The sequence below is a fragment of the Phragmites australis genome, chromosome 3, assembly GCF_958298935.1.
Source record: "Phragmites australis chromosome 3, lpPhrAust1.1, whole genome shotgun sequence".
NCBI lineage: Eukaryota > Viridiplantae > Streptophyta > Magnoliopsida > Poales > Poaceae > Phragmites > Phragmites australis.
This window is the reverse complement of record NC_084923.1, coordinates 9,860,053-9,931,141: the sequence shown is the minus strand read 5'-3', so window position 1 is coordinate 9,931,141 and position 71,089 is coordinate 9,860,053. Positions and strand designations below refer to the sequence as shown.

At 43.9% G+C, this 71,089-nt stretch overlaps 5 protein-coding genes and 1 pseudogene across 8 annotated transcripts; 4 read left to right on the top strand and 2 right to left on the bottom strand.

The window, feature by feature from the left end:
* Positions 1–5,614: 5,614 nt before the first annotated feature.
* LOC133910483 (uncharacterized) lies at positions 5,615–6,572 on the top strand (annotated as a pseudogene).
* Positions 6,573–6,955: 383 nt separating this feature from the next.
* Positions 6,956–9,008, top strand: LOC133910961 (LOB domain-containing protein 30-like). Its single transcript, XM_062353199.1, has 2 exons — positions 6,956–7,534; positions 8,201–9,008. The coding sequence occupies exons 1-2, from the start codon at positions 7,190–7,192 to the stop codon at positions 8,618–8,620; spliced, it is 765 nt and encodes a 254-aa protein (XP_062209183.1). The 5' UTR covers positions 6,956–7,189; the 3' UTR covers positions 8,621–9,008.
* A 3,467-nt stretch (positions 9,009–12,475) lies between these two features.
* On the top strand, positions 12,476–23,364 carry LOC133912041 (brefeldin A-inhibited guanine nucleotide-exchange protein 2-like). Of its 4 annotated transcripts, none has more exons than XM_062354580.1 (12): positions 12,476–14,082; positions 16,013–16,330; positions 16,423–16,768; positions 16,920–17,342; positions 17,418–17,704; positions 17,872–18,145; positions 18,940–19,418; positions 19,528–19,849; positions 19,955–20,330; positions 20,435–21,120; positions 21,941–22,589; positions 23,024–23,364. In XM_062354580.1, exons 1-11 carry the CDS (start codon positions 12,818–12,820, stop codon positions 22,550–22,552), a joined length of 5,388 nt encoding a protein of 1,795 aa, XP_062210564.1. In that variant the 5' UTR covers positions 12,476–12,817; the 3' UTR covers positions 22,553–22,589; positions 23,024–23,364. The 4 variants fall into 4 exon arrangements, with proteins under 4 accessions (XP_062210564.1, XP_062210565.1, XP_062210563.1 ...); XM_062354581.1 differs by having other exon boundaries at positions 23,010–23,364; XM_062354579.1 differs by having other exon boundaries at positions 23,006–23,364.
* Positions 23,365–25,343: 1,979 nt separating this feature from the next.
* On the bottom strand, positions 25,344–33,327 carry LOC133912040 (filament-like plant protein 4). The gene is made up of 6 exons (XM_062354577.1): positions 32,613–33,327; positions 29,923–30,026; positions 29,182–29,377; positions 26,522–28,898; positions 26,385–26,445; positions 25,344–26,076 (listed from the first exon to the last, which is right to left on the bottom strand). The coding sequence occupies exons 2-6, from the start codon at positions 30,010–30,012 to the stop codon at positions 25,651–25,653; spliced, it is 3,150 nt and encodes a 1,049-aa protein (XP_062210561.1). The 5' UTR covers positions 30,013–30,026; positions 32,613–33,327; the 3' UTR covers positions 25,344–25,650.
* Positions 33,328–59,973: 26,646 nt separating this feature from the next.
* LOC133912039 (glucan endo-1,3-beta-glucosidase 11-like) lies at positions 59,974–62,647 on the top strand. The gene is made up of 2 exons (XM_062354576.1): positions 59,974–61,599; positions 62,303–62,647. The coding sequence occupies exons 1-2, from the start codon at positions 60,136–60,138 to the stop codon at positions 62,393–62,395; spliced, it is 1,557 nt and encodes a 518-aa protein (XP_062210560.1). The 5' UTR covers positions 59,974–60,135; the 3' UTR covers positions 62,396–62,647.
* A 5,503-nt stretch (positions 62,648–68,150) lies between these two features.
* LOC133912038 (26.7 kDa heat shock protein, chloroplastic-like) lies at positions 68,151–69,455 on the bottom strand. The gene is made up of 2 exons (XM_062354575.1): positions 68,885–69,455; positions 68,151–68,804 (listed from the first exon to the last, which is right to left on the bottom strand). The coding sequence occupies exons 1-2, from the start codon at positions 69,156–69,158 to the stop codon at positions 68,344–68,346; spliced, it is 735 nt and encodes a 244-aa protein (XP_062210559.1). The 5' UTR covers positions 69,159–69,455; the 3' UTR covers positions 68,151–68,343.
* Positions 69,456–71,089: the final 1,634 nt, after the last annotated feature.

Here is a 71,089-nt window from a genome sequence, read left to right as displayed (position 1 = left end):
TTTAGCACTGTGTTTATATAAACCTTTCATTAAACAATTTAACAAAAGACACTCCCATAATATGTTTTGAAATCGTTTGCCTCTAACAATATATAGTGGAATAAGATTTATATTCGATTAGGTTCTAGTGAGCTTTGGTATTACTGTTAGAAACTTAGGTGACATAGGTAAGCAACATCATGTTAATCACATTCCTATGCGACTCTTGTTTGTAGAGTGGCATCGGATGCCCTGGCGCCTAACTCTATACCCCAAAGCCCAAAACCATCCTGGTAGTTTTGTTAAGTAAACTAACACTATACGTGTGGATGTCCGACATCCACCCTAACTAGTTAAGATAAAAGATAGCACCCTGCTTTAGCAGACCTACCAAACAATGATTAAAACCTATGTAGATGCAGCTATTAGAAGGATATTAATTACTCTTACTTTTTCTGAGGGAGGCTATTCTATCATGTAAACATATTCATCTCATAAAAAACATGAATAAAATAGCATGATAGGAACATAGATAAATATCATAGGCAATCATATTAACTGTGATATAGTATGACCCCTTCACATGGTGATCTCCATTGCCACGGTCCCTGTCCTTCGGGTCATCATGCTTCGAGTCTCCATGTTTATGTGCAAGTCTATTACACTTAATAGCACTAGATAAATTACATGAGAATATGAAGCATCACAAGTCGACACGCAGGCCGTTATACAATAACATGGCAGCCTTTGACTGCAATTAACCATGATTCGCAAGCCATAAAAATTACACGCATGCATCATATGCACGACGGTCAAGGGGGAAGCCGCCCCCTAGGTTTCAGGGCAATGTCCTAAAAATCTCTCGGTAATACATATATCGTATCTATAAAATCGCTGTGAAAATCTCATCGGATTGATCATATCAAGCCGATTCCAAGTCATTCACAATGCCTCAATTTCCATTAGATCAATCATATTGATCATCGCGTGAGATTTTCTGAAATCAATGACAACACACGCAACCTCGATCTGATGTTCTTTCGACCATACAGTGGGGCATGTTGTTGGCTCCGATGGTGATTCCAGTCACATGCACGACCAGGTGGGAAAGTGAGCTAATCCTTTGGTCCTATGGTTCCATCGACTCATACCTCATCTGACTCATATTACAACAAACCATGCAATAATCGATCCATCATATGCACCGATCAAGATCCAATCTTTTACTACCACATATCATCTATATGTGATTGATCTAGATCAAAAACTATGCAGGAGGGCTCTGATACCACTGTTATAAAACAGGTAGGCTACGCTAACCTAAAACAAAAAAATTCTACCGAATTCACATAGAAAATCATGCTAGTAGGAGATCATAGATCGTTATCACTAGACGTGCAATGCAACATAAGAAGAGTTTGAACAGACCGATCCAACGTCGTGCGCATTAAACTCTTTGAACAGCTTCTCGATCAGAATCACGACTAGCCTCGTGTAGATGGTCACGCTCCTCGACCAACTCCGAGCAAGTAGTCGTGCTCCTCAACTAGTTCCTCGACCAGCTCCCGATCAAGTCTATCGCGACCTCGACCAGAGTGGTCGTGTCGTCCTATCCGACCAGAACTGAGTGGTCGTGTTGTGCTTCGCGACCAGCTCCAAACACGTCACAATCAACTCATCGAGAAGATCAGCGCCGTAATAGTAGCAACACCTCTACGATATTCACACGTATTGGACAGAAACGCCGAGCATCGATGTGCTAGCACCTTGCTCGCACTAGGGTTTTAGGAGATCGTGTGGAAGGCTGCGGCTAGGGTTTTTGAATGGCTCAATCTTTGTATGCCCACTCCATTCCTCTCCTTATATAGAGCTCGCTAATGGGCTCTCACATTGGAAGCTCTTTAGGACTCTAACATATCATAGATCACAATCCAATCAAACTCATATACGAATCTAATTCGTATATTTTGTTCCAACCCATTAAGTGTGTGACTCGTTAGGTTCATGTACATATAACTACGACTCGGAAACACTTTCCAAATAGAAATCAATAGCGGTCCCTAGTATGACATGTTGACTCCCGTGTATATCAGTTGAACCTTGATATACATATGCATCGATCTCTTCGCCTCACGATACCGGTCAAGCTTAAGACGAGATACGTGTCACCCTTGTGATAGCTCGACCATTCACTCGATCAAGTAGTGAATTTATTATGACTAACTCTTTAATCATATTGGCATGGTCATGCACTTTCTCAATTCATCTACCTTCAGGGGCCTAGAGATATCTCTCCTGTTATCAATAAGGGAAAAATTCTATCTTGATCGCTCATACCCCGCGACATATTTCATGACAAACTCAAAAACTATATTTACAAAGAAAGCGAGATTATCTAAAACTGATGCTTAATGTTTGGTTTCATAGTTGTTTGACACTCGCAGATAGTATGGTTTTGTGAAATTTACTGCCCTGCAGTTGTGTTGGAGAAAAAAATATCACGGTGCATATATTTTTTCAGGTACGGTACTTGTAGCTAAGTGATCATCACATGGATTGTCGAGGCCGCCTGCAACGTAACCGAACGAGAGCAACGTTCCAAGGCAGCTTTCGTATCCTCGCTCTCCCTGTTTTCCTGGAGGCTGCTGCACCCAGCAGTTTCCCCATAATCTACGACCCAAAGATACGCAACTGCTGCTCCGTTTTCGATGCGAAAACATAGAAGACACATCTGTACAACAGCAACGAAACCGCGCTCTATTAAAAAAACAGCAACCAGGCCGGCTCAAGTGCGCGTCTTCCATGAAGTATTAGTTTAGCAGTGGAGTGACTCTTTGATTAGCCTCTGTGATTAGTCAGCAAAACCACTGTTTGAGCTTCTCTGCCGTCCACGCGTCTGTTGGATCTTGATCGGCGCACGCAAACGGAGGTTTTTTTTTTTTTTTGACACGCTTTCTTCCTCCGATCCACAGCGTAAGGTTGAAAAGCTTCGAGAGGCGCGGTGCCCTGCCCATGGTTAAAGCATTTGAGCGAAACTGAAGTGGGAACGTCCGATCAAAAGAAGAAGAAAAAACTGAAGTGGGAACGCGCTTAAAATGGATGCATGGCGCATGCAGGGTAGTGGTGAATTCCATGCACGGTGGTTGTCGTTTTGGCTGAACATCTTCGGAATCGACGGCTTTCAAACAAAAGGGCCGGGTAGGAAATTTTGAGGAAAAACATGACAAAAAGGGAAGAAGCGGATGATCGGGTAATTCCCCAAGCGCGTGGTCGCCACATTCTTTTTGTAATCTGAACGAGACGGCATTAGGAGGACACTTTTGTACGCACGTATATACGTGAAGAGACGCGGTACACTTTTGTATACACCGGCCCTGATGCGTACATCATATCTTACTTGACTGGTTAGCAAAAATATCCTGTACATTATTGCCATTAGCTAGCTGTGCTTGTACGTTAATCGATGTAATCTAGTCCCCAATCGGTATCTCGAACAGGGATCGGTAATTATGTGCCGTGTTCCAGTTGTGAATGTTGGTGATGGAAATAGTTCGACGTACGGACGTCGGTAGCTATAGAGCTATTCGCTGTTCTGCGAAACAATTTTTTTTGGTGTATAGCCAGCCATCGAACGATCAGATCATCATACGTAGGCTGGAACGAATGCACAGTGGCCCGCTGAGTGCGCGCCGGCCGGTGTGCTCTCAAACTCAACTCACGCGTCCTTTGACCGGACGTCAAGCGGCGGGCCGGCCGTAGCTAGAGCTAGATCGATGCATGCATGGCAAGTGAAATCCATGGGTGCTTGCTAGCAATAAAGGTGCACGTATACAAAACGGGAAATGTAAAACTCCTAACCTTGTAACATTCTATTCCTTATATCTGATATTTATTTATTTCTTAATTTTTCTTATATAATTTATAATTTTTTCATTTACCTTTTTAACACTAATCTTAATATAAATAAATGATACCGAAAAACTATACGTGCGTATGCTAAAAATTTCACTTCCATATATAACTAGTATATGAAGAGGAAGAATGTCGTGTTAATACTCATTCATCTCTGAATTCTTCTCATCTAATATATAATTTTTTCACCTAATTTTTTAATACTAATCTCAATATAAATAAATGATATAAAAAACTATGAATAGACATACTGAAAATTTCACTTCCACAAGAGGAATGTCGTGTTAGGATCACGTGGGAGGCTAGAGCCTCTACCGGCTACTGTTTGTAGCGGAATGTGTGTGTGAGACCCCTTGGGAGCTGCAGTGGATATTTTTAGAGAGAAAATAATCATTTTCTTTCTTTCTTCATCTTTTTTTTTCATGGATGTTATCCAGAGTTGCTCTTGATAATAATATCGGGGGTATACCTGATGATAGGTGCATAATCCGTGACCTGGGACTATATGTCCTGGGACTATCGTGTGTGATAAACTCAAAAACACTAGAAGTTATCTAGTTTCAGTCTCCTTGCGGATAATAGCCCTACATCATATGTATTTTTTGATATGTATCAGAATGAACTGGATACACTTATCTTCTTCTTTGTGTCTCCCTCCATTTATATATCTGAGGAAGAGATGACTTACATAGGGACCCAAACTAGATCAGGGTCTAGCTAATCCTTCTAACCTATGCCTATCATTACAACGAGTGGTCGCATTTCACTTGCCCTATCGGTCTGTAGGGTCTGTGTCATTGGTCCCACGCTTGCGCCATCCTTATTGCCTGGTCTGCCGGGTCATGTCCCCATGCGTCGTCTACGCTCCTACAAAATCTACTGCCACGTCTTGTTAGGCCGTCCTGTAGTGTTTAATGCTACGGGATGGGACACGGCAAGCCTGTACTGGCCACGTCTAGGTCCTCTCGGAAGTACGACTTGGGTAAGAGAAAACACTTGAGTGAAAAAAGTATGTAATGAAATTAGACTGATTAGGCATATACCTGCACCGCGACCAGAGAAAACTGGTCGCGGGGTTTCTCTCTGAGACCTGGGAACTAGTTGGAGAAACTGATCGTGTGGTCGCTGGCTGGACGCGTCGGAGGACCATACTCCTGCCCAATCATAACTTATAAAAAATGCTGATACTTGACCGTCGTGGGTCCCCCTGCTATGGGACCCTATTATTCTTTACACCGATACCGATAGATGTATCGATGCAAATAGGGAGAAAGAAGTGTTAATTAATTGTTTGCCAGTCTAACGGATGATACATTTTCAAAAGCCACTTATTTGAAATATTGTGCCAAAATGTTATGTGAGTCACATGAAAACTTACTTATTTGTCACTTTAAGGTCTTTCTTCTGCCACGGGGTAATTTTCTTTTTCCTTAGCCCTTGGCGACATGGAAATTGAGTGGAAATGTCATTTTTTGCCCTCCCAATTCCTCTTCCCTTCCACTCAGCTGAGCATCACCGCCCGCGCACACATGCATCTCCTCCCCTCGCCGCAGATGCGCACGTGCGGTCCCACATCATGGTTGACACCGACGGCCCTCTTTGTCTTCTTTGCCCCGTCTATGGCCACCCCACCTAGACCGCAATGGTTCCGTCTCACCGCTGATACCATCGGCATCCCCCTCGAGGCTAACGCTAAAGAAGAGGTCCTGCTCGAGGCACCCCTATGGTGGTGAGGGTGGAGATCGACGATGAGGCTACGACGCTACGCAAGGCACTAGTGCAGTAGCACCAGATGCTCGAGGACATTCAGGTGGAGCTCGATGCAGAGCACGATGCGACCGCAGGTGCCGCTAGCAAGGCCATGAACATGATCCTATGCCTACAACGGGAGAAGGTCGAGGCCATGACGGAGGCGAGCTAGTTTCACCGCTACACCGAGGAGAAGATGTCCCATGACGCCGCCAAGCTCATCACGCTCGAGGAGGCACTTGCCAAGTGTGAGGTCATGCTGCGTGCGCTCCAGCAGACGCCCCGCCACCTCGGTGCCACGTCGGGGGTGTCCACCCAGTGGCTCCCTACGCCACGATGCACCCACGTGCCTCGCCGTCGCTCGTGGGGTCGTCTGTCAACTACTATTCGGCGCTACGGTGCTGCATCGACCACCAGCTCACTACGTCGGAGGCTTACGCGCTTGACGCGCAGACCCCACACGGCCAGCTCACCCACCTCGCCCACCGTGTCCGCATGCTCAAGCACTCCCCCCGTCCACCGCCACCACGCCCATCATCTGCATCATGCCAGGCTCCCACTTCCCCCACCATGCATGTGCCTACTCCGACGATAGCCTCGACTTATGTGAAGGCGAGTTCTTCATCGATGATGACTGTGGCGCTAGCAACCAGGTCTACACCGTCGACGCCATCCACGACAACGGCGCGCCCCTGGCGGTGCCCGAGGGCTCCTGCTATGGCGGCACGCTGATGGGGAGTGACTGTTGTGGTAGCGCGCAGTGAGTGGAAAATGAGGAGGTGCGTCGGCTCAGCATGTGGATCAAGAGGGCAAACATTTTCACTCAATTTCCATGTCGACAGGGCAAAGAAACAAGAAAAATGTCACGTGGCAAACGAGCAAATTTTTGTGGGACTCAGATGATATTTTGGCCCAACATCTCGAGTGGATAGCTTTTGAAGATGTATCATCCACTAGAGTGACAAAAAAAATTAACCTTAGAGAGGGGGCTGTGGTGTGGTTTCCTCCCCTTCCCTCTCCTCTCTCGCATGCATGCATGTTCGCTTCACGCAATCTTCTACTAACCCTTAGAGAGTGAAAGTTGCAGAAAGGGAAGTGTGTAGAGAGGCTGCTGCTAGGCTTCCATGCCGTGGCTTTAAAGTCTCATCAATACCACGGAAACAAAGCAGCACATGTAAGTTTGTAGAACTATAAAAAGAATAAATGGAAGGAACAGAAAAATAAAATGAAATCGAAATGGAGCTGTAACCCCGATGACCTTCCACCAATAGGACAAACACCAAAAGGGGAGAGAGAGAGGTGTACAGAGACTTTTCCATGTTTACACATATGCCTTTCCTCCACTTTTATATTGGCATGGCAGCCCTCCTTGCCCATTCTTCCTCTATCCCTTCCTCCCTCCCTCCCTCTCTTTACCTTGCCTTCCTCTCCTCCTTGCCACTCTATGCCAACGGAGGCGCACTTGTTTTATCCCTATAACTAGTAAGCCCCCCGGACAGTGGAGCAGCAGGCGGGTATAAGGTCCTTGAGGGCAGGACACCTGAGGGCAATGAGCTCTGGAGGCGGCACGAACACGCTTGGCGGATGCGGCGGCAGCGTCAGTGGTGGCCCTGGAGGAGGAGGAGGCGGCGGGCCGTGCGGCGCGTGCAAGTTCCTCCGGCGCAAGTGCGTGAGCGGGTGCATCTTCGCGCCCTACTTCGACTCGGAGCAGGGCGCGGCGCACTTCGCGGCGGTGCACAAGGTGTTCGGCGCCAGCAACGTGTCCAAGCTGCTGCTCCAGATCCCGGCGCACAAGCGCCTCGACGCCGTTGTCACCATCTGCTACGAGGCCCAGGCGCGCCTCCGCGACCCCGTCTATGGCTGCGTCGCCCACATCTTTGCGCTGCAGCAGCAGGTAGTCCGTCTCGTCTGTGACACCATCCGATCGACTTGGATTGGATCGATCAGCTTGTTTGGAAACCTTGCACGCATGGATGCGTAGGCCTAGCAGCTGTGTTCGATTTTTCCTGCGTATTTGCGTATGGATCTGGTTCTTTTCTGAATTCATTCTGAGATAATATTCTGGAGCGGCTAGGCGTGTTTCTTTATCGAGGAAGGCAAGTCCCCTTTCATGAGGAAATCAACACTGCCAAGCCAAGCAACGGCAGTGCGAAGAGAAGAACGCCAAGCGCTAAACCGGGAGGCCTGCCTGCACCCGGTGATGAATGATATGCACGGCTTATCCGTCGCATCCGAGCCGTCCGATTTCTCCATCCGTCAAGCCACGTACACAGCATGCGTCTGCATGTATCTTGGGCTCTGCACAAGCCAAGAAGTACTAGTACGCGCTTGGTTTTCGATCTGACCCCTGAAAAGAATAGCACCAGCGCCAATCTCTAGTCCTCCTAGAAGATCCAAACTTCCATTCTTTTTGTCAATCTTACGATCTTTTGACACCTTTCATTTCATTGCATATTTGCTTTGCGATGTCCTTTGCATATTATATGTGGTTTGATGTTTGCACGTAACAATTTACTGTTTATGCATGAATGTCACGTCCTGTGATCATTCAATTCCCCAGGTGGTGAATCTCCAGGCCGAGCTGACCTACCTGCAAGCCCATCTCGCCACGCTGGAGCTGCCGTCCCCGCCGCCGCTGCCGGCCCCGCCGCAGATGCCGATGCCGGCGCCGTTCTCCATCTCGGACCTGCCGTCGTCGACGAACATCCCCACCACCGCCGACCTGTCCACGCTCTTCGATCCGCCGCCGCAGCCACAGTGGGCGGCGGCCCAGCAGCAGCTCCACCACCAGCAACACCAGCAGCACCAGCTCCACCAACCGACGTCGTCGTATGGCACGTCCGTCAGGGGCGGGTCCGGCATGGCAGATAGCTCGGCGGGCGGCGGAGACCTGCAGGCGCTGGCGAGGGAGCTCCTGGACCGCCACCGGTCCGGCATCAAGTTCGAGCCGCCGCCACCACCACCGCCGCACTCAAGATGAGAGCTTCATCAAGCCGCACGAAACCAATGGATCGTTGGAGCGAGGTGAAGAAAGAGGGGTACCGTTGTGGAGGAGAAGGGTGAGTGGCATGGACAGAGTTGACGCGCGGCAATGACGAGAAAGAAAAGGGTCGGTGATGGGCGATGGCGAGAGCAGGGAGTAGGTAAGCAGCATTGGCCGGTTTTCGCGTATCCATCTTGTTGTTAACCAGGGGTGCAATGGCGCCCACTTAGTTGCTATATGCTCTAGTTTGGATTTGCTCCAAGACAAATCAAGAAGAGTACTGGGGATCGAGAGTAGTACTAGAATTGACATGTAGTAGTAACAGATCACCTTTGTCACCGTTCCATTAATCGCAAGATTTTAAGAAAAGTTCTATGGTTCTAGACCCGGTACGTATATGTTAATTGTCAAAATATACTTATCTTCATATCTTGTTTCCCTAGTGTTAATGAATCAGAACTGGCACTTCTTAATAATCCTTTTTGCAACTATAATTAGCCATTTAACAACCGTGATTGTGCATTATGGTGGTACTAAGAGGATTTTGACATGGGGCAATCTTTTATTGTAAGGTGTACTGATTTATTTTTCTTAAGAGTAAGTTAAATTTTTAATCTAATAGCTAGTCAAAAAGTCCACTTCTACTTATCAAACAAAAACTCAACGAGCTCGCAATGCAAATATCAAAATTATTTACATTTTCAATTAATTGACCATGCTGTATATATGTTGCAACATATATTACAATACTATACTATATGAAAAGTCACTTCCATCTTGATTCATATCAACTCATCTCTCTAGAGAGGTACATGTGGCCAGATGATTGGCCCACGGTATGAGTTGATGAGATGGAAAAGGCGTATGGTTTTGGTAGTCGGTCAAGCATAACTTCTGACTACGACTATAGCTTAACCTGTTACTCTCTTCTATCAAAAATAAATATTATTTTTAAATTATATTAGTTAATATATTTAAATTTTGGCTACAAATTATTATTTATATATTGACTTTGAATATTTAAAAATGATGCGGGTAGATTTATCTCAGAATTAGTTCCATAATATTATAAATTTACTATATTCTATAAATATAATACACAAAAAATAATAGTAGAAGATGTATTTTGAAAGCCATGTCAATGTCCGACATTTATCTATGGCTCGAGGAAGTACTACAGTTGTTGTTAGTAGACGTATGCCCCTGTTTCCTGGGGCCGATTTCCATTGTGTCGTTAAAAAGTGGAAGCTATGCAACTCTTTAAACTTAGACACACTATTCATTTTTCTGATTGCTGTATATCTCTTCTATACCTGCCAGTCCCAAAAGAAAATCATACAGCTGACAAATCAATTTTTGGGGGTTGGAATATAGATTTATGCATAGTGTGCTAGCGAATAAAACTGCGTATGATTTCATGTGCATTTTTTTAGTTATGTATGTGCCTTTAATTATTTAACTAGGTAGCACCTGCTAAAAAAAATTAATGTGCTGGCGTAATGTTTTGGAGAGGATAATGTGAGCTAAATAGACCAGCAGTACAGGTTTGTCTAACACCGACCCAGACCAGTCCCCATAAGCAAAATGTATGATTACTTCTGCTAACCAGTCTGGATTATTGCAGCTTTGCAGAATCAATGCTTTGATGTTAACATACTAACAGTGGCGTGTAGGACTCTATAAAGAGCTAGTTGATCATTTAATTATTCTCACATGTTAATATTCGGTCATTGTGCGTGAACTATATATATAAGCAGCAACTTAATTCATTCTTTTAATATCACCACTACATAAAGGGTCATTCGCGTACTCTCTTTACTGTCGTTTCAAAAATAATCGGTGATAATATGTTATCGCTGCCGGTTTAGAAGCTTCAGACAAAAAAAAGACGAACCAGCAAAAACTGGTACTAATAGTGATTAACACTCCTGATTAGTAATACGAACCGACAATGATATATCATTGTCGATTCTTATTATAAACTGGTAGTGATATTTAAGTTATCACTATCAGTTGTAACTAAGAATCGGCAGTGATGTATTACTGTCGGTTCATAATACGAACCGTCAGTAATATTAGCTCATCAAAAGACGTGTCTTTATAATCGATAGTGATAATGGATATCATTGCCGGTTGTATTTACAAACCGACAGTGATACTTAAAATTCGTACATCTTCACACGCGCGCCTGCTCGGCTTCACGCGCCTGGCTGTTCGGCTTCTTGTAGCGACTTTAAGTGTTGTTCACTCTAGCTCGCTCGCTCGCTCTCTGCACACTCTTGCTCTCACCCACTGTTGCCTCCTCCTCCACCGCCGCCACCACCACGTCACACGATCCATGGATCCGCCGCCTTCTTCGAGGACGCCTCTCACACCCGCCTCGTCTGGGGAGGAGGAGGAGGCCACGCTGACATAGTCGTTGGACGATGCGCCCCCCAACCTCGGACTTTGGTGACCGGCGAGGTCCCCCTCGTCGGATGAGGTGTGGGATGCATTCATCGATGAGTTGCCGAAGGCGAAGAAGGCCCAGATAGCTCGTCGAAGAATCCAGAGGAGGAAGAGGAGGATCCAGAGGAGGAGGTGTGGACAACTCCGACACTGACGTCGCCGACACCGATGTCATTGATGACAAGGAAGATGACTTCCGGTCGTGGACCAAGTAGAATCTCAGTTGTGGGTAGCTTATGCGTGCGTACAAGGTTTTTGCGCGCATGGTATAAGTTTTGCGTGCTATCGTAGGCATGATGACAGCTTTTGGTGTACAATTAGATTAGTGTAATATAAACTCTATGAATACAGTGATTAGTAGTATTAATCTTGTTTAAATTAATGCATTAATGCTTACTTTTTTTTTATGGATTGAGTATCACTGCTCGATTGTAGTTAAAATTGACAATGATAAGTATACAAATCGGTAGAATAAGCTCAAAAACTAATAGTGGTAGCTTGTATTACTGTCGCTTCTGTAGTAATGCAATTTTTAAAACAATAGTGATGACTTTTTTTTTCTAGTAATGTATATGTAAAAAAGACACACTCAGGTCACAAGTAAATGCATTTTGGACTACAAAACACAGTTTTAAAAAGTACAACCCTGCTGACCTGTAACTCATTTTCGTTTATTAACATCCCCAAAACAAAAATGTGAATATGTTGCCCATAACCATAATAGTGTGAATTCAACCAATCTAACATGACATGACAAATCTAGTGCGATAGATGTGCAATTTGTTTGTTGCACTAACGTGCAACTGAGATGGCTGACTTGGACTGATATAATGTGGTTCATTTGAAGAAACATACAGCGGAAAAGGTGTTGTGGGACGTGGGAGGGAGGTGAGGGTTATGAACAACATTTTACCTTCGGGGGTGTGAATAGAAAAAAAAGGGAGTTTTGAGTGGCAAGGTGAAAGTATATGTGACTAATGATGTGTTTATGAATTTATAGCTACAATAGCATATTTGCCAAATCCGATAAAATAAAAATAAATATTCAGCTCAATTTTAAATTTGTGCAATCAAGGACGACGAGGTCGGGGTGGAAGGCGCGGCGATCGGAGACTCCAGAAGCTACGGGAGAGGAGAACGCTGAGAACGCTGGGGAGTCAGTAGCCCATCACCGCCCGATCCCGATGCGACGGCCCTCGTCTTCTTGCCGACGTGGATCAGTGCGAAAGGTATGCGCTTTAGTATCTTCCCGATCAAAGGTTGCTGGCCTAGCAAGTTTTGGCCCATTTCTCAAACTAAAAACTCGGCCTGCATGGAAACACCAGCAGGATGTGGCCCAATATCCGACCCATCTAAGCCCTTGCCTCTGATGTCTGGTCCCGCGGATGATCACTGGCCCTTCTTCGGTTCTTCCCGTCCCTCGCACAGTCGCATGATCGCATCGTCTTCACCCCTCGATCGCCCAGGTACATGTTGGAGGCTGCAACACTACCTAATAGCACCGACGCGTGGACCCCGTCCTTACTATTCCCCACCTGTCATGGACTGGACATAGATCCGTCGGTACCAAGCTCCCCTCGCAAATCTACGCGCACGACCACCGTCCCTCCCCTCTGAGCCCTCTCTGTCTCTCTCTCCGACGCCCCACTTCCCGATCCAAACCACCTCAAACCCCCACCCCGCACCGCCCAGATCCAGATCCACCGGCGCGGCGCGGCCGCGGCCACCGGATCCTGTCGAGGAATAATGGCCTCCGCGGCCGCGGCCGCGGCGCCGTCCCCGCCGGAGTCCGACCCGCGCCTCGTCGAGGCCTTCACGCCCTTCCTCGAGAAGCTCATCAAGAGCTCCTCGTGGCGCAACAAGGCGCACTCCAAGCTCTCCCACACCGCCAAATCCCTCCTCGATCGCCTCCAGAAGCCCCCGCCCGCCGAGGCGCAGGCCCCGTCCACCCCTACCTCCTCCTCCGCTCCCTCCACGCCGACCTCCTCGTCCTCGCAGTCGGGCCCGCTGCGCAGCCTCTCACTCGCGGACTCGGAGATGCTCCTCGCGCCCCTGACCTCCGCGCTCGGCTCGGGCAGCGCCAAGCTAGCCGAGGCTGCGCTGGAGCTCCTCCACAGGCTGATCGCGCACTCTTACATCCATGGCGAGGCCGACCCGTCCGCTGACCCCTCGGCGCAGCTCGTCGCGTCGCTCCTCGACGCCGCCTGCAACGCGCTCGGCCTCGACGACGAGCACATTGAGCTCCTCCTCCTCAAGACGCTCCTCTCGGCCGTCACCTCCACGTCCGTGCGCCTCCACGGCGACTGCCTGCTGCGCGCCGTGCGCGCGTGCTACGATATGTACCTCGGGAGCCGCAGCGCCGTCAACCAGGTCACTGCCAAGGCGTCGCTCGTGCAGATGCTGGTGATCGTGTTCCGCCGCATGGAGGCTGACTCGTCGACGGTGCCCGTGCAGCCCATAGTCGTGGCTGACGTGATTGAGCTGCCTGACGCTGGTTCTGGTTCGTCGCCAACTGCCGACCCCAACTTTGTACAGGGATTCATTTCGAAGATCATTGGGGACTTTGACGGTGCACTCACACCTCTGGCACGGACAACTTCAGCAGCAGGGGCAGGGGCCACCGTGGCCCATGATGGTGCATTTGAGACGACAGCAGCAGCAGAGGAAGGGGCGAACCCAACAGATTTGCTTGATTCGACGGATAAGGACATGCTGGATGCCAAGTACTGGGAGATCAGCATGTATAAAACAGCTATTGAGGGTCGCAAGGATGAGCTTGGGGTGGAGGGGGCAGTGGTGGGCACTTTGGACGATGATGCTGATGTGAGGATTGGTAATAAGTTGCGGAGGGATGCTTTTTTAGTTTTCCGAGCATTGTGTAAGCTTTCCATGAAGACACCACCCAAGGATGCACCAGCAGATCCAATAGTGATGCGCGGGAAGATCCTTGCTCTCAAGCTTCTCAAGATCTTGCTTGAAAATGCTGGAGCCGTGTTCCGTACCAGCGAGAGGTACATATGCCCTTGTCTGAATGTGATCCACATGTTTATTGCTGCACATCTGATCTTCTGAATTTGTTGAACTTCGTTTTAACATTACCGAACAATATTTAGAATACCACTTTATTGCATGAAATTTGAAAACTGGTATACCAATGGCTTAATGAAGAGAGGAGGTTTGAAAACTGGTGTAGTACTGTTGGATTAATCTGTAGATACTGTTGCTATGCCATGTGAATAAAATGCTACTAAAAGTATTGCAATTCCCAAGTGCAGTTTGGCAGGAGTTAAGTGATTGCATTCTGCTTATTGCTTAGATGTTAAAAGAGAAATATTCTGAACTTTGACCAATGTGTCGTTAATAGAATTCTTGGTGAGAGTATCAACACCAGTCTGATATATGTATATATATTCTAAGTTTCAACAGGATGACAAAACATTATGTGATTGTCAGTTGAAATGGAGCTACGAAATGGCTTCAACAGTTTAATTGTGTGACACCCTGAATTTTTTATGAAATGTAATTAATCTCAGTACTGTAACCAGTGATAATTGTGTACATGCTGTATTTAGATTTCTCACGTGCCAAATTGGCAGTATGGACTATGGACTATAGGCCTATTATGTGGTGTTCACTTCGTTCCCTTAGGTATTACCTATACCATCTGTTTATCCGGTACAGCTGAAGCTGAATTGAAAGTTATTAATTATATCACATAAGATATACCTAAATTGCCAATCATAATGTTTTTGAAGCTATAAAATTTCTTGTGTTGTAGTTAGAAGTTTTTGTAACTTTGGACTCTCGACCTTCCTGCGTTATGAGATATACTGAATCCAGTCTTAGTTCCAAAACCTTTGTATGACTTTTGACCTTTGTATACTTCTGGTGTCTTGTCTTCTTAGTTCATTTCCATCATGCTTCATCTGTAAAAAAGAATTAGCACTGGCAATTTAATAAAAAATTCTTGATGGGGAACTGATCAACAGCTAGAAGAATGTTGTGGAATTGCCAATAATAAGGAACATGTTTAAGCTTAGGAATACACAAATGTGCGAGTATTTCTTCTCTTGGATTGACTAGGTTTTTATCAATAGCTAGGAATAATTTCTAATAAAAGAATTAACTGTGGCAATTGAATTGAAATTACTTGACAGGGAAATGATCAATAGCTAGAAGAATGCTGTGGCAGTTGCCAATAAGGAACATGTTTAAGCTTAGGAATACACAGATACGTGAGTATTTCTTTATTGGATTGACTAGGTTTTATTGGAGCAGAAATGGTAAAATTGTGATGCATTCATGTGAATCATAATAGCTACCGCAACAAAGTCTACAGACATTGTTTGAAAATCGTGATAGCCTCCTTTATGAACAAAGTATTGTGGTAGGAGAGGCAAACATCTACTACTGATGTGGGAAAACTTGATGGGCCTAGAAATATATAGAATGTTGCCTAATTTGTTGTTTTTGTTGGTGTGATTTTCTTCATTCTAACTTTCTAAGTATTACCATTCTCCTCTCTATGTTATACTATGATATGTAAGCAGCTTTTTCAGTTGAACTTCTAAGGAATATTACTCATGGGAGTGGCACTGTGTCGGTGATTATTTCGGTTGTCTATGTTTGTATCTGTTATTAGTTGACGGTCAGGAATCATGTTTCTGGGAAATGGTTGAGATTAATGTGTTGGGCTTGTGCATATGGATTGCCAGCTTACTGAGAAATATTACTATTATTCAGCATTCTACATAGAGCAACATCTTTTCTAGTATGTTCTGTTGGTTTACTTGATATAATTAGTAATTGATATTTGTTATGCTGTGGTTGTGTCATCATTCTATCTGCCAGTAGTAGAGTTGTAACTCATCTTCTCAATTGCTTTTGTTTCGCTTGGAAGACCTCTGTTTGATCTAACAATATTTTTCTCAACCTGTCCAGGTTTCTAGGTGCTATCAAGCAGTATTTATGCCTTTCACTTTTGAAGAACTGTGCCTCATCTCATATGATTGTTTTTCAGCTATCTTGTTCTATTTTTATTAGCTTGGTGTCTAGATTTAGACCAGGATTGAAGGCAGAGATTGGAGTGTTCTTTCCCATGATCATTTTGAGAGTTTTGGAAAATATTGCTCAGCCAAATTTTCAGGCAAAGATGATTGTTCTTCGTTTTTTGGAGAAGCTCTGTGATGATTCTCAAATCTTGGTTGATATTTTCCTTAATTACGACTGTGATGTCCACTCATCAAACATATTTGAGAGGTACTGGACCATTCACTAGGCTTAGTACTCTAGTTTAGCATTATTTAGATTCACTATTCTTGTTGTGACATTTTCTTGATTTTGGACAACAGGATGGTGAATGGTCTACTAAAGACAGCGCAAGGACTTCCTGCTGGTGTCCCTACCACATTGGTACCGCCTCAGGATACCACAATGAAAAGTGAAGCAATGAAATGCTTAGTTGCTATCCTCAGATCCATGGGAGATTGGATGAATAAGCAGCTACGCATTCCAGATCCTGATTCTCCTATAGTAGAATCTGAGAAAAACGATAATGATGGTGGAATTGAGCTTCCCCAGACAGATAACAACGGAGATGAGTCTAGTGAAGCATCTGATTCACATTCTGAACTATCTAATGGGATTTCAGAGGCTGCATCTTTGGAGCAGCGTCGAGCTTATAAGATGGAGCTTCAGGTTGATGATATTGCACTTTTAAGTTTTTTTCACCATCTATTGGTGGGAATGTGCTTGTTGCTCTGCTTTGCTGTACAACTTGCTGCAGTTCCATTGTATTTTGTTGAGTCCTTGTTCTTATATGCTTGATTGATTTATGTCTGAATAACAGGAGGGCATCTCTTTGTTTAATCGGAAGCCTAAGAAGGGAATTGAGTTCCTAGTAAATGCCAGCAAGGTGGGGGATTCACCCGAGGAAATAGCTGCTTTCCTAAAAAGTGCATCTGGCTTGAACAAGACTATGATTGGTGATTATTTAGGGGAAAGGGAAGATTTATCGCTCAAAGTCATGCATGCATATGTGGACTCATTTGATTTTCAAAGCATGGAGTTTGATGAAGCGATTAGAGCTTTCCTTCAAGGCTTCAGGTTGCCTGGAGAAGCTCAAAAGATTGATCGGATTATGGAAAAGTTTGCAGAGCATTACTGCAAATGTAACCCAAAGGCCTTTTCCAGTGCAGATACAGCTTACGTCCTTGCTTATTCAGTCATAATGCTTAACACTGATGCACATAACCCGATGGTCAAAAACAAGGTACTTTTTTGATGTCAAAAGGTTCTTTTATATCAATATAATTTGCATAATTTTGTAATTTGTTAATTGACGCAGATGTCACCAGAAGATTTTATAAGAAACAATCGTTGTATTGACGATGGGAAAGACCTGCCTGAGGAATTTATGAGATCTTTGTATGAAAGGATTTGGAAAAAAGAGATTAAGATGAAAGAAGACGAATTTGTTCCCCATCAGCAACAATCAACAAGCTCTAATAAAATTCTTGGGTTAGATAACATTCTTAACATTGTCATACGCAAGCGAGGTTCATCTATGGAGACGAGTGACGACCTCATTAAGCATATGCAAGAGCAATTCAAAGAAAAGGCTCGCATATCCGAGTAAGTTACATTACATGTTTAGATGGATAGTTGTATCAGCTAAGTTTCATTAAGATGCTGTTTTGCTTGAAGATTTTTTTTAATACTGTTACCCATTTGATTATGCTCTTGTATTATTTATTTTGTTGTACAAATGATTTACCTGGAATTTTTTATGAACAAATTAGGTCAGTATTTTATCCGGCCACAGATGTTGTTGTTTTGAAGTTCATGGTCGAGGTTTGCTGGGCTCCTATGCTTGCCGCCTTCAGTGTCCCACTTGACCAGAGTGATGACGAGATTGTCACATCCCAGTGCCTTGAAGGATTTCGCAGTGCAATTCATGTTACTGCAGCCATGTCGATGAAGACTCAAAGGGATGCATTTATCACTTCGCTTGCCAAGTTTACATCACTTCACTCTGCTGCGGATATCAAGCAGAAAAATATTGAAGCCATCAAGGTTTGCTATTTTTTTTATTAAGATGTTAATGTTAAGTCATCTGCTATTGTACTGGCAGGAGCATTATCTCTGTTACTAGTATTTGTTGAAAATATATTTTTTAAAATCATCAAATGAAACCATGATGCATAGAAGTTTGTTTTGTTTCGATGACTTCAGAAGTGTAGATTTAGCTGATTTACGCTTTGGTGGATCCAAGCTAAATTTTGGAAAAGTGCTTTGTGATATCTGGATGTTGTGATTTCCGGTCAAGTCATGGAGACCAGTGCTGATTCTCAGTTAGGGCTGCTAGGTTTTGATTCCTGGTTGTACTGAACATTGGTACCATTGCCATTGTCACATTCGTCTATCATTCTAGTGGTGGAGCAACAAACAACAGGAACAAGGCCTTTTTGTTCCTAGCAAGTTGGGGTAGGCTAGAGATGAAACCCAACAAGAGCCACAAACAAAGAGAATATAAGAAGTAAAAACATAATAGTGATAATAATAGTAATAATTGTAAAGGACATTGGCATCCTATGTCTTGGTTTGGGCACATGGATTGCTAATATCCATTGCTAATGTCCATGCGCTCATATCCAAGTATAATTCTTTGGATATCTAACTGCCAGAGGATTCTATCCTTAGTCCCTTTTGGCTTTTCATTTGAATGTTTCTATTGTGCATCTTTTTTACAAGTGTACGTCATATGTGTGGTGCTAATTGCAGTTTGCCGTATCTTAGTTTTGAGCATCATGAAAAAAGTTTGTTCTCATTCTCATGTTCTTTTGCTGTGGTGGTGGATTGCCTCACAGGCAATTTTGTTAATTGCAGATGAAGATGGGAATTACTTGCAAGAAGCATGGGAGCATATACTGACTTGTGTTTCTCGTTTTGAAAATCTACATCTTGTTGGAGAAGGAGCGCCTCCAGATGCCACCTTCTTTGCACTGCAACAGCCAGACCTTGATAAATCAAAACAGGCTAAGTCATCGATTCTTCCTGTTTTGAAAAAGAAAGCTCCTAATGCTAGTTCAGCTTCTAAGAGAGGTTCCTACGACAGTGCCGGTGTGGGTGGTAAATCTTCTGGTGTTGATCAAATGAATAACGAGGTGACAAGCCTCTTGGAGCAAGTTGGCATGGCTGAAATGAACCGTGTATTTGTAAGAAGTCAAAAGCTCAACAGCGAGGGCATAATTGATTTTGTGAAGGCTCTCTGTAAGGTTTCAATGGAGGAATTACGGTCTGCATCTGATCCTCGAGTTTTTAGTCTCACAAAGATTGTCGAGATAGCGTAAGGAATCTGGGGCTTCACATCAGTAATACATTGCAATATGTTTCTTTACACTTATATTCAATTTTAAAGATGTTGATGTATGATTATCTCTTTTTGTTCCTTGTAGGCATTATAATATGAACCGCATCAGGCTTGTCTGGTCAAGCATATGGCATGTCTTGTCTGAATTTTTTGTCACCATTGGCTGCTCAGAGAATCTTTCAATTGCAATATTTGCTATGGACTCATTGCGGCAGTTGTCAATGAAGTTCCTGGAGCTAGAAGAGCTGGCTAACTACAATTTCCAAAATGAATTTATGAAACCTTTTGTTGTTGTAATGAGGAAGAGCCGAGCTGTTGAGATCAGAGAGCTAATAATTAGATGTGTCTCTCAAATGGTTTTGGCCCGTGTTAGTCATGTTAAGTCAGGGTGGAAGAGCATGTTTATGGTATGGCATCTCTACTTGCACTCATGTACCATGACTTTTGTATGGTGACTGTCTGGAACATTCTTATTCTCATTCCTGAATAGCTGTTTGGTGTACATTTTTCAGGTCTTTGCAACAGCATCGTATGATGATCACAAAAATATTGTACTATTGGCCTTTGAAATTATAGAGAAGATTTTGCGGGAGTACTTTCCCTACATTACTGAGACTGAATCAGCGACTTTCAATGATTGTGTGAACTGTCTTATTGCATTTACAAACAGTAGGTTTAACAAGGATATAAGCCTTAATGCAATTGGCTTTCTTCGATTCTGTGCGACAAAGTTGGCCGAAGGTGACATTGGATCCTCAAGGTTGAAGGAGAATCCCACTTCAAACAGTAATCCACCCTCACCTCATTTGACCATTGATGGAAAGCAGGAAGGTCCAGTTCTTGTTGATAAGGATGACCATATACACTTTTGGTTTCCTTTACTAGCAGGTAATTGCATTTATCCATTTTGTTTCTATGTTGACCCTTCACTTCTTTCAGTTTGCATATTTACAGTGTGACAAGTAATGTGTGCTACTTTTCAATCCTTGCAGGGTTATCTGAACTTACCTTTGACTTAAGACCTGAAATCAGGAAAAGTGCTTTGCAGGTGTTATTTGACACATTAAGAAATCATGGTCATCTTTTCTCTCTGCCTTTATGGGAGAAGGTGTTTGACTCAGTGCTTTTCCCAATATTTGATTATGTACGCCATGCTATCGATCCATCTGGTAGTTCTCCGCAAGGACAAAGTGTGGAAAATGATCCTACGGAACTTGATCAAGATGCTTGGCTATACGAGACGTGCACTTTAGCTCTTCAGCTAGTTGTAGATCTCTTTGTTAAGTTCTATGATACAGTTAATCCACTTCTAAAGAAGGTTCTCTCGCTCTTGACAAGTTTCATAAAGCGTCCTCATCAGAGTCTTGCTGGTATAGGTATTGCCGCATTTGTTCGTTTGATGAGCAGTGCAGGATCTGTGTTTGTCGACGAAAAATGGCTAGAGGTCATGTTGTCATTGAAAGAAGCTGCCACCGAGACACTTCCCGATTTTTCTTATATTGCATCTGGAGCTTACCTGGAAGCTGTATCAACAGAAAATGGAGCCTCTTCAGATAATAGAGAAGACGAATTTCGACCATCAGAGGATAGGGATGACGAAACCTCTAGATCAAGGAACCTATATTTTGCAATTGGCGATGCCAAGTGTCGAGCTGCTGTGCAACTCTTATTGATTCAGGTTTGTATTATTTTCTTCTAGAACTTCTGTTTATTGATGATTTTTTTTTTGTTTGCTGTTATATTAAACATATTGTTTTTGTAACCTGTTGATTTTCTTGAATTATACAAATCTTGTAACAACACCTGGGCTGATAGGAATTTTAAGGGGTAGTGGAGGTAAAGAGGAGAAAAATGTATGGCAATATCACGTCATGTCTGGATAGGGTTCAATAATCTAAATCAGGAGAAACCAAATGTTTCATCTACGAGCTAAATTTCTTGTGTCCTCTTCTATCCAGAAGTAGATGTTCTGGGTTCCTGTTGATATTGATGGTCTCTCTAGTTACAGTATCGGAAGTAGGAACTAACCTCTTGATTCAAATACATCAGAAGTATTTTCTTGCATTACTAATCATCGATCTTATGGGAATTTTTTTATTAATCTTTGTTTTTAATATTAGACATACTGACTAAAACTTGTCCAAACGATTTCCCTGTCACTGTAGAACCTTCCTTAGCCATTTCGCTCATGAAGAAGTCTAGTTCCTAGTTTTATCAATTGTAATTTATATGACACCTGCTTTAGCTTCTACAAATAATAGGGTGGTAATCTCTCAGGGTGCAAGAGGGTCGACCCTCTACCTTCTCTAGTTAGAAATGCAATAAAAACTTTTGTCCATTTTGTGTATTTTTTACACAAACAAATGAACTAAAGTGGGTCAAAGGGTACCCTAAGGTTTCCCCTTAAAAGAATGGTTACTAAGGTTCGCCTATTTGCACCCCTAGTAATCTCTTAGTGATCCCTATTGTATTTACTCTTATCCGTTTTCTTTTTGTAGGCTGTGATGGAGGTATATAACATGTACAGAGCTCAGTTGTCAGCACAGAACACAGTAATCCTCTTTGGGGCCTTGCACACTGTTGCCACTCAGGCTCACAAAATAAACAGTGATAATGAGCTGCGATCCAAGTTGCAGGAGTTGGGTTCAATGACCCAAATGCAGGACCCTCCATTGTTACGCCTTGAGAATGAGTCATACCAGCTGTGCCTCACTATCCTCCAGAACATATTCTTGGACAGATCTTCTGACGAAGGGAGCATAGAGGCTTTGGAGAGCCACCTTATTGTCTTGTGCAAGGAGGTCCTTGAGGTATACTTGAGCACAGCAAGACCTGCTCAGCTTTCCAGTGGCACGAAACCGCTTGGCCATTGGCTTATTCCAGTCGGTTCATCGAAGCGAAGAGAGCTTGCAGCCCGGGCACCCCTTGTTGTCTCAACCCTGCAAGCTATCAGTGGCCTAGGTGACTTGTCTTTCCAAAAGAACCTTGGCCATTTCTTCCCCCTCCTTGCTGGCCTCATAAGCTGCGAACACGGCTCAAGTGAAGTGCAGGTGGCCTTGAGTGACATGTTTAGCACTTGGGTTGGCCCGCTAATGCTCCAATCCTGCTGATGCTTAGCAGCATGTGATACATAGTATACCGCCACATGTAAGTTATTGTTTGTTTCAGTGCAGTCCCATTCTGTTCCCCCTTTCCTCCATTTTGTTGTGTTCGTCATTTAATTGCTGGGGGAGCTTATATTGTGCGAAACTGATCTTGCAGATCCTTCTCTTTTTACATTTTTTTACTTGTTCTCATTGGGAGGAGTGTATGTTACTATAGAGGACTGAATTCTGCACCGTAGCCTAGTTAACATTGTGCCCGTTGTGTTCTTCGCGTTCTGAATTAGATACATTCAGTAGTTCTCTTGACCTGCATTCCATGCTTTTATTGATTACTGCCCTGGAGGACTTCCTTTTCACCTTGCGTTACCAGTAGCGTTTTAGCCTTCTTTAGATTTGCTGGATAATAGTTACCGGGCAGTCGAAATCTATCCCATTTTGTTGGCCTTACTATTTTATTAGCCAGCTTTGGATTTATAGGTGTTTATGCTTTAGAAGACCGGTGGCGGCGAAAAAGCTACAAAGCGACGGAACAGGGAGCAGAGTACAAATAACGCACTCTATGATTCATCAATTGTTCTCTTATGGTGTGATTGGCTGTTAGTATGTAGTTTTGTCCGGATGGACGTATATGCAGGGTGAGAAGAAGTGAGTTAAGTTATATTTGTTGGAGAGAAGTGGTGTTTTGTTGTTTGTATCTGTTTGGAGAGTTTGCAGTGAGTTTTCCTTCCGGATTAGGCCATTGGTGTATATTTGTATTCATCATGTTAGACTGTAACAGTATAAGTAGATAATCAAATATATATTATTTTAAAATTATACGTATCTATGAGTTAGAATTTATTTATGTGGACAATTAATGACATCCTCGTAGTCTGTGATTGGATCGGGCTGGCCTTTTCAGTTCACCACAACTCGGGGAAAACGCCACGGCACAATTAACACGTGAACGTAGAAAGGCTACTGAATTTTTTTATATATTTTTAAGAATATATGTTTGTTTGAAAAAAAAAATGTACATGTAGGTTATTGTCATTAGTTCAACGGACGAGAATAAGATATTGTCTGTTGAACGGGTGAGAATTTGTAGGCTTTGGTACTTAGTGTATTAAATAATTGGAGAGAGGAATATCCCGCTTGTTTAAGTAGACGAGAATCAATTTCGCTTGCTAAATGGGCGAGCCTTCCGTGACTGTGACACCGAACGAACTCACATAAAAGGTCTCGTCTTTTGAATGAGTGTGATCTTTTGGGTATTTAATCTGGTCACGTTAACTGTGTCGGTATTAGCCGCTCATTTCATACCAACACAATGGAGAGGAGGGGAGGGGTGGGGGAAATTGTGCGATGAAACTCTATCAAAGGAAAGTGGTATGTTATTTTTCTACGATGTTTTTACAAACCTGTTAGGATAGTTACTAGTGCTAGATTTTGACATATGTTAGATGTTAGATTTATATATTTTTTTACAAATTTAATAAGATAGCCACTAGACGTAGGTTAGAATGTTGATCTAGTTTTAAAATTAGGGTTAGACATAGTTTAACGATTAGATCCTTTTTATACGTATTTTTTTAGCAATTAGAGGTAATATTTAGACATATGTTAGGTAATAGATGTATGATTTAGATATAGTGTAGTCATATCTGGTTTGATAGATGTATGATATAAAGGTGTTTGATGTAGCGATCTGAAAATATTTTGTTACAATATAGATTATATGTTGGACTATATTTATAACCAATTTTTTATTATAGATGTAGTTTTACATAATTATTTCTGTTCTGTCATAATAATGTTAGTATTTTTATCGATGATTGCCAGATATGTCGGATATATGATAGTTTATGAAAATGCAACCCCTAAAAGTTACTTGGATTTTGACTTCCCTCTAAAGTTGTTTTGTTGCAAAAAAAACCCCTAAAGGTTCGGCTTTGTTGCAAAACACCCAAAAAATCAAAAAAATTAAAAAAATCACAATTTTTTTAAAAAAACTAGAGACAATTCTAAGATTTTTTGTGAATTTTTTTTTCAAAAATAATATCTTTTGCCTCATATTTCATGGAGAGTAAGTTTAAAAAAAAACATGCTGCTCATTTATTAATTCGAGTTAAATGCATAGTTAATTATTTATTAATCCAAAAATCATGAAATCAATTTTTTTAATCTTCTTACATGATCCTCTACAGATAGATTAATTCATAACTAATCCATAACACCCTAAAATTAGTGAAACTATTTTTATTAGTTTACTTAAACAATGATTTATGTAGAAAAAATAATGGTAGATATGACAAAGTTAAAATAACATGAGTTAATAAATGAGCTGCATATTTTCCTCTTTTTTTTTCCAAACTTCATATTATTTTTGGAAAAAAATCACAGAAGAAAAAAAAACACAGAAGTCCTTAAAATTCTCTAGTTTTTTTAGAATTTTTAATAATTTTATTTTTATTTTTTTGAATTTTTGGAAGGATTTTTACAACAAGCCAAACTTTTAGGAGTTTTTTTTACAACAAAATAACTTCTGAGAGAAAATCAAAATGACTTTTGGAGGTTTGCATTTTTCCTTTTTTTAGACAATGAATGCACTGGCAGCTTGCGTTCTGTTTTTACAACTTGAAAGATGAGAATGAACTGCACTGTCAACACAGCACGCAAACCCTATAGCATCGCACGTGGCCTTCAAGTTTTCTAACTAATCAATAAATATGCGTCAATACCCTTGAAATTAACCCCTCTGGTTAACTGTACAGCAAGCCAGTCCAAGGACAACCCACAGGCTAGTTCACAAGAGAAATTAACACAAAATCAACAACCACCATGCTCTGCTTCATGCAAGTAAGCACATGTACAGTGAGGTTTCAGTGAGGTTTCAAACACACGGCAACCCAGAAAGCTCTAGCGGATGATGCCGACAGCTAACATTCACACACCCGCTCCACCGCAAGCTGAGAGTATTATTCCAGCAACCGAAGGCATCACCTGAGACAATACACAGGCAGGTTTGCCCACTAGCTCTAACAGAAATTCCTGGCCTCCATCATTCCATTCCACCCATTCGCCTCCAAGAATGAACCAACACGATGCTGCAACCCAGCGAGTTTTCACTCTTTGCCCTTCGTGAAGAACCGACTGAAGCCCCGGTTTTGTTTCTCTGGCAGCTGGTTAGCGAATGAGGAAGACGACGAGGATTTCAATCTATGATTGGGACGTTTGGAACTGTTTGGGGAAAGGGAAGGGGTTCCATCCACATCAGAGGGGGTTATGTTCATCTTGTATCCATTGACAGGAGATTCATTTCCTGTTCCAGGCATTTCCTGATCTGTATCAGGTTCACCTGACAGCTTTTGGGAGTACTCTCCTGCAGTTGTTCCTACTGCGTCCTGCAAAAAGTCCTCCATACGTTGTCGGTTAGGTGAAAAACCTAATGATTCTGCAGGAGGACGCATAGCTTGCAGTTGACGGCCAAGGATCAGCATTGTCTCCTGGCACTCTGCCAACTTCTCTGCTGCAGCCGCTATTTCTTTCTCCTGTCATAATTTAAATACAAAACCTGCTGTTAAAAGTATTCCATATCAAGAAACGTTCAATAGTCCGGCATAACAACCTAACAGTTCGAGGTAATACTGGAAGAAGTTCAAATGGATTTAGCCCTTGATTATATTATGTGATTTAGTGCTGCACATTTAATGATTCTGGAGCCTTTATTCACAAATGAAGTTCAAAGGTGCAGTGCCAGTATATTTCATCAAGATTAAGATGCAACAAATGAATATAAGGTGAACAATAGCAGTGTGAAAACTTCAGAAACTAATTTTTTTTTTAGCTATTATTGTACCTGCTTTGACTTGGTATCTGAGTCCTCATCCACAAGCATTGAACTCCTCTCGATCTCATACCTTCATATCATAAAACCAAGTCAGAAGAGAAATTAAGTAGAGGGCAATCTATATGTCAAAGGATTTAATTTTTCACCTTTCCATCTTCTCCTCGAGATCTTTGTATTTCATTAAGTCCTCCTGATGACTTTGTCTTTCGTCAGTGAGTTCAGCTGTCAAAGTATCTATTTTGGACCGCAACACTTCTATTTCATTTTCTAATTCAACTTTTCTTGATTCAAGTGACTTGTACGATTCAGCCATACACTTCAACTGTGTCTCACTCAGACTATTCAATTTCTCACTGTCAGCCAACTTGGATGAGAGGTCTCCCAGGTATTTTTCCATATCACTTAACCTTACCTTTGTTTCTTTTATTATTTCATTGCACTTCGCTAATTCTATCTCCAAATTTGTCTTCTCAGATTTAAGTTGTTCATATTCCTCTGATGAGCATATCTTCACTGCAGTCTTAACATCAAATCCAGCATCAACAGGCCCCTCAAACTCAGGATCAGAAGATGAACGAGGCAATAGCGGACAGAGACCAGAAAGGTTATCTTTTAGTGACTCAGGCTGCACCTTATTTTCAAGTAGAGTCACTTTATCAATACAATCCAAATTATTACTTTCTGCTTCATTGCTGCTGTCTCTCAACATTGTAAACTTAATCTGACCAGTTTCTGACAAGATGAGGGACAGTGCCACGACAATGTCATGTAAGCCATTATCATTTGACAGAACTTTCTCAACTAACGCAGAGAATTGCTGTATTTTCTCACATAATCCATCGTAATCAGATGACTGTCCTTCAAACTTGGTCACTTCTTGATCAAGTAACTTGACAAAGTCTTGAATCTTCAGTATGGAATTCATTAATTCTTGATCCAGGGTACATTTGCTCCCTGAACTCAATGCCCCATCTGGCTTCACTAATGATCGACTGTCAGGAATTTCAACCATGTCAGAGTGATGAGTCTCATTTCCATTCACCGAATCTGCCTCATCTTCAATATCCTTTAGAATATTTCTGATACTATCAAGCACCTTTCCAACATTGTTCTCTGGTGACTCAGAATCCAGTAAGGAAGATATTCTTGACTGTAATTTCAAGAGTGGAGACTTCTCAGACAGCTGCTGTTTACTAGATGGAGCTTCTGACATTGGTGAAGCTGACTGCGAATCTTTAGCACCATCTCTTTCAGTAATAGCAGATAAAGTAGCCCCAACTTCATCGATCTTCATTTTGTCAATAGTACTGCCATTGCAGTTAGCTTCAGAAGACAAACATGCTAATCTCTCCATCTCTAAGAAGTCATCCATGAGTTCCAACCTATTGGAGCCTTCAGTCACACTGCTCTTGGCCACTTTCTCTTTCTTGAAGTGAGAGAGCTCAGAGACCAGAGCATTAGCCCAAGATTCCGTGCAACTTCCTTCATCATCAACACCATCTTCAGACATGGAAGTCATACTAGGTGGGTTGCTTCCATTTTGGCTCAGTGCACCATCAAAGTGATTATCCATGTTTGGAGTTGGACTCTTATGTTGGTTTCCAGTCAATATTTGAACTTCCAAGCTGCGGAGCTTGCTTGCTGTCTTAGCATACATGCTTCTTGACGATTGTAGCTCACTGTTCCGCTTAGTCAATGCCTCTTTTAGCATCTTGGTTTCTTCTTCCATGGTTAATAGACGAGCAGTCATAAACTCATTCTCTCTCTGCATGTGCTGTAAGTTCTCTATGGCATAATCAGGAACAGGAGACATAGGAGACATAGGAGACATAGGGCGATGGAAACTAGAATTCTTTGCAGGGGATCGTCGTACTCTATTGTCTCCATACTCTCTGCCCAAGCTCTCCACCTCCATTTTCATTTGAGCTAGTGCAGCAGGACCAGGTAACTTCTTCCGAACGAGGCCACGTAATCTTTGGCATTCAGCTTCCAGTTTGGATATTTTCTTGACATCCTCCTGGCGCTGTTTAGTTGCTACATCAGCTGAGCGCACACTCATGTTCTTTTCCTCATTGCGGATTTCAAGCTCTTTGGAGACAACATGCAGTTCATATTTTAGTGAATTTATCTCCCTTTCTCCTGACTGGATCTTGCTTTTCAAGACTTCAATCTCGGCTTCTGCTTCAGCTTTTTCCTCATCAATTTTCATCAACAAATCTGCCCGTTCTTGAAGTGATCTTGTGAGTGCATCATTTTCAGCACCAGCCCTTATGAGCTCCTGTTCAAATTCAAGTAGTTTTGCTTCGAACTCGGCCTTTATCTTCTCCCACTGTTTGGTTTTTGCAAAGACTACATCATGTAGCTTCTGCTCACCTTCTTCCTTAACAGTCCTTACTTGCTTCATGCATTCTTTCAGAGCACCATCCAGATGTGCAGCTCTTTCTTCAGCAGCTAGTTTAGACAATGTAACAGTTTCTAGCTGAAGCTTCAGTGCGGAGGCCTCTGCTTCAGCTTTCTCCCAACCTAGCATGACAAAACATAAATCTTGTCATGAATATATTTAGCATAGTGATCTCATAAACTAGACTGTATCCTGTAGAAAAAGAGAACATATTATCTAGAGAAAGTCCGTCCCATATAAAAAGACTGTTATAACCTAAACCAGCATCCAGCCTACTTTCATTTCTCAAGCCCAAACCCAACAACAAGTCAATGGTTGCATACTAAGTTCTGTCCAAACAAGAAAACGAAGAACATATTCTAAAAAAAGAGAAAAAGAAAAATAATGTAGGTATCTTCTGTGCACCTGATACAGCTTCTTCAGCAACTTTTGCATGCTGTTTCACTAGGGCATCTTTAGTTGTGATCTCAGATTGTGCTGCAGAGAGTTTTTCATTCAAGACCTTCATATTTTCATCTAAAATTTTTACTTTCTCTTCTGACTCAGTTAGATGTGAATATGTTTCAGGTGAAATTTGCACAAATTTTGGAGCTTTGTCTTCCTGCAAAAAGGAAACTTAGTTTAGGAGAAATACAATTTAAGATGAGTTAAAAATTGGAAAATCAGGTTATTCTAATAAACAGATTTATCGCCCTACCAGCTTTTGAGGTGTAAATAACAAAATGAAATGTGTTGGGCTTTGCTTTGTCAAATGATATGTGACCCTTTTGCCACACACCACCCAGGTGTAAGAAATAAAATGAAACAAAGAATCATGTGAAAAAAAAAACCTGTTACAGAATATCTTGGCATTGGTTAGAAGGCACACAGTCAATACAAGATACCCAATTGCTCAAGGAAAAAAACGAACTAAAGAAGCATGGCTGCATATACCAGCAACCTGAGGTTCTTTGTGCCCAATCACTTGATAAGGCCGACTAAACCAAGATTGGCATTAGTTAACTCAGAACAGCCCCTATGCTAATGCACCTACCAAATCTTTCTTCTGGCATCGTCAAGCGAAAAAAAGAAAAGGTTACTATTTAGCGTAAAACACCACTACTTAGACCTATCTAAATAAATACTATACAAGAAAGGTAGGCAAACCTGTTCAGCTTGATTGGAATTCTGTGAGACATATGTGTTTGATGATTTATCAGATGACTTCTTCTTCCAAGGCCAGCTGCGTCGATCCATCGGATGCAAAGTATCTAATAAGATATGGTGAAAAATTGTGATCAGCTACAAATGTGATAAATTACCCTCCTATATTCTGCATAAATAAGAGCACGTATGTGTGCTGAGGTTAGAAAGCTCAAAGTAACTGAATTTAACCTATTTTGTCGCTAACTTTGACGACAATATAAAGGAAATAAAAGACAGACACCTCATGAAACAAAGTATAGTTCTAAACAAATGAACTAACATGCGTGGTATGGCATGGTTTTGTCGAACATTGTGACATGCATACAATTTTTCACAGTTGACAAAAGGTCAACCGATAAACAATTACAAATGCAACTTCTTGAAGTACAAGCTTTTGTCGTTATGATGACTACATAGACACATAGTACAGTGGCAATGACAAGGCAAATCAACCAAGAACCTATCTTTCAAGTGAGACCACAAGAGACAATCGGTGCAGTATTTACCTGATTAGCTAACCAAATTTAAGAAAAATAACCTTGTATAGCCTGCACATATACATTAATACGCTCGTGGAGGTTGGAAACATCAAAAGTAAGTGAAGTTAAGCTATACCAACTGCGAAGACCTTAGAAAGGAAACGAGCTTATGGGTCCAGACAAATGAGCCAACACGCTTTCTTTGCATGGCCATACAACTTCCATAATTGACACTGCTGGCAAAAACCCCAATTTGCACATTAAAATAACAAACACAGTGAAACACCGGTTGTTGGGCAAGTATTATGCAAATTTATGTTCGCAATCATTGCACCATATGCAGTTGTAAAATAATACCAATAATACAATCAACAACTCCTATCTGTTCACAAAGCGTAGGGTTCATAAACCCAAACATACCTCATCGAGTCTAGGACTACCTCCGATCTCAAATAGATGTCGTTTTAGAATACGTGCAGTCAAACTTCAAAAGCTTTAACCATTAATACACAGAAAGTTGCTAGAATTCAACACATGCAAATGATATAAGTGGATCCACCATGAAAAATAATTTCATACGATTATATGTTTAACAAATGTTACTAAGAAATAATAGTAAAAGGTTATGCTAAAACATGTGTAGTGGAGACCATGTTGATGTCCTACACAAAAAGAAAAAGAGACCGGAGGTAGTATCTTAATATTCCATTGACTGGCGGCTTGCACATCCAATTATCGAAAGGCAGAAGCTTCTGCCACAGTGGAGCCACAACTATATAGGACAGGGCAGGAGGGGTAACGACGAGTCCGTCAGGCTCAAGCAGGACAAGAATCCCCGCAGGAAACCAATCCTTTAAGCAAGAACACCAGGTACAATCAGCACGTGTCGTTGAGGGCGGCCCCCACGCGAGACCAAGTTGACGAGCACAGCACAGTGCACCCGATCCGATCACCGTCATGCCAGAACTAGGCCAGGACATTGACGCGGGCAAGTACGCGTCGTGTCCTATACTGCTGCTAGCTACTCACTCACTCATGTGTGCGCACCTAACTGAGCATAATTAACGCGGTATCTTACACGAATGGACCATCGCGCGTTAGCTGCAGAGCACACAGGCTGTAGAGCTTATAGCGCGAACGGCAACCGCAGGCAGGCAGGCCCGGCAAGAACCGCAGTTTTTTTTTTAGTACGGCAAGAACCGCAGTTAAGAGGGGCACCTAAGACGCCCGCGGCAGTAATTGCCGGCGTGGGGGCAGTGCATGTTTATCCGGCCGAGATGACCTGACCGGACGCCAACTGCTCGCCCCGGCCCAGGTGAAGAATCAATCCACTGGCTACACTGCTGCCAGTTCTAGCAAGTTTGCGTTTCGGTGAAAGAAAGGGTGGTTTCGGCCGTTAAGAGAATGCGCGCGTGACCCGGCGTGAAAGCTCGGAGCTAATACTACCCATTACACGATACGGTCGTTGATGGCGGTCTCCGCTCGGTGGATTTGGCTTTTAACCAGATTCCTTGTTGAATCATTGTCCTTGCGGGTTATCGTGGCTCGTCCTTTCTTCATCTCCGTTTTACTAATCTTGGTAGTAACTGTGGTCGTACTTGTAGCCTCTTATCTGCCATGCCGCACTTGTGGATTCTTTCACGGATAAAACTAAACGCATGGTAAAATCGTGTACGGCGTGGAGTGGGCTTCATCGGAATGTTTGAGAAGAGAGGGAACTCATCAAAAGCCGAAGCAGAGTGGGAGCACAGAGTGGTGATTCCACTTGAGCGAGCACAACTGTTCGTGTCGAGCCGATGCCGCGTGTGTGATCTCGCAGCGACTGAGTTAAGAGTCCCGTCCAGAAAGGACAAGGAAACACCAAGCGGAAAACCCGGGAGGGCGACACCAAGCGAGCGGCGGCTCGGTGGAAAAAATACTCAGAATCAGTGGAGAAATCTTGGGTTTAAACCCAACAGTGGAATTTCAGAGAGCACGACCTGAACAGAGGAACCCCAGATGCAAACTACGATGTCCAAGCACGTAAATAAAAAATATCAAATAACACGAAATAAAATCGCTGTACGCATTGCGCAAACGAACGGGAAGAGCAATCGCACCGTAGCAACGAACGGAAAATACAGAGCAAAAAAATTTAACCAAGCCGCATGGCGACGGGAGGCGGGTGCTTACGTGAGGTGAGGGCTCGAGCCGCTTACAAGCTCCTGCGCGGAATGCAGATACGGGGAGGGACCGCGGACGCCGGAACCCGCTGCGATTCCGGCGGGGGTTGGATCTGGCACGCGGCTCCGATCAGCCGCGGGGGGGGGGGGGGGCGGTGTCGGTGTTCGTTGTCGGTGGCGTGCGTCGCTTGCCGCGCACACTTCACTTCCAGCCAGTCACCGCTGTACTGCTCCGGCCGGGGTCGGATTGGAATGGATTCCCCACTGCCCCCCCCCCCCCCCACTCCCCTTTTCCCGCTCCGCCCTCGCCTCCCCTTTTGCTCCCGCAGCCTTTTCCCCTTTGGAATCTCGCCTCACGCTGCCAGCCCGCTACTAGCAAGCGCTAGCGCCAACCACAACCGCGTAGCTGGTGCCGCCTCCCTCCCTCCCAGCTCGTTGCGACCGTCGCGTGGGCGGTAGGGGGGCGCGTGTATCACTGCGGCTCGCCTAGTTTGGCAATGCCGCTCTCCTCTCGCTCTGCTCCTGTGATGGGGTGGTGTCTCTGCTGTTTGGGTTTTTGGATTGGAGAGAGAGAGAGTGGGAGAGGTGGGGGAATGGAGGTGCGGGTGCGTTTTGTTATGGGGGCGCTGCCGCTGCCGGTAGGTGGGCTAAAAAGCGGGTGCGATGTCAGGGAAGGAGAGGGAAGAAAGTGGGGAGTGGGGAAAAGTCGGAGCTCTGGTCAGAGAAAGAGGGAAGAGGACTAGAGGAGCGTGGGTAGGGGTGAAAATTGTCCCGCCCGTCCTATAAAATAATAATAAATACTATTTGACATTTTTGTGTCCGACTCGAGATGTAAGAAAAAAAATATGATAATTGATACTCATCTGAAATATCTAAATATTAGGTATTATAAAAAACCTATTATAGTTTTATTTAAAATATAATAATATATAGATAAATTATTATATATCTATAGACATATAATATTAAATACTTTTATCTTCACATCTCAGCGATTACCCTCTCTATCTTTACTTTGATTACACTCCTATATTATTTAATGTACTATATGAGGATGTAAATAAAGTAAAAAAATTTATCAATCTAACTAACTGAAAGTTTGCGACACTATCGGTTCGAACTCCGACTAAAAAATGTAAAATAGAATAAAAAATAAAAAATAATTATCTATCAATATCTGATCAGATTACACCGTGTATTTGTGTGGCATCAGAGAATTACTCAACCTAAAAGAGAGACATGATAGTGACATTAAAAACAATCTTGGAACAGTAATAAAACGGAGTTTACTATTAAAAATTTTCTGGGACTTTTTGGCTTCAAGATCTACTATTTGAGGCAAGTTTATGGTTTGGGAATTTTTCAAAAAAAAATGTACTACAAAACTTTTGGCTTCAAGGTCTATTTGAGGCAAGTTTATGGTTTGGGAATTTTTCAAAAAAAATAAAACAATTTTGTACTACTATTCAACTCGAGTTACAGACTAGATGGCGTGTCATGGCACTTGTCTCCTCGGGTAGTCGGAATCATTTTGCCTACTGAAACTCTGAAAGTCATAGGTGTCGCACATCACCACTTAGGCTGTCTGTTAATGTGAGCTGTACTTGCACTGTACACCTTTATTTTACACTTCTGTGGCTACGTAACTACAGCAGTACGACGTCTCAAGAAATAAACTATAGCGGTACGTATGAAGAATTGTTCTGCTCTGCAGTTTCCTCCCGGGTATTAGAAATGATCCAGGAACTGTGAGAAATGAAGGAACTGCGATTGGTACTAGCATGTGTACGTAGAATAGGATACGGTTGTTTATATTTTGTTGGTTAGGAGGATTAAATTTTTATTTAGTAGTATTGATAGAGTGGTCTAATTTTTTATTTTGTTAGACAGATAGAACTTAGATAGGATTAGTTAAATTTTTGTGAGATCTGCTTGTTATATTTATAGTTTTTCACTAAAATATAATCATGCAAGATCTCATTTGGTTCATTTTATTGTAATAAATATAATAGTATAATTGGATCGTAATTTAGATAAACGATTAGAAGAAGATATCATTTAAAACATGCTAAAAGATAGATTTGCTCTAATTAATTAAAATATACTATGTGATAAAATTTATCTAATATATAGATAACTATGTTCAGCATTTTTTCACAGATAAGCTAGGTTTGGTGAGCGGCAGGGTCAGCCCCCGCGCGGCACCACCGCCGCGTCCACAACAACCAATGCCGAGATCAGACCACAGCGCCACATTGTTCATGCGAACAAACCGCCGCCCAGGACACCCGCCATCTGCTTCAGCCTCACACGGTTACCCCTCTCTGGCATCTAGTGTGGACTCCGGCCGGCATATGCATTAGAGTTCTCTCTTTTATTCTTTTTAAGATTATATATTCATTAAAGTTCTTAGAAACCGAAATGATTTAACAACAGTTTTAAATAAAAGCTTGGAATCGGTAGGTGGGATATATGGAAGTTTAATTTATGACACTTGTCCCTGATCTATATCATTCATTCCTATCTGCTAGTACCAGCTCAACCATGTCATCTTAAACAAACTTGACAAGAGCATAAATAAGGTGAGTGGAACCAAGAACGACAGTCAGTTGGAACATCGCTAATCTCCAAAGGCTCATTCAGCTTTTTTTAAGTGCATTGGATGATGCACGGAACGCAACTGAAAGACGATACATTGTTGTCGCATCTGTCCGTATTTCCAATTAGCGGTACCACTCCAGTCGTTTATAGATCTCGAAAGAAAAAGATCACAGGCTATAGTGTTTTGCGTCGGACGCCTTGTTTTTCTTAGGAGCAAAATGTGCTGCCGCTGATTAAAAAAAAGGAGAAGTGATCGGTAGAAGTCGCAACAGCTCACCACCTATTCACCTAATTCCTATGGTCGTAAACGGAACGGCCCCTACCGTGCGTAGAGCGAAAAGGACACCCAACGACACTGGCATGAAAGATTGACAGGCAAATTTCATTGTTATACACACTTCCTCGTTTCTCTGTTCTGAAGAAACCATGCATGTCAAGCGAAAATCTTTCTCTTAAGCAACGCTAACAGCACAATCAGACATGTCATTGGTTCCTTGAGAAACCAGCTAAAGATTCCAACTTGACACTGCCCACAATGCCATTGAGCTTTCCTAGTGCCTGCATTGACTGTTCATTGTTGCAATAAACAAGCTTTGCACATGTGTGAAAGTAACAAGGAGTGAGCACGGAGCCCGGTGGGGATGCTGTGGAAAGGAAAGGTCTCTGTTCACCCCCCATCTCCTATCGCTGGAATAGAGGAGAGGATCCAAAGATCCCAGTAGCAGCAGATGCAGTACACCTCTCTCTCTCTTCTCGCGTCATGCATGTTCATCAGCTCAACTAGCCTGCCTTCTAGGCTTGTGCATGTGCCCGTGACATTTTACTATGACTGCGTGTGCTGTGAAGTTTGCGAACCGTGTCAGCGAGTAAGTGGCATGTCATCACCAAATTAAAATACCGCCATATGCCCATATCGCTCACGCAGCATCATCGGTATCCGTCTAATCAGACGAGGTACGAGCGGTCGAAACAAACGGCTACGGCTACGATGATTATTCTAGTTGCGCAACGTCCAAGCGCTAGCGAACAAGAATTATTTCGCAGTAGGTGGCACGTATTACCGGCTACAACGCCACTTCAGCTACCAAGTCGGCGATCGGCGAGAGGCACAAACTATGAGGCGGGCGACGCAGGGGCCAGGGCTCGTCGGGGCGGAGTCGAACCTGCGCCGTTGGGCGGGGGAGCCGACGGCTCCGATGCAACCGTTCCCACTGCCCCCGATGCTAAGCGGTTACCCTTTGCCCGCAACGAATTCTGCCGCAAAAGCATGGCAATCTGCCGCCCGTGGGAGGCAGAATGTGACGTAACATGGCCACCTCCATGATCATCCCTGCGTAATCATGGCATGGCTGGGCACGCATGCGTGGGGGCTGCGTCCGAAAGATTTGGCCCTGATTGCGCTGGGGTTGCGGCAAGTGTTGCTCCTTTTTAGAGCCTGGTCAGATCTAATCGAGTACTAGTAGTATGAGAACGAGAGATTATCCTGTCTGCCATGTGTTGTTGTGATTGACCATAGGCATGTTAGTTTCTCTGATCACTGCTTGATCATGTTCAGTTATCCTCCTAATGCACGGTATTTGGCTGTTGCACGGGCTGCTGGCCAACATTCCGATTCATCTTCTTTGTTCGTCCCAGAAGGAAAATGGCATTGCAGTGGCCAAGAATTGGTTTATCACCGTCTGCAGCGGGTCTTCTGGTCGGTGGTTCAAGCTTAGCTGTAAAGAGCCGTAGTCAGCTTCAATAAACAGCGAACTGCCAAGGACAGGCTTTGACTGCAGGGCCAAGAGTTACTACAGCTTTATTTTTAATGGGGGGCCAAGGTGCAGAATGTGCAGCACTGCATACCTTCATCGCAGCAACACAGGTTTTCAAACAGACATGAATGTCTGGTGATGTTATACTGTAACGTGGAGTAAATTACTTTGACGTACTTTTTTTAATGTATATGTGCCTAAAAATATTTAACAGTGCCTTTTATCTTTACCAAATTAAGTATTTCAGAATCTGAGTGACCGGATTTCCTCAGCTTTCACTGCTAAAATATAAAAAACTTTTTAGATTGGTAACGTAAAAATAAAACTATGAATTTCTCATGAGATGTAGTTTCGAAATTTATAGTCTTTAATTATATATTGATAAACATATGTAGTGGTCTAACTCCTAGGACAATTACGCTGTAGTATCAAATATGTCGGTCTAGTTCCTAAGACAATTGCAAAGGAGCTATGGACGAGATGTTACTTTTCTTTTCTTTTTTGAAAGAAGATAGAAGAGATGCATATTAGAAAACAGAAAGCTAAGTGCCGAATCAGTGAACAAAGAGTACTAGCTAAAGTGAGTATATCATTTCGAAAATCGAATGTGGGACCAGGACAATTCCTTTCCATTTCTATTTTTGTTATGCTCCTCCGTTAATGATACATTATCTGTTTCTTTGGGTTGGACATCCACTTATCTCAAAATGCTTGATGCAATCATGCAATGCAAGGTACATGCATGCGAGCAGTTTTATCGCTTTTTGTAAGCGGCATCCTGCAGCATTCACTAGCCATCAAGGAGTGAAAGACTGAGCAGCTGTTAATTGTAGCAACAGGCTGTTACTTGGCGTTGCTTGCTTTCTGCAGGCGCAGTGATGAGTGGGCACGACAGATGAGTTCCCAGTATAGCCCTGAACCTGGGGAGTACTGTATACGCAGAAGTGTATGCATAAACAGTCTTGGACCCCTCTGTTAACTAGAAATAACGAGTAGACAGCGACGGCACGAACGAGTGTATGGTCAAGCGTAGAGCTTGAATCCTGGTCTAGCTGAAACTGGAAGGCATACGAGTACAGCCTTCTAGCGCACTTACTGAATATTTTACACCACAGAGCAAGGGCACAAGGTGAGTTGCTCAACCGACTGATACGTGACTGATACTCTCTCCTCCCCCGGATCGGTACTAAATTGCTCGTAGACGTGATGTGCGCACTCGATCTCATGACAAGCTCAGGTCAACGTTGGTCTAAGATTAGAAATAAGCATGGCTCTTCGATGTAACAGCGTGCCAACTCCATCATGAGGTGGATCTTGCCGTACTCCAGTGCATCATCTCTTTGTCTTGGTTCTCTGTCTTTGTTTTCATTTCGGTCTAGCATTCTCTGTTTCCTCTCTAAACATCGATCCATCCCTGGCTTCGGTACAGCCAGCTGCAGCTCAACAATCAACAACAAACCGGATTTGAAAGATAACTGAAGGGCTAGCGAGTTTAGACAGGCAGAACTCTAATCAACTTACTCTTAGTCCTCTCCGGCTAAGAGCATGTATATTTATTATCATCTTTATTAGATGTTAAAGGTAGTTAGCTAGTTTTATCTTTTTTTAACTACTTGTGTTGTTTATAGGTGCTAAAGTGATTTAAAATATTTAATTTTGTTATTAAAATGAAATTTAGCATCAGCAGCAAATATTAGCGTTGATGTCATACATTCTAACCTCAGCACCCATACCTACCTCCCTTAGTACCGATGATAACTCATTTTTCTCTCCTTTAACTTCTTCTTAGCACTAATAAATATGTACATGCTCTAATCAGCTCTTATTCTCGCCACTTCGAGTACCCCCAAGATGAAGACGACGAGCAAGAGGGGACCCCGGCCGCGTCCCTTTCTCCTTTTCGGATTCGCAAAAACCCTGCCGCGACGCATCATCGCGACGTCCACAAAGGAAAAGGAAAGAAATCCAAAGCGCAGCGCAAGAGCCATCGATCGAGTCGGTTGCCGCGTCGCCGTCCCCGCTAGCTTTATCCCGCGTTGTTAACTTGTCACACCACCTCCTCCCCGTCACCTCGCACGATCGCCATCGGCGCACCCAGCCCCTCCCGCATGCGGTCCGGTCCGCGCCCGCCGCCCCGTCTGACGGGCGGGGTCCGCCCGTTAGGTTACAGGTTGTTCTCTCCGCTCTCGGCGTCGACGTCGACTGCCGCGTACATATGCGGCCGTGACTCGTGACAGCCCCGCTGCTGCCCGCAGCCCGCTCCGCATAGATACGTCCGTCCGCGCGCGTACCGCGGTCCACACACGGTCAGGTGCGAAACTGGCGGGGTGTGGCCGGGGACATGTATACACACATGCGCTGTGCGATGGGAACGTGACGGGTGTATGGTTGGTGATCCGGCCGGCGTCGTTCGCTGTTCCGTTTGATTTGGAAGTCACTCGGCGGTGCACCGGCGGCCCAGGCCGGGGTGCTACATGCCCGGGGGTCGATCGGTCCGTTGCATGGTCGAGCCGAGAGGAATGGACGTTTGTCCATAAAGGAAGTTTTTATTGGACTTAGATAATTGTATCAAGGTGAATATAATTGTACTAAGAATAATTTCGGTCTCTGTATAGTTAAAATACACATAGCTAAAAAAGAAAAGAGAAAACATATAAAAGTGTAAAACGGGTGAAATTAAGAGATATTAAGACGCTCCCATCCTCTGACTAGTTTGCCACATATAAATCTAGGTAAAACACTCTCTGATCACTCTCTCCAGATACTATCGCACTACTGTAACCGTATCTCGAGAATCTGGCTTCTGTAATATAACCTAGTTACGGATCTAATGAGTACAAAGAAAGATAACCTACAAAGAAGATAAAATTTTTCTTTTATCAAACACCATATGATTCTTGTATAACCAAAACGACCAACAAGTAGCAGCCGTCTCTAACAGGACTTTTGGTTTCAAGTCCCTCCTAAAACCCCGTAACCAAGTTCCGAATATATGTGATACACTACGAGATCGGAAGAGTCCTAAAGCCACTTGTATGATAGACCACACGGTGCGGACAAAATTGCATTCAAAGAATATATGTTTAATTGTCTCCTCATGGTGACAAAAACAATATTTCGTACTCTCTTGCTAATTACGCTTAGCCAGATTATCCTTTGTCAGAATTACACCTTGATATAGGTAACAAATGAAGATTTGACTTTGAAAGGCACCTTCTGTTTCCAAAGTCTTTTATTAAGATAGTGAATATCACTATACACTAATGCAAGATAGTGAGATTTTATCAAAAACTGTTCATTCGGGATTAAGTTCCAACGAAACTTGTCTTGCTCCTAAGTAATATTAGTAATTCGAGGAAGGAAAGCATCCCACACAACTAATTTTAGTCCTATAAGGTTTCTTCTAAAAGAAACATTTAGAGGTAGGGTTCATGGGACTTCTATTACCATATCATGTTTGTTCTTTACTATATTATAAAGATATGAATATTGTTCTCGTATAGGTAATTTTTTTAACTACTGATCTTCCCAAAATCCGATCTGGTCGACATCCTTGATAGTGAAGGCTCCGAAACGCAGAAAATCCCGCTTCACCTTCATAAGGCTGGCCTAGAAATATGAATTCTCAACTTTTCACTGGACACGTGCTTGGCTTTTAGAACCCAATTACTTATTGTGAATCAACTGTTACCATATTCCATTAGACGTGAGCAACTTAAAAAGCTATTTGCTGAGTAAAGCAATATTCTTAGTATGTGGATCCTGAATCCCTAGACCTCTTGATCTCTGTTGTCGGCACAATACGTTCCATTTAGCTAGGCATCAATATATTTTTCTTTTGATCGTCACTTTGCCAGTAGAACCTGAAGCGAAAATAATCAAGTTTTCTAAGTACCCCTTGGTATAGAGAAAAAAACATCATGTATATGGGTAGACTGCTAAATACTGAATTAATCAATGTCAGTCACCCACTAGTTAAAAGGTGTTTTCCTTTACAGCTACCGAGTCTCTGCTCTAATCGTTCCTTGACCCCTTTTCAATCAGTATTCCTCAGTTTTCTATGATGGATAGGAATGCCTAAATATCATAAAGAGATTTCACCAGTATCGTAGCTAAAAAGCTCGGTACACTATCCGGTCATGGGCTTAGCATCGCCAAAGCAATACAATTCACTTTTATGAAAATTGATTTTAAGACCCGATAGTTGCTCAAAAGCACAAAACATTAGTTTCATATTGCGAGCTTTTTCAAGGTCATGATCCATGAAGAGTATCGCATTATCAGCATATTATATAATAGAAATACCGTCATCTATAAGATGGGACACTACACCACAAATTTATCTATCTGCTTTGGCCCTTTTGATAAGAACAGTTAACATATCAGTTACAATATTGAACAATATTAGCAAAAGAGGTCACCTTGACGAAGACCTTTTTTGTTTGAAAAAAAAGTTCGACATCATCATTCAATTTAATTGCTATACTACCTTCAGAAACGAAAGTCTCAACCTAAGAAATCCACTTAAACGAGAATTCTTTCATCTGTAAGGTCTATAATAGGAATAGCCATTTGATTTTGTCATAGACCTTCTCAGAATCAACCTTAAAAATTACTTTATTTTTTTTCTAGGTAATTTATGTGTTGTTTTATATAAGATAACAACTCCTTTAATATTTCATCATCGCATGGAAGCAATTTGAGTTGAACTGACCACTCAATCCGTAAAATTAATCTGGTTTGTGGCTATTTTTGATAAAATCTTTAAGTTAATATTCAATATACAAATAGGATCCTATTCGTCTCTTTGATTTTCGGCGGTTCGTCTGCTTAGCTTGCTGGCGTGCATTTATACCGTTCTTATTGTTGTAATATTTGCGATATAAGAAACATATATATACATATTCGAGATGACATATAATATGAGCAGAAAGAACCACAAAACAAATACATGAATATAGTAACAATGACTGTCATAAGGAAATAACAGAACATAATAAATATGTATTCGAATCTGAACTGAACTTGATGCTTTATTGAAGTGGCTCTCAAATCACTATTATCAGGTGGCCTCAAATCTTCAAAGATTTGTACCATAACTGATCTAATCAACATTTCATCAATTAAATTAGAACATGAGATCACACCTAGATAGTATTCTTGATCTACTGAGCTCTGAAAATGGCATACACTTGGGCAAAAGAACAGTACTAGAATAAACTGATGACTAAACAGCAAATAAACCAAAAGGTCTCTCAGCAGCACAACCCATAGGCGTATGGAACATCCAAGAGACAGAGATGTTCCCATGGTATACTGTGGTCTAAAGCAAAGTCATCAAAGCTCATATCACAGAACAGATCATAGTTTAATATTCCTGCCAAGTATAGCTCTCAAGACAGTGACAGTAAATAAGGATAATTCTAGATCCAAAGACAGATAGTGATCTTGCCGAACAAGCTCAAAATCAGGTCACTGCCTATAATTAAACAGAGCATCAAGAACACATCTATTGTACTCAACATCCTAATTTAATCTCATTAAATTGGATCATCATAGAGCATGGTATAAGAGCATTCGACAGTTCAGATCAGAGAGGAAAAACTCACAGAGAGAGTGATGCAAGCGAATCAGTCACAGAGGATAAGCACGGCGAGGAAGCCGCTGCCCCAGAAATCCAATTCGCCGACATTGACGCCGACGTGGAAGACGGAGGTACAAATCCTCATCGCACCGCGGACGGCGCGTGTGGGCGAGCCTTGACAATCGCAGCACCAAAAAGCTCTAAACAAAGAACTCCCTCACCAATTCCTTCCTGTATCACAATCATCAACTCACAGCCCAAGCTCCACTCGGATAGCCCAGGGGATGATTCCCAGGACCACAGAAGAAAACCAGTGAGGAAGAACAGGAGTATGGAGGAGAAAAACTCATCCTGAGCAGAGGAGATCGGCGCCCCATATAGCAGCGGCGGCCACAGCGCCCTCTAGCCCCCGTTCCTGAAGGAAGCGGAGGCAGTTGCGCCGTCCGCCGCCCATACCCAGCCGCCGCCAGCCTCTTCCATCACGCGCCCCAGCTCTTCCAGGGATGCCGAATGCATTAGAAGACCTAGGCATCCCCCGATAACCGGCCAGACAAGGAGCTCGACCCAAATAGAAGAAGAAGGCCCGTCGGACAAAAGCAAAATGAGCCCATTAAATTTTTTAAGAAAATACAACAATAGGTACAGCTGAAGAATGAAGTTGACGGTGCAAACGTGCGGGACGACGCGCGAGCTGATATTTGCGTATATATATACTAGTTCGGTAGATGTGTACGCACATGACAGCTATCATTGTGATGTGACCTAGGCGTGTACGCCTGTATACGTATGTGAGGGTCGATTTCTTCCTGTTGTCCCACAGCTCAGCTGATGCATGTATTGGTGTTTATTTGGGGACGCTACATGATGATTGCCAGTGCATGATGATTGCCGCGCGTGTATAGACATGTACGGTTGCCATTCAAAGATAAGCTTTTCACAGTATTATGTATCTGTCTACGAATGGCAAGTAAGATCACTAGCAAGTGCTCGTCACTAGTTCGCCTGCCGCGTTGACGAAACAGGCTGGTATTAACATGTTCGCCAGTAGTTTGACTGCTCCCGCGGATGAGTAGTGTCTAACAAGTTTCCTCAGATGATCGCGTCCAGCTGTGCTTAGCGTGCATGGAGAACCAACTGGATCCAAAACTTCGTCGGTGTCTAACAAGTTTCTTCAGATGATCGCATCCAGCTGTGCTTAGCGTGCATGGAGAACCAACTGGATCCAAAACTTCGTCTCTGCATTGGAATTCGGGTGTCGCGTGTGATTGCTTACGACCAAAGAAAGGCTCAAGTTGGCGCACGGACAAAGGCGCATGTGCATATACTACTATTAGAGCTGGCAATGAGATGAGGCATTATTGGTAGGCAACTAGGCATAACGGAGTTAGTGCTACTCGTAGAACCTATCTTATCACCCAGATTCTAGAACCTAGAAACACCTCTTGTGGGTTCTGTACGTCGCATGCCGTGTCGCTGCAGTACCGTAGTATCGTGTTTATCCGGGAGACACGTACGTCGAGTATGCAGGTCGATGAGTAAGTACACACTGATGCGCCACTTCAATTTTCAGTAATCAAACCCTCATGCATTGACCCTGTCATGGACATTGTACACGTTTATTGAGACGGACTCCCCGGGCTACTGTTCCTGCAGCCTACATGGCACCAGGCCCCACGCAATGAGGAACCCAATGCGCGATTAACTCCCGGTACGCCTGAAGATTCGTGCTTTGTCCTCGAGTCAAGAAGCGACAATAGTAGGACTGGCGTGGTGGCGTTTCGCACTGCATCGATGGGGCCGTCGACCGAGAAGTGGTTGGGTTTCTGGGTTCCCGTGGACGACACCACCCACATCCGTGTCCCCGTCCCGTACGACGACGACCTGTGTAGGCGGCAGGCCTCTGTTTTTTTACACGGGCATGCAGATTGCAGAAGCGATGTCAGTACTGCCAACTGGTGCCTATGTAGGCATTGGATGCTATGCTACAGCCAACTGGTGCCTGTTTTGTTTTGGACCTTCCATACTGATCACTCGGCGGAAAAGGTCGAGTTTGCCCACAGCCCCAAGCTTCAAAGTTCAAACTGTGTCTAGAGTCAAACTTACCGCGCGGTAATTAACCAGTCAACTTCATCTGATTTCCTTCGACATGTAGCAGTACTAAGGGCGTGTACAACAAGATGGTGTCAGCTATCTAAAGGAGAAATTACCTAAGATTTTATTTGACGTGAAAGATAAAAAAAATAAGATAGATTAAGATATCATCTATTAATTAATAGATGATCTAAAATATCAGATAACTACTCTTATAAATAATATTTTCTTCATTGTACGGATATCGTCTGTTATTTGTGATCTCAATATTTCACGTGTTATTTAACAATTAGATATTATATACCACTGCACATACCGCAAGCCCATGGTAGTAATGTCTGTCATGAAACTGCCGAGCGGCCGTTGCTGCAGCAGCGCGTTACATGTAACTAGAGTACAAAACTACGCGATACAGAACCTATGGTGCAATCGGGTGCAGACGAGCCAGGATCCTCTCAATGATTGCGCAACTGGTTTTTGCTCAGTTTCCTCTCTCACTGAACAGCAGTTTTTTAGAGATCAATCGGCTGCAACAACTAAATTTGGGATTAAGGTATCAATCATTCATCGACATCGATCAGCAACTCCGATTGAGGAAGAAGTTAATATACTCAATGGGCCATATGATAATGGTACGATTCGTGCTTGAAAAGAAAAATCAAAGTACCAAGATTGTTTGGCGCCGTGCGCACATTGAGATGCTCAGTTCAACCATCGGATGAGCAGCTCTCGAGTTCTGACAAGGATGCTGTCTGTGACGCTTGGCCTCAGAACCAAAGGAAGAACAACAGGTTAACTAAAGAAAGAGAAATACCTGTACTCCATACGGCGAACTAAAAACTGCTCTGGTTACCTTTTAGTACAAGACGCGAAACTGCAGCTGAGGTCAAACCATTGCATGCACGCGTCCCCGACCCCCATGCAGACGAGACCGATAACTGGTATACCCGGCAGTGTCGTCCAACCGCTGACATAAACTGTCCGTCGTTGAGCACGCGATTCCGGCGAAACCTCGCAGCTCGCCGGGGGCCCGGTACTCTTGGCTTGCTCGCCGGCGTGCGTGCGTGAAGGCGAAGGAACCCATCCAAAAAGCAGCACAGATACTGCTTTGTGCGCACATAAATTTCCGGGACGCGTGTTTGGCAACCTCCTCCTACCTTCCTCCGCGGCCGGGGGTCCCCTGTCGCAGGCGATCTGCCGGTTGGATGGAGATAAAATCAGCCCGCGCCTGCGCGCCGAATACTGCATTTGAGCGTCGGTGGCAGCGTGTCGCTCTGTTCAGCTAGACGATCATCACTGAGGAAAAAGCGGTAAATCTTTCTGCAAATTCAATAGAAGTAGTCTTGCGAGGTGTACGTTTTACACAATCCAACTCGCATCTTTCTAAGCGGTGACCTAAGTAGTACCATCAAAGAGTTGTGTTTTGAGCTGCACGAAGCACCACTCGTTAGACTAAACCAAATGGAATGCCGTTCCGGCTGAAGTGGAGGGTGTCACTATTGAATATATTGAGAAGCTTCATGCTATGAGATAATTTCTCCCTCAAATACTACTGGTGTAGGTTCGAAAGCAGCTGAAGTGTAAGTAGAGATTGCAAGACACTATGTCGATGTAAAAGAGGCCGGAACCAGTTCGAGAGTAAGTGTGGTAGAAGAAAGTAGTGGATCATCCTCATCATCCTTGAAATCTGGAAAATCGTCATCTACAAAGATATTTTTGCTCATCTCTTGGTCACCTGCACACTTAAGAACATAACTAGCACACGGGGTTGATTCATCAATGGTCACATCACAGGATTACATGATGGTATTAGTATCAAGATTAAAGACCCTGTAAAAATGACCGTAAAGAGAATATCCTAAGAGAATCTTATCGGAAGAATGCAACTCGGACTTTTCAAGATTACCATATTTTAGGATGAAGCATCGACAACCAAAAACTCTAAAATGTGGAACATTTGGCTTCCTCCTAAAATGCAACTCATAGGATGTCAAATTCAAGATCGAGCGCAAGAAAATCTGATTTGAGATGTAGCAAACGATGCTAATAGTCTCTGCTCAAAACTTTTTAGGAGTCTTATACTCATCGAGCATTGTCATACCTATCTCCACCAAAGTATGATTCTTCCTCTAAACTATGCTATTCTGCTAAGGAACGTGTAGGGCGAAAAAATTGATACTCAATGTCATGCTGAAGACAGAAAGCATCAAAGAGATAGTTCTTAAACTCGGTGTCATTATCATTGCGAATTACTTTTAATGCACTGGGAAGTTCCTTAAACAACCTGAAAGTCAAGCTCTGGAAGTATGAGAACACTTCATCCTTGCTCACAAAAAAGGTCACACGAGAGTAGCGAGAGAAGTCATCAATAATGATAAGAACATACCACTTCACACTCGCCGAATGAACTTAAGAAAGACCAACAATATCCATATGGAGAAGTTCTCCTAGTCGTTCAGTCATTACCAGTTTGACTGGTGGGTGAGATGTAGCAACCATTTTGCCATACCGATAAATAGCACAAATAAGGTTTTTCTCAAACTTGAGCTTTGGCAATCCTCGTATCAAGACTAGGAAACTCAAATAAGTAAGCAAATAAAACCTCTTGTGCCAACTGCAAGTTTCTCTCGCTCCCGATTCCTTGGGCCATGCTGCCACTTACATTGGTATCCTCTTCACTTGACTTTATCAACACATTGTCTTTATCCTTTATTAAGATTTTCTTGACCTCCATATGGACAACTAGGATTACTCTAGACTCCACCCGCCCCCCTCGATCATCTGGCATGAAGCACCTCGCTTGGCCTGATCATTCTGCCGTCAGCTACCAAGTTGCATCTATCACCTACACATCATGTGACAAGCAGACATATATCTCCAAAACACCATATAAACTTTATCACAAGTTAGTTTAAATCAATTCCCTATTGAAAAAGACAGTCCAAAGAAAACATGAACACCGGATGTTCCAGTGTGTACAATCTCCGAACACAGGACCATCCAGTGGGTGCAATAATTCCTTCTCTGGAAACCTCTTAGAAAACCCTCCAGTGAGTTTAAGTTCTATCACCGGATCATCTGGTGAGTACAACTACATCAGACTTTTTTCTTACAACATCTATGTTAATGGGTCCAGTGAAGCCTCTGATGCTCACAGGGATCATCATCGGATTGTTGGATGTGCATCTTTTCTCTGGCACACTTCTCTGGAAAATTGTCTGGTGTTCACATCCCCTAAACACTAGGCCATCCGGTGCAACATTCAAATTTTGCCACCAATGAAAGAATACTACAACGTGCACTGCCTCTGATCATCAGACTATCTGATGTGTAGAAAAGCTCTGGCACAGAAAACCTATATCTCTGTTAAATGCTCCAGTGCTATCCCCAAGTACTCACCGAATCATCCGGTGTGTACAAGTTCCAACACACCAGACCTTCCATTGAGTGCAATTTTCCCTAGACATTAACAGAACTATGCCAACTTCATTTCGTTCAATTTTGATTAGTTATGATTATAATTATAACACATATACATGCTTATGCAATCAAAACATCATCAAACCAAAACAACACTTTGTTAATCACTCATCACAAGTAAACCAAGACATATTTCAATTTGTTTTCTCAACGAGACTCATGGGAATTACCGAATCTATTTGAGATGAGCTCGTAGCTCGGTGCTAGTGCTGCCGGTGAGCAGCCAACCCACCTAGGTTCTATCCCTATGATTGATTGATCCGGTGTTTCCCCGGGACATTGCCCCAAAAATAAATTTGTTGTCTCTCGCTCGTGATGCAAATTGAGGTCGTGCGATGTGTCCACAGGACCTTCTAAGCTACTTGTAGTTGTAGATCTGGATATGATTGGATATGTGTGTGTTGAGTTGGTATGTGTATGTGAAAGGATCGAAATGATCTAAGAGGGGAGTGAATTGAGCTATTAAAATTTTACTCCTACTGAATTCTAGAACAAATAGCAATCTTAGTCTCGATGAACTGAAATACGACTACACGATCAAACAAGATGGAAACATAAAAAATAAGCAAGTTAGAACACAAAGTAAATGTGGAAAGTAAATCTTGCATGTACGTAAATGTTCAAATATTAATACGGGAAAATAAGGAGATGGACAAGAGAATAACAATTTTTTTCCCCAGGGTATCGAGGAGTTGGCACTCTCCCTAGTCCTCGTTGGATCATCCACAAAGGATATTGCTTATCCTTGAGTCACAAAATCTCAAGTGCTCACTCATAATGGCCACTTCTCTATCTCTGAATTGGCAAGCATCAAACCAAGCACATAGCTCTTCTCGACGCTCCAACGAGAACTTCAAGAGCTCACTGAGACATATCCAATCACCAAAGACCAGCTTGGTATTACCAACCACGAAGAGTAACAAGCCAATAACTTCACTTAACCAAGATCAAGCCTAGACTATAGCTAGATGCACACTTGCTACTCTCTAAGCACTAAAAATATTCTTAACCTTAAGTTAAGAACTTTGGAATTCACTCAAGTGCACTCTCTTCCCTCTTGATGACACATCGTGTTTGAGCTCTTCTGGGGTTGCGAGAGAGCCAACTGAAATCAAGGGAGAGGGTATTTATAGGCTAGAGTTACAAATCTAGCCGTTACCCAACAACCCTAATTTTCTGTGAACGCCTGAAGGTCCGGCGTACCACTATCTCCTCACATCAGAACAACCGGTGTTAACACTGCCGAAAAAATGACCGTTAACTACCCGTTGAAAACTGTCATTAGCCATTGCAAAAAGCTCCGGTGAAACATAAGTTCATACGCAGAATCATCCGGCAAGTAGAACTCTGCCAAGTAAGGCTGATGCAATCTTCTCAGCAAGAAAACCTACGGTGAATACTTCGGCGTGCAGAACTTCAATGGCCGGATCATCTGGCGAGTAGAAGCAAGCCAGACAACCCTTGTCAACCCTCTCTGCAAATATTGCTCCGGCGTGTTTTTCAACGCAACGCCTGATCATTCGGTGTATACTCAAATTTTGAGTAGTGACTTGAAATACTCCGGCGTTCACAATAGAGCGCCAGACCATCCAGTGAGAAGAACTTTGCTAAACCAGCAACGGCAACCTTGTCTGCAAATTGATCCGGCGAGTAACAAATCGAACGTCGGACCATCCGGCGTGGAACTTCAACTATTTTTGGCCACGTGTCCCATAGGAAAAACTCCGGTGTTAAAACCTGTTGAACGCTGAACCATCATATCTACATGCGAGAGTTTTTCTGACTCAAGTGAGTGTACTCGGGTGAGTTCAACTATTAGACCACCGGATCTTTCGGTGACAATATATTTCCTTGAGCCAGTCCAATTCAAACATTCTTGAGTTCTAACTCTTACCATCTCACCTATGGACTTCTCTGAGCTATCTAGTACTAGAGTTTCATAAGTATGCATCAACTAAGTTTAGACTCAACTAGATCATATTACTACTATCAGCCCCTCTTTATAGAACGGCCAAAAAACTATGAAAAAAGAGACTTATACTACTCTAAGTATCATTCATCTCATTGTGACACTTAGAACTAGTAGATCATTAATGTTGGAGCAATATCATTTAATCATCTATAAAATCACCTTAGGGACAAGAATACTCAATCATCATTGTGAACTAAATTTTTTTATACTCTTCAAAAACACATTTATTAGCTATAATAATACAATTATCATTAATCATTGAAACACTTGCCACCTACCAAAAGGCCTAGATGCTACAGTTTGCACATAAACCTATACTACAGCTCTACCAGCAGAGAGGCAATAAAAAAAATATCGAATCTATTTGGCCTGCAGAATCCATCAAAGGTGACACCTTCGGAGAGCTCTAGATGAATTACATGTGCTCCTCTCTAGGTGAAATACAAGTGTGCTCTAGGGAGAAATTGTTAACTCCTGGTGCTTTTTTTTTAAATACAAGATCAGTGTATGTATACATATACACATATTATACTCACACCCACATATGATAAACTGTTGACTCCTTGTTTTTAAGAACAAAGTTGGATGCACACTCACATACATATCACACTCGCGTCTACTCATGAGCAATTGTTAACTTTTTAAAGTACAAAGTTAGATTCATACATACTTATATATGTACACCACACTCACGCCCTCAACTCTCAAACATACACCCATTAGCACATATCTAAATAAGATTTAAGTATAATCATCAAATATATTCATATGTATGTATTATTCTTTTTTAAAAATTAATCATAGAAAAATATAAATACTCGTGATAAGTCTAGAACTCACAAGTTACGTATAAGAACTTATCCAACTGAGCTATATCAAATTCACTATTAACCCCTAGTGCTTTCGAATGACCACCCATGCGTGGACGGATCGGTCGGACATGCACGATGCGTCGACGCTCGGCAGTCGGCACTAGTGCGTCTGAGACCCTCCTCCTCGTGCGCCGACAACACAGGCAGATCCTGCAGGATGACCCAGTACGATCAACAGTCATCTTTCCACGTTGACACGCCACTATTCGTTTCCTGTTCCCGCGATAATGTTATGTCAGAGCAGATGTGACTGTGAAACGCCCCCAGAGCGCGACAACGATGTGAAACGGGACAATCGATCTCGCTGACAACAACACCCTGCCGCGCGCCTCTTGTCCGCAGCGCCTGCGGTGCCGGCCGGGTGGCAGCTCCGTGGCGCGAGCGGGTGACATGGTGCGGCCACAGGGATGGAATGGACGCCCCCGGCTCGTCCGTTGGAACGTCCATCATGACGCGAGAGATCGCAACAACTAGTCCCGTCTTCTAGTTATAGTACGCCTTTCTATCGTCATCGTAGCACTGCACCATACTAACTTGCTCCTCTGAACAAGTTACGGGACAAGTCTTGTGTTACTACGATGCACGGGAGCTTTCACCAGGCACATGAAACGGCACATGGGGCAGGTATTTTATGGACGCCCCCGTGCATCGTCCTCTCTTTACTGGAATTCATGTCGGTGCTTTTCCTATGCCGAGTTGGTGTCGGTGACCGACTGACCGGCAATACATGCCGTGGCAAGCGTGTACTGCCATTGCCAGGCTACACCAGCACGGCGACACTGCGACACGCTGTCTCTCCGGCCTACCGCGGATAGATTGGCCCGTAACAGGTGGCACGACGACGAACTTTTTTTTTCGAACGAACCGGCACAAGAGGTAGCCAATTTCATTGAATAAAGTAGGGGAAAATACAAGAGGTAACCTGAGGCTACAGACATGAAGAAAAAGAAAGAAATAATATCATCAACATCTAACAACATTAGAAACTATAGCCGACGCCAAATTAACTATAAGCATCAGAATAAATACAACAGTGCCACTCCCTTCGCTACTAGCAAGATCAACTGTTTATGGCCTCATATAAGCTTGAAAGGCCGATGACTGAAACGATCCGAGAGAGCACATCTGGTGGAGAGGGTGGTGATCCATCAAACTTGTCCAAATACTTCAAAACAAGGCGAGCACTTTGACGGACTGTCAATCTATCGTAAATCCTTTGCTTGCGTGTTACCGGTGCCACCAGTGGTACGGTGGGGTCCCAGTGAAGTGCAAGGGGGTTCTCGCCCCTCACGAAAAGTGAACTTTCATGCACTTTAGAGGGGTCTAGAAAAGGTGCAACAGGAAAGTCCAAGTAGCAATTCAAAGTCACTGGCTTGAACATGGTGGGGTGGTTTGCCAACGAAAGAAGGTAAGCTTCAAATGGTTACTCATAAATCGAGGTTGTCGTTTCTAACTGATGAATGTCAATCTCTGAGTAGTCACAGTAGTACTTCAGGGTCTCCGACTCAAGTGCATGGAGCAACATAGTGGCCGCAGGTGTTTTAGATGGCCCCTCTTCCACCCTAGAAGCATGAGCTTGAGGCTGCAACACAAGCTCGGGCAAGGGCCCCGACAATTCCTTTGAACTCGACAAGGCAACCCCATCCGCAGTGGTGACTAAGGGCTTAACAGAGGTATCAACTTGGAGCAATGTCTGTTCCGAGAGTTGTTCCTGGTGCTTTTGTGCAGTAGGGGTCCTCAGGGGCACCACATCCACCTCATTGGTGACGGGACACACTCGGTCGTCCGTATCTACATCAGTCGTGGTCATCGTCTCGCACGACAAGGGATCCCTGGAAGGCGTGCAAGCAGCCGCAAGTGAAGTGAGTAAAGATAGGGTCAACGAGCGTTGAACTGGAGAACAAGAGTCAAAGAGGCTGACCATATCGACAGCGAGGGTTCCTCACTAGGCATTTCCGTGCGCTCCAGGTGGTTAGCCACACACACCAACCAAAGCTTGATGGTAGAGGCCTCATCCCTGAGGAGGCGCAACACTTTCTCCAAGTGGGTCAAGATCATTTATTGGAGCTCTGGATGCAGCGATCCTATCAATGGTATAAGCATAGACTCGTGGCTCGTGGTGACCGACCCAAGAGAGGCATGGCAGTGACATCCACATATAGCTCCCCTCGTGTTGTGGCAACTGGGGACGATGGGGCTAGGAGAAGTTGATAACGGAGAGTGACGCCCACTCGACATAGATGTGGCCACAATGTCAGCATAACTTCATGCTTGCTGAGGACAACGACGTTGGGCGAACGGAGAGCAGCCTCATGGGGCAGGAGATGGGGATCGAAGGCGGCAGTGTCACTCCTGATGCCCATGGCGATGACACGGGTACAACAGAAGGAGTCTTGATAGGAGCTGACTTGGTGGTCACGTGCGAGGCAACGGTAATACCTGCCCCGAGCCCACCTATTGAGGGCCACGCTGAGTTCCGACTTTGATGGTTGCTCGATGTGATGTGAAGACGAGTCGCAACAAGGGCAACCTATGGAGCCAACCAACACCCATGGCGCCTCGCAGGAGTGAGTCGTAGTGTCCACCTAGCCCTCCACTGTAGCAACGCCCGATGACGGAGGAGGCATCATGACCCGCCTCACATGCCGGCTAGAAGGCAGGGTGGGTGATGAATGAGCATAACGTCAACGGAGATCAAAGAGCCGAGGTGGGACTGCGACCAACAGCGTCAAGATCTGATGGAGGAGACCTTCCTCGCTGCCTACACAACAACGGTGCGGAACTAGCAGCTCATGGGTACCGGCATGCTGCTACTCCTCCTCCCCTCGCACAGACGAAGACACGGTCCCCACCGGCCGTGCACAGATCTGCGCCGAGCCTGAAAGCTCGTCAACGGGAAAGAACTTGACAAGGTGTAGATTGTCGCAGGATGTGGCCATCGAGGCCGACGCGAGTCGTGGAGGGCGTCAGCCTGGGGCAAGCCAGCGGAGAGCCACGTAGCCGCAGGAGGATCTGAAGTGTCACCACCGGCGCAGCGTGCGTTACAGTGATCTCGGGACATGCCTGTCTTTGCTATCTAAGTGATCTATGACCAGGGTTTGCTCAGTTGCCTCGCGGTTAGCAGTACTTGACGTGGCCGTCAATCGCCCAACCGCAGGCGGATCTGGAGTGTCAACCAGGGCCGGCCCTGGGGGGAGGGTCGAGCGGGGCGGCCGCCCCGGGCCCCCAAAATCCAGAGACCCCATATGTATATGTATACTGTATATATTGGCCTAAAAGAAAACTGAAAAAATTAGATCTGTGCGATTTATATTTAATAATGGGACCTCATTTTTATTCTCGCCCTAGGCCACCAAAATATCAGAACCGGACTTGATGTCACTACCGGTGCAGCGTGCGTTACAGTGATATTGGAACATGGCTGTCGTTACTATCTAAGTGATCTATGACCAGGGTTTGCTCAGCTGCCTCGGCGGTTAGCAGAGCTTGACGTGCTCTAACACGATCTTGTTTCATGACCATGAGTATGGACGTCAGGAACGTGAAAATCAACACGCTGACTTCAGCATCTTTCAGTTACGAAAACATGACCGACAAGAATGATTAACATAACACAGGGAATCAATCATCCTGAAGTCTTCAAGTTTAATCAGGAGTATCTGTTCTTAAACGGCAAGGGGACGGACGAATCTTTGGTTGTTGAATGAGTTCCTATCGGACTGAGAACGAAGCAGATAACGAGCCTGCTTTAGAGTAACTAACACAGCGTTGTTCTCTCGGCCTACATGCCTAGAGAAAGGCTCAAGCTTCACAGTCCAGCACTTTCGAGATTGGAACTCTCCAACTAATGCCTAGCTGATGGGTTTGTTCCAACAGATTAAAGCTTTTCTTAAAGACTCGATCACCACTAAGAAATGTGGCCAGGAATTCATGCAGTTGTTGCTGTACATCTTTGTGGCGACATCATTATGAACCGAATATAATACGCACCATCAACTCCAACATGATGTATTGATGTACGACTTCTCCAAACTGCAAGTGTAAGATAGATCCTGATCCGACGGAAATGTGGGCCAAATGGATTGTCTGTTTAGGAACGAGAAATCATATCATGAAACTGAAATTTTATCCTTCACAGACATGAGGTTCCAATCAAAGTACTAACTGCAGCAGTCACTTGGTTATAACCGAAGGTTACTCGTTATGGCCAGGGTTCGGCTTACCGATCGGAGTTTGGTTACCGAGCTCCAGCGGTAATCGAAAAGTCACGGTTACCGCGATAATAGCTCGAAAATTCAAAAAAATTCGGATAAAATTTATTTGGTAAAATTCAAAATTTAGGAAAAAAAATCGCGATTTTAGCCGCTCGGTAACCGGTCGGTTTGGACCAGTTACCGAACGGTTTTGCCGATTTATTGAGCGGTTTTCTCAAATTTTTCGCATTGTCAGTAACCACTCGGTTTTTTAGGTAACCGCTCGGTTTTCTCGATTTATCGTACGGTTTTCTCGATTTTCAATTAAGTTCAACAAAAAAATCCAAAAAATTATCTCAATCTTGTAAAATCAATAACTAATTCATCTGAGCTTCAAATCAAGTGAAACAAATTTTGTTGGTTTTCTTATAACATAATATACATGATAAAAGTATTTATACTCATAAAAAAGTTCAGAATTTTCTGTGAGAAAATGTATTTGTTAAACTAAGTTAAATGCATAGTTTACTCTTTGCTAATCAAAAATCATGAAACTAATTTTTTTAATCTTTTTGCATGATCCTATGTCATTTAAAAATACATGAACTCATGAATTAGTTATGGTAACATGCAAGATTGTGTAAATATGTTACGATTAGATTAATTCATAACTGACTTATCACATCTCAAAAATTAGTGAAACCACTTTTATTAGTTTATTTATACTATGATTTACGTAGGAAAAATAATAGTAGACATGAAAAAGTTAATTACAGTGCTGTTTATTAACATATTTGCTATATGCTTGTGAACTTTGTAAAAAATAGAGAAATTAATAAAACTCTAAATAAAGTGAAATCAATTTTAAAGATCCTCTTAAGATACGTTTTACACAACAAAAATATATGTTTGCATGTTAAATTTTTCTTTAACATAAGTTAATAACTGAGCCGCACGCTTCAATTTTTTTTTTTTTTTCAAACTTCCTCTCTATAGAATATGATACAAACAACATTATTTTTGAATTTTGTTTTTCACGGAATGTCTTAGAATTGTGTCTAGTTTTGTTTAAAAAAAAATTTGGAATTTTTTATTATTATTTTAATTCAAATTCGGTTAGAGTTCGGTTTTTGAAACCGAACCGGATCGAGATGGTCGGTTATCGTGATTCTTACTCAGTTACCGTTGGTTTTTTAATCCTGGTTCTGGCTTGGTGGTCGGTAGTCTGAAATCTGAATATTGCATATTGTTATTGTCTCATTTTTTTCTGATCGAACAAACTGTTCCTGGCTTGGTCGTCGGTAGTCTGAAATCTGAATATTGCATATTGTTATTGTCTCATTTTTTTTCTGATCGAACAAACTGTTCCCGCACAGTCTCAGCTGTGCGTTTTGGGTTCTAGGGTCATTCATCTGCAGGATGAAACTGGTCTTGCTTGCTCGGCGATGGGCATGGCACTTGATTTATGGCCGTATTGTTTGCTCCCTGCCGGAGCCGAATGAACAGCAAAAACTGTCATTACTGCTGTGAGGTTGATTGACGATTGACTGGACTGCCGCCCTCAACCAACAAAATCATTGCACATCGTAATTGTTTCATAATGGGCTAATGGCCTGCTGTTAGCTACATTACTTCTGTGGTGTAGGCAACCATAGATGTCACTAAGAAAGGGAGAAATTAGAACTTAATCAATGTTTTTGCTCTACAGAGAAATGTAAACACATGTAAATACAGGTGCTTAAATTTGTGAATTTGTTGTCAATAAAGTTGCTGGTAACCACTAAGCATACAACATATGATTCAAATATACACATTCAGGCCTATATTTAGAGCAAACTTGAAGCATATTTGTTAACTTGGGTTACAATTTACAGCAAAATACTGAGGAACTTACGTCGGAGCATTCTCGATCTACAGTCAATCGGAGTGAGGAGGTTTCAAGTATTGTAGACCGAACAAGAGTGATAGTAGAATGCGAGATTGGAGATGTGCTCTTCAGTTGAAGTGTGGTTGACTCAGAAATGCATGGCTGAAACTGAAACATTCGGATCACTTTTATTTGAGAAAGGAATCCGGATTACTAGACAGAGCTGAATTTCCTTGTGGCCTAAATACCTCATCTGCTCAACTTCATAGTACTCTTTTTTTTAGACAGAACTTCATAGTACTCATTTAGGCCTTTGTTTGGATGTCTGGGCCTAAACGTGAATATCAGTTTTGGAAATTTTTATTTATATATGTTTGTTTTTTAATATTTACAAAATAAATATCTATTTAAAAAAATTATAGATCTAACCTACCGTTACCTGTTAGAAGGATAATAATAAGTTATCGTACATCCAATAGACAACACCTTAATATGAAAAGATAGTGTAACTACATTCTAACGTGATACAAAAGATATCATCGTGTTCAACGGATAACACCTTGTTATCGTCCCATTAAAGAACAACACCTTGGAAGAGTCTGGCATCCACGCTCTGGCGATAGCCAACCCGAGGCATCCACACCTGCACATGCTGGCGGTAGCCAGCCCAAGGCTCCCACTGCACGGCACCCATGCTCGAGGCTAAAAGTGATGTCTGCATGTTACATGCGAGCTAAACTTGACATGCATAGATCAGGTGTTGGGAGCAGGATTCACAAATTCGTTTTGGTAACGCTCGATCTAAATCATCAGTTTCGTTCAACTGCCAGTTTGCCAATCCAAAAAGACACAAGTTCACTTGCACCCAGCGGGCTATGTGTGTACTGATAACGTTGGGACAAATTCAGTGAAGCCAAGTAGAGATGAAATGTGACCTGGTAGGCTGGTACATCGACCCAACTGCATAAGCCTTATCACATGGTCCACGATCACTTAGGCCCTAACATCGTGTGGCGCAGCAGCAATGCGCCAATGGACCCCAAGCAAATAATGTGGGCTTTATTTAGTAGAGGCCCATCCAGTCCCGCCATGAGCCCATGAACAACAGCCAGGACCGAGCCTCAGCTCTGTTGGTAGCGCTAGTTGTGACCGAGCGACCGGACTCGATCTCTAAATAACCGTACGGTTACTTTCGTGCCTCGTTGGGGGTTTCCATCACGTACCCTCGGGATGAGCCCTGAGCCAGGTCTAGTGCACAAACGTACGTGTTCAGTGAACTTGTGTATTTCTTGCACGATGTAAGGGCTTATGACCAAGGGCGAACCCACCGTGGTGCTAGAGGGTTCACAAGATACAATGTAATTTTTCGTTTTTCAGCCACCTATCTATAAAATATTTAACTATATGTTATATACGTATAAGAAATATACTATATAAAAACAAGTTATATGGTATCTATGCTTAACAACGCGGGATATTACGGATCCGAATTTGCGGAATCCGATACACCCAAAGATTTCGAAGACATATACTAAGTAAGGTTTCGATCGGGTTATCCGACTCAAATACAACTAGTATCAAATTTAATTCATCTACTTTACCTTGGCTAACAAGATGAATAACTCCCTACCAAATACCATCAGAACTAAGACGGTGTATCGACCCCATATAAGATGGGCTCCTGACCCTTGGAGGGGAACTTCTAAACTACGTAACTATTCACGCATACGCAACTCGACGTAAGCGATATCAATACCCTAGCAACGGGAGATACTTATCAACTTCAACCATAAATTAATCTAGATCCAATCCTCTCCATTATAATATATCTATTCACTTTGCTCATACTCAAGATAATCAAATACGACAATATCCACACATAACGTAAGGTATTACTTCAATTAAGCGTCTGAATTTATATACATAATGTGTCTTATTTCCTACTTAGATCCTTGATATTGAAGATAGCACTGTTTAATTACAGATACATTATTAGACACTGATATTTGACACCATCATATATATCAAGTCTATATAAACGATTCTTAACCCAATAAGTAGGATATCTTAACTCTAACCTAACAAATAAGATAGCTAGGTATTTTTCTATCCGGATCCGTCACTGCTTATGACTCCCTGTCCTCCTTTGTAGGGTGTGTAATGGACGTGAACACGTGTATTGTTTAAGTTTTTCCACGTGTTGATTTTTCCGCCTACCGCCGCCATGGCTAGGGATGGAAACGGATCGGATACGCATGGAATCGAATTCGGATAGTACGATTTACCACATTTTAATCCGAATACGAATACGGATCCGGATATCTTCGAATACGAATACGAATCGGATAGTTCGAATACGAATCCGCATTCGGATATCTACTCGATCTTCGAAATTCAGGTTGGAAATTTAAATTTTTGAAAACTTTTGACTGAAATTTGATAAAATTCGAATGAAATTTGTTCTACTTTGATTGGGCCGGAATTTTACAAATTTTGTTCAAAATTCATGTTGGAAATTTAAATTTTTGATCAAATTTAACTGAAATTTGATGAAATTTGACTGAAATTGTTCCAATTTGATTGGGTTGGAATTTCGTTCATATCTGAAATTTCTAAAAATTTAGCAAAATTTAGTTCCCTGGTTGGCGGATACGGATACGAATCGGATATATCTCGAATTCGGATATCCACATTTGAATCCGAATCTCGAAAACGAATTCGGATATATCCATTTTAGTATCCATTTCAGAAACGAATACGGATACGGATATCCATATTCGCATTTTAACGGATACGGAATCGGATAATTCGGATTTCCTGCCATCCATTTCCACCCCTAGCCATGGCCATGCCTTGCATGCGGAGTGTGGACATGCACCAAAGCGTTTTCCACGCGCAAGTGCCCCACAAAAGACAGCCGTTGCAGCCCAGCCTAGTGCCGTGATGCCGTCCATGGTCCTGGATTCCAGTGCACCCGTCCCTAGTTATAGTAGTAGTAACCGATGCTACTAAAATTTCGTGATTGACCCAGTCTCACTGTATTTGGGACCCACGTCGAGCATGACCTACGTGTCGTCTAGGTAAAACTCATCTTTCTCTTCGCGTAAACCCCTCGATGTATGTACTGTAGTACTGTACCATTCATCTGTATTCACTGTTTGTCAAGGCACAGCGGCAGTCACCAGAAAACCAGACGAAGAGGTGGTAACTTCAACTTCACCTGTCCTGGTCACACCTCCCCGGCTGCTCCCAATTCTTCCTCCTTCCCCTCCCTCACCCCTGGAAGCAAGTCTCCATCTGTGCAGTCTCTATCACGGTCACGCTCTCCACCACACCACTCCACTCCTCGTATGGAGCCGTGCTGCGTGCTCCGCGTCGGCTGGCGTCTCGAACGCTTGCGCGACTTTTACCTGGCCGCGGCGCTGTGTGCGGCTGTGCTCGCGCTGGCGCTGGCTCCCGCTTCGGACGCCACGTCGGCGTCGCTGGTGGGCATCAACTACGGCCGCGTGGGAAGCAACCTCCCGCCGCCGCAGTCCGTGCTGCCGCTGCTCGAGACCCTCGGCATTGGCCGCGTGCGGCTTTACGACGCCGACCCCACCGTGCTGCGCGCGTTCGCCAGGACCGGGGTCGAGCTCGTCGTCGGCGTGCCCGACCAGTGCCTGGCCGCCGTCGCCGACCCGGGAGGCGCCGCGCAGTGGCTCAAGGAGAACGTCGTGCCCTTCCTGCCGGACACCAAGATCGCCGTGCTCACCGTTGGCAACGAGGTGCTTACCGGCAACAGCTCCGCGCTCTCGCGCTTTCTGCTCCCGGCGATGCAGTCCCTGTACGGCGCGGTGGCGGCGCTCGGCCTCGACAAGCAGATCGCCGTGACCACGGCGCACAACCTCTGCGTGCTCGGCACGTCCTACCCGCCCTCGGCGGGGGCCTTCCGCAAGGACCTCCTCCCGTACCTCTGCCCCATCCTGGACTACCACGCCAGGACTGGGTCGCCGTTCCTCGTGAACGCCTACCCGTACTTCGCCTACTCCGGCGACCCTAAGGGCGTGCAGCTCGAGTACGCGCTGCTCGAGCCGGGCTACGCCGGCGTCCCCGACCCCAACTCCGGGCTGCACTACCCCAACCTCCTCGTGGCACAGGTGGATGCCGTATACCACGCCATCGCGGCGGCGAACACTGCGGCGTCGCAGGTGGTGGAGGTGCGGGTTTCGGAGACCGGGTGGCCCTCCGCTGGGGCTCCCAACGAGACGAGCGCGACGCCGAAGAATGCGGCGCGGTACAACAGCAACGCGATGCGGCTGGTGGCCGAGGGTAAGGGCACGCCGCTCAAGCCCGGGGTGCCGCTGCGTGCGTACGTGTTCGCTCTGTTCAACGAGAACCTCAAGCCCGGGCTGGCATCCGAGCAAAACTACGGCCTGTTCAAGCCCGACGGCACGCCGGCGTACGAGCTCTCGTACAAGCCGCTACGCGACAACTCTACCATTGGTGGCGGCGGCAACGGCGGCGGCAATGGCAACAGTGGGTACATTACCGGCGGCGGAAACGGCGACTACTACGACATCTCTGTTGCGGCACGAGACCTTCCGGTGAGCTCTGCTACTACTCCTCTCTCTCAATTGTTCGTGCCTGTATGGATCATGTTTTTTCTGAAAAAAGAGAAGGTACTTTTGGTGATTTCATCAGGCGTTGCTGCCTTACCACTCGAGAATGTTGTGCAATGAGCATCATCACTCATCACTCATCAGAGCACATGCCGTAGGTTGACCACGGTCTGCACGGAAATTTGACGATACAATTAGAAAACATGCCGCACGATCAACACAATTGTTTATTCTCCCAACCCCATCTGCATGCAGATTCTGCCACTCTTCCAATCAGCAAAGTGGATGTGATGATTTTAGAATTAAAAGTTAGATGTGACGCTTACATCACCATCAACGCGATTCTCTCGTCGCTGCATACATGGGATCTTCGTTTAATTCCTAAGGATGGTCGGATGCTCTTAAGATGTTCATACCGTTCCTAATTGCACCCTGTTTAAGAGCGATTAGGTGTCTCCAACTCTCCATAAACCAACACCAGTACTTGTTTGGAACTTGGAAGCACCCCTGCACTGCATAGCACTTCCACAATCGCACCAGGATGCATGCAGATGGAGTCCTGCAAGTGGCGAGGCTTTTTAGAAAGGGTCGCCCCATTACTATATCCGGAACTGATCCATTTGCTGTTTTCTCGACTGATTTTCTCCTGATGTGGTGTTCCGTGTTTGTTTGCGGCTGTGGTCGACAGGGTCGCTGGTGGATGTGTGCGCAGGCTGCAGTGACAGGAGCAGTAGCTGTCCTGATGGTGGCAGTATGGGATCATCGAGTGGTGGCGTCTTGATGGCAGATTGTTAGGGGTAGGTAGATGGGATGGAGCTGTGCAGCGGTCCCGGAGCCGTGGCAACGATGATGGTGATCTGATTTCGTGCTACTCCTGTGTTGTGATTTCTGAGACCGAACTTGGAGTCAGCTAATGCTTTTCAGTGCCATCCAAGCTATGGTTTAGCAGCACTGGTGCAGGTTTTCAGTTTGGTTTTGCCTACAAAACCTTGCAAAGCACTGTGTTTGTTTTATCATTTGATATACATAATAAGGTTACAGTAAATTCTTTCATATATAATATACTATCTCTTTTAATTTCTCCAACATTCAATTAATATCACATAAATCATCAATATATCATACTTATTGAATTGAAACTCTATTTTTTAATAGTCTTTAATATAGACACTTTAGTAAAACACCACCTTAAAGACTAAAACAACATTTATTTAAAAATTAAATTAAAATTTTAAAATGATGTCTATCTAAGACTGGAAGCAGTAGTACTAGCACCACGGGTAAAATTAGTTCTGCTTTGTTTTTGACTATGCTGTTAAAATCGTATCTCTAGACGAAAGCTGGAGGGTGCATCTACGCTCCGAAAAGCTTAGTAACTTCTGCTAAACTGTTCTTTGTTTTTGGAAAGAGGCGCCACATCCCATCAGAATGGACTTAAGGCTTTAAGTGAGCCATTTGGTTTGGCCAAGAAGAACGGACAGATCTTGGGATTAGTGCTTAACACGGGCATATGTTACTAAACAAAGGCTGCGTTCCTACAATCATTGAACCTCTGGTACTGGCCCCCTGGGATGTGCTGTCGTTCCTTTTTGGCAGTTCCTTTGCTGTATATTTATTCGTTCCAACAGGGCCACAGGCACAAAAATAGAGCACTACTTGCTTTTCACTGCGAATCTTCACTGTTTTGGGGTGGCGGGGCCTGTTGACGATCATCGTGGCATGGCTCACTCCATTTGCGCTTTCAGACGGTCGCGCTGCTCATGATGAGCGCGATTCACCTTTTTTTTTTTGGCACTGCGATTCACCTGTTGGTTCATAGGTCGCGTCTGCAGTTCTGCACTCTGCACTTGCGCATCCTCGCGGCCGCACCGCCACCGATCTTCCAGTTACACGGCTACACGACGAATCCACGGTGAGGTGGCTCAAACTCGCGCTGGACGCCCAGTTATACCGGCCCAATATGTGATAGAGCATGACGGCCTCTGTTGTTCCACACCAAACAAGGCAGCGGCCCATCCTGGAGCGGTAGTTACCCAGGCTGCCGGACGCGCGTTTGCCGGCGTGGCCGGGCCCGGGCGCACGGCAGCCCCTTGATGAGAGCTGATTGGGGAGAGGCCGAGAGGCTCGGACACAGCTGATACTAAGTAGAACAGTTGGTCGTGGTCGGCAGTCAGGCAACTCGGGTCTCTCTTATCCTGGTTTAGTAGATATTTAAAATCTTAAAAATAAGTATGTTTGATTGTTTTTATTTATTGTTATAGTTTAGTCTTGTGGGTGCAAATATAAGATCAAGCTTCACTCCGAAGGCATTTATATTTGCTCATATAGGTAGATCACTTATCAATATCATAAAATCGTATTCATATGAGTAATAAATCATAATATTAATTATTATATCTGTTCATATGACCGCATATTCAGTTAACCAAATAAAATTGAACTAAATTTATCCAGACAAATACAACCAATAATGATAGGTGTTGTGTACACCGGAGGCTTACACATGAGCAATTTACACAGAGTGACTACAGAGGTACGAATGGCTCAAATGTTATCACCGGATCGTCCGGTGAGGTATTATTTGATCTTCAACTCTTGGACACGTTTATATACAAAATATTCTGGTGTGAAGCATCCGGTGTGTACAATATAAGCACCAGACCTTTTAGTGCGTTGATCTTCATTCTTCTATACTTGAATTCTTATCTGTAAGAAATAGTCTGTCGTGCATCATCATTGATCACCGGACCTTCTGGTGCCTTGAATTTCCTCTGTCTAGAAGCAAAATGCTTCGGTGTAAACTGTCGATTGAACATCGAATCATCCAGTGAAGGCATTCCTCATCTCTTATCAAAATTGCTTTGGTGTGTACATTCCTAAGCACCGGACCATCCGATGAGGCTAACAGTCTCTGGACACAATGCTCTGGTGAGAATAAATCTCTTGAAACTTCTCCAAATCAACCAAATTTTATCCCGACTGCAGTGACTTCTTTATATATCGCATCCATAAGACCTATTAACACATATACTTGATAAATATATTAGTTCCAATGACTATTTTGTAAATGTTCTGTAAATGATTTCAGAATGTTCAATAAATGATTTGAAGCATAGACTGTACATGATGCCTCTTAATCTGATCATTTTAGTTGTACATAAATATTTTATCGAACTCTATTTATGCTATTTATCAATTTGCCTTCCCCAATATTTATAGATGCTATAGTGTTGCATATTCTCAAATTTCCCTTACGAAAATCATCTTTGGTTTGTGCTCATGTGCTCCAACTTCCATTTCCTGCATACAGGGGAACTCAAGGTGGTGCAGTACTGTCATTGCCTCGATGGATTAAGCTGGCAAGAGTTTGTTCCTCATTGGATTATCCCACTGATGCTGCTGTTCTGATCTGGATTAAGCTGGCAAGAGTACTTTTTTCCAAATAAAAAGATTTGCGGTATAGTTTGCTAAAATATGCACTGATATAGTGATATATCCTGATGTATGGTATGGTTTATCCAAAAATTACTGTAGTGGCAGTTAGTGTTCTTTAGTGGTTAGTAGTTTATCTCCTTTTGTTGAATCTCTTGTTCACTTTTACATCAAATTTTTGGCATCTGCTACCAGCACTTTACCAGCACATGGCACTCAAAATTTTGGCAGACTGCTGGTCTGGGCTAATTGATGAAATACATGGCAGTATCTTCTGTTGGGCTTAGTAGAAGAGGAGAATGGTCCAGTCATCCAGTGGTTCTGGAGAATGGTCCAGTAATCCAGAGACACATGTTTGAATCATGGGTGTCCGTTTTCAGGAAGCTGCACCATCCTGTAATCCTGCTGTGTGCATGTGTCTGTAAGTCTGTTACATATTGTGATTGATGAACAGAGGTACTAGTAGTTTATCGTATGGTGAACATGGCTAAGGCATGTAGTGAATGATGTAAATTTATAGTAAGCGGTGAAATCAGATCATAAGGGGACGTTTGGTAATTGTAGATTTCTAGCGTATTGTCGGTGTTTTCAAATTGAGTTATCGGTTCCCGACCAATACCATGGTGTTTTCGCTCGGATTGGTTCGTTTTTGATATTATGATATTCCCGAGTTCATTCCTATTTCCGGGTTTCCCCCGAGATAAAAAATAAAAGTAAAAACGGTTAGGGATTTTTTTAACTATTTCCGTTCGTTTTTATCCCTATTTATAAGGTTTTTGTGTGAGGGTGACGAACTAATCTCAAACAACGCATATGAAAGCTTAAATTACCATTAAAAATAAAGAATTTTCTCTGTACCTTCATAAAAGAATTCTTTTAACAAAAGATAACTTGATTAAAAGACAATGGGTAGGAATCAGAATTGTTGCATTTGTCAAAAAAGTAGACAATTAAGCACCTCATTTATGATTATCGTCTCGCCTGTTCTGCATGGTTCATAGTTCAGTGCCTCAAATATTTACCCACCACGGAGTGCATCAAATATATTTGGGAATTGACTTCGGAGTATTAGTAAAAAATTAAAAGCTAATATATTAGTAGTAGTAGCCATTTTTTGTTGGTTCATATGTCTATGTAAAAATGATATTGTTTCTTCATTGCAAGTTATTTTATATGTACACATTGATTCTGCTCGTGGTCTGTATTGCACCTGTTTCTTCATTGCAAGTTATTTTATATGTACACACGGATTTCGCTCGTGGTTTATAATGCACCGACAGGAACATTGCATGTTGGTTACTACGGTGGTGACATATTTAGAGTGAGTGTCTTGAGAGCTCTTCAGTCAGTTTGAATGGCAATCTAGAATACGCATCAAAGCTAACCTCCATAATCATGTCTAAGAATTTTCATTGCTTGTTGACTCTCTTATGTTATATTATCTCGACGTAATACTAACAGTTAATAAAGCTTTCCTTAAAAAGATCATTGCAGGTGCAGTCATCCTGGCGACGTGCACCACATGCCTATAGTTGGTATTCATATGCAAACATACAGCTTGGTGACAGTCTTGAATACCATCTTTTGGGTCTCATCTAAGTAGCAGAAACTTCGGTTTTGATCGCCAACATTTCTGACCGTAAAATACATAAATTATGCCGCCAGTACTAGTTTGAGACTTTCCTTTGCAGGGCTACTATGGTGCGTATAACGGAACAGGCGCACAGCAGCAGCAACACGAACAATTGCTCTCATATTTCACAGCAGCTGGGCGGGCAATTCAGGAGAAAAATCCTATGGGACCAGGTCTACAACCTCATCAACCTGGACCCCCTCCAAACCATGACACGTGGCGGCATGAATCAGCATCCATGGCGTCATGGTTGAACTCCACGCCAACCATGGCGTCGTGGTGCAACCCATCTCCATCCTGAGCACTGGTGTGGTCACGGCACGCGTCAACGATGTCGTCGTGGTGAAGGTCTGTCATAGCCTGAGCGCTGTAGTGATCGACGCCCCCGCTGACCATGGCGTCTTGGTGCAAATCCTCTACGGTGCTATCATGGTGCAGACCCTTGCGATGGAAGTTGAAGAATTAAGATCAGGATTAGAAGTAAGAGCAGGTAATCGAGAATGAGATTAGTGGGTTTAATAGGGGAGTTAGTGGTATGGATGCTTCAAGATTTGTGCCGCCACGTGTCATGGTTTGGAAGTTGAAGAATTAAGATCGGCATTAGAAGTAAGAGCAGGTAATCGAGAATGAGATTAGTGGGTTTAATGGGGGAGTTAGTGGTATGGATGCTTCAAGAATTTGTACCGCCACGTGTCATGGTTTGGAAGGGGTCCAGGTTGATAAGGTTGTAGACCTGGTCCCATAGGATTTTTCTCAACCGTTCTACTACTCTGGCCAGCAGATGCAGGCAGCCAGTGATCAAGCACGAAATTCCATTGCCGTAGCACCGTATCATTGGCAGATGTTGCAGTACGCCTACATGCAGAAGGCGCACAACACCGCTCAGCTCCATGCCACGGTCGTTCCAGCGAATGGCAATGCATGTAAGAACTTGACATTTAGCCGCATAGTCCTTTTTTAAACCTAGTTACACACAAGTGCTTACTTAAGAAAAAGTGGTGCCATTCCAGTAAACGTAATAGTTTTGATGTGTGCAAATGCTCAGGGCACCTTGTCTTCAAATAGTACAGTCTACTTTGTTGTTACAGTTTGCCTTAATTTCAGACGATGTACTTCAGACCAAGCATGTTGCTCGATGCTGCAGGAACGGCGACGGATGGGACAGCAGGCGCTGGATCCAGCTCCCAGATACCGCCCGAGTGGAGACCAGCGTCTTGATGGTTACACCTTTCTAAGCGCAGAATTCATTCACGACTGACAAAATGAAGCGCAAGACTAACCAATAAAGAAGTCTCTTAGGTAGCTCAACGTCCAATATGATCCACTGATTCAGCAGCTAAGTTTTCAGGTTACTCAGTTCTGTTCGTTTACACAATTCTGTAGGTTACTCTACTCTCTGTTCGTTTGTTTCTTCTTGCAATAAAATGCCATTCATTGTATTCTACAGAAAGTGTGTCAAGCACTTGAACACTAGAGTTATAACCTGAATTTATTCACATTATTCACATTATTTATTCACATTATTCCACTCCTTTGATTACTACACAATCTGCGCGCGCGCAGAGGAGGAGAGAATGAAACGCGCACTACACGCGTTGTGCCGAGAAAACTAGCCAGTAGAAACCCAAGGCTCAAAGCTTAGTGAGCTGCAAGTAGCTATTCATCTACTGGACCTGGACGTCGATGACCTTGCGCTCCACCTCGGTTTTGGGCACGGTGACGAGGAGCACGCCGTTCTTGAGCTCGGCGCGCACCTTGCTCTTGTCGCACGCCTCCGGCAGCGCCAGCCTCATGCCGTAGGAGCTCACGCTGCGCTCCTTCCACCACCCGTCGCCGCTGCCTTCCGCGCCCTCGGCGCCCTCCTCCTTCTTGTGCTCCCCGCGGATGACCAGCGTGTCGTCCTCCACCATCACCTTCACCTCCTCCCGCGCGAGCCCCGGCATGTCGAACCGCATCTTTACCTCCTTCTCGTCCTCCATGATGTCCCACGGCAGACGGACCTCGCCAGTCGCCGCCGGAGACCTCCGCGACGCCATGGGGAACCCCACTGCGTCGTCTAACAGCCGGTCCATCGTGTCCAGCATCTGCGTCATCGTCCGCATTGGCGACATCGGATCAACTAACCCTGCATGAGTAACCATGTTAGTCTTTGCTTTCTGATCAGAATCCTCTGCTCGTGAGAGGATCATGCAACGGAGGACTTACCGAACGGGGAGATGTCGAGTGGAGCAGCAGCACGACGCGGGCGCCGCTGGACGGCGTTGCCCTGCTGCTGGCTGCCGCTGTTCTGGTTGACCTGGACATCAACGGCGGTGTTGTCCCTGTTCTCCTGCGCCGCGGACGCCACGGCGAGCGAGCGGGCTCTACCGGACGACGGGAACCCGGGCGTCGGCCTCGCCGCCCTCCAGGCGCGGACCGGGAGGCGCGCGGCCGGGTAGAGGCGGCTCACAATAGCGAAGGGAGAGGCCGCTGCAGCCATTGCGCTACGTGGAGCTGGAAACTGGAACGCTGAGAGAGCTGGAGATCGTAGGAGCTCGTAGATTGTTGCTGACTTGCTGTTCTTGCGAAATGCTTTTCTCAATTATCTGGTGGGAGACGGCCGGTATGCGGCGCCTTTTATAGCGTGGAGTGGAGCTCGTGTCACCAGTGCGGTGGAAGGGTGGGGAAGGCGTTGAAGCTTCGGGAGTGGGACAGGGAGAGCTTCGCGACGGCGGCGCGGAGTTCTTCACGCTTGTCGAACATTCTCGTTCGCTCTCCGCCGCTTCGGGATGATGACCTGGATGCCTGGACTCTCTTCAAGGCGAGGATTGCAGAGAGCCCAAAATCATATGGGCGAGTGATTAGCAATTCCCGAGAACGGCGTCTCGGCCTGTTCTGCGAGAAGATTAAATCCCGATCAGTGTTAGCCCAATATAAACAGTCCATATGGGCTAAGCGTGTGGCATTGCTAGTCATGGCCATATGGGCCGCACAAGCAGTCGCACCTTAGAATTCTTTCCAGCCACCTTCTAATCGATCTGGGGGCTGGGGAGCACTTGGCAGCAGGAGCTGGAGCTTCGCTGCACAAGACTAGCCTCTGATGCATGCAACCCACAAGTTGCGCGCAGCGCCATCGCTCATCATCTGCTCCGGTTACTGCCCCTTAGTCTGAGACTAGCCTGTCAGGTTTCTCTTCTCCGATTGTGGTGAATGGTGATGTCCAACAAGTGCACGAGCCCTAATTCCTAACTTGACTAGTACTACAAGTACGAAGAAAAGGATCAAGTTAGGAACAATTGTTGGGCTAATTCGAGACGATGAATACTGTCCGCAGCCAAGGTACCTGCAATGTTTACAGCAATTTGCCCGCATGATGTAACTCAGCATCTCAGTCAAGTGTAATCCTCCTACTAGCCTTTGACCAGCAGTAGAGCTACCTATACGACCAGCACTCAAGCAATCAAGTGTAAATGTGTAATCCTAGCCTTTGATGGGGATAGAGCCATCGATCATTGATCACATCACCGAGGAAATCCTTTCGCAAGACTGGCTAGGTTTCCATTCTTCGAACAAGCCAATGAATTCCAAGTCAAGGATTAGGTGAGCGCGCCTTAACCTGTATTCAGCTCTACAATACGCGTTAAACTGAGACCACCGTCCTCCCCTGCAAAATTGTTTTTAAACGGATCACTGGTCCTGCGAAAAAAATGGAAATCTAGCTTGTCGCCAAACCTGGTAGCTCGAGGGGGGCAGTGACATGATCTGAAAAACCGGCATGTGTCGCTCGTCTGCCAGAATTCCACCTGTCAAGTTGGTCAGAATGGCAGTAGGATAAGGCTGTCTAATACTGTAAATCGGTGGCTTCCTCTTCATCCTCCTCTTCTGGCTAACTAGGTCAAACCCTGTTCTCATCCTCCTCCTCTTCTGGCTAACTACTGTAGAGCTGTATACAGGTATTTGAGTTGTAATCATCTTGGCACCATTGGTTTTCTCATTTTCTGGAATCTGGGAAGGGAGTAAGAGCGTGCACAAATCATAGGAGCAGCAGTACCGGTACTCTACATCACTAGCTCAACTTATTTCGAAAAGATGGAGTCATCAATCCGAACGACAAGGCTCGTTCCACTACCAGAGTCAATAGATCTGACATTTTGGCAATAGATCGGTGGCTTCCTCTTCATCCTCCTCTTCTGGCCAACTATTTGAGTTCTAATAATCTTGGCACCCTTGGTTTTCTCATTTTCTGGAACCTGGGAGTAAGAGCGTGCACAAATCATAGGAGCAGCAGTACCGGTGCTCAACTTATTTCGAAAAGATAGAATCATCAATCCGAACGACAAGTCTCGTTCCACTACCAGAGTCAATAGGTCTGACATTTGCTAGCCCATGTAACTGTTGACGCGAAAAAGCGAAACATTAAGCATCTCGTGT

Bases quoted from the DNA above. Each gene is read 5' to 3' on its own strand.
- LOC133910961 (XM_062353199.1), top strand. From the start codon at position 7,190: ATGAGCTCTGGAGGCGGCACGAACACGCTTGGCGGATGCGGCGGCAGC. The intron at 7,535-8,200 runs GTAGTCCGTCTC...TCAATTCCCCAG, and splicing joins TCTTTGCGCTGCAGCAGCAG to GTGGTGAATCTCCAGGCCGA.
- LOC133912041 (XM_062354580.1), top strand. From the start codon at position 12,818: ATGGCCTCCGCGGCCGCGGCCGCGGCGCCGTCCCCGCCGGAGTCCGAC. The intron at 16,331-16,422 runs GTACTGGACCAT...TTTGGACAACAG, and splicing joins TCATCAAACATATTTGAGAG to GATGGTGAATGGTCTACTAA. The intron at 18,146-18,939 runs GTTTGCTATTTT...ATTGCCTCACAG, and splicing joins AAAATATTGAAGCCATCAAG to GCAATTTTGTTAATTGCAGA.
- LOC133912040 (XM_062354577.1), bottom strand. From the start codon at position 30,012: ATGGATCGACGCAGCTGGCCTTGGAAGAAGAAGTCATCTGATAAATCA. The intron at 29,378-29,922 runs GTTTGCCTACCT...TCCTTTTTGCAG, and splicing joins ATTCCAATCAAGCTGAACAG to GAAGACAAAGCTCCAAAATT. The intron at 28,899-29,181 runs GTGCACAGAAGA...TTGTCATGCTAG, and splicing joins TGCTGAAGAAGCTGTATCAG to GTTGGGAGAAAGCTGAAGCA.
- LOC133912039 (XM_062354576.1), top strand. From the start codon at position 60,136: ATGTACTGTAGTACTGTACCATTCATCTGTATTCACTGTTTGTCAAGG. The intron at 61,600-62,302 runs GTGAGCTCTGCT...TGTGGTCGACAG, and splicing joins TTGCGGCACGAGACCTTCCG to GGTCGCTGGTGGATGTGTGC.
- LOC133912038 (XM_062354575.1), bottom strand. From the start codon at position 69,158: ATGGCTGCAGCGGCCTCTCCCTTCGCTATTGTGAGCCGCCTCTACCCG. The intron at 68,805-68,884 runs GTAAGTCCTCCG...TTACTCATGCAG, and splicing joins ACTCGACATCTCCCCGTTCG to GGTTAGTTGATCCGATGTCG.